This window comes from Ricinus communis, chromosome 2, assembly GCF_019578655.1.
Source record: "Ricinus communis isolate WT05 ecotype wild-type chromosome 2, ASM1957865v1, whole genome shotgun sequence".
NCBI lineage: Eukaryota > Viridiplantae > Streptophyta > Magnoliopsida > Malpighiales > Euphorbiaceae > Ricinus > Ricinus communis.
The window spans coordinates 21,709,770-21,780,638 of record NC_063257.1 but is presented as its reverse complement, the minus strand read 5'-3'; the positions used below and the strand labels follow the sequence as shown (position 1 = coordinate 21,780,638).

The 70,869-nt window shown below is 34.8% G+C and overlaps 1 non-coding gene across 1 annotated transcript; it reads left to right on the top strand.

Annotated features, from left to right (window-relative positions):
- The first annotated feature begins 14,503 nt into the window (after positions 1-14,503).
- On the top strand, positions 14,504-14,607 carry LOC112534407. The gene has a single exon (XR_003078697.1). It is a non-coding gene; the product is annotated as a small nucleolar RNA R71 (small nucleolar RNA).
- Positions 14,608-70,869: the final 56,262 nt, after the last annotated feature.

Sequence of the window (70,869 nt, the reverse complement as noted above, 5' to 3'; positions counted from 1 at the left end):
TACCTCCGGCAATTTACTCAAATCAGCCTAGAGAGCCATGCTCGACCGGGGAAAAACTCATAATAATCTTATTACCTGTCCATGATCATTACCGGTGCGCATGCGGTCCTGATGTAATCCATCAGGTGGCATCTTCTATGAAAGCCACATTTCCCAAATTGCAATCATCACATTTAATAAATATCATTGTCTAATGAAATCATTCAACACATATCGAAAGAAACATTAAAAATTTAGGGTAAAGCAGCGTGCATTTCGTGTGGAAAAATAATAATATTTGTATTATTATAACATTACTAATAATAATATTTATATTATTTTCAATAATTAATAATCAAGTGAAATTATTTATATTGCGATACTAATAATCATATTAAGCATAAATTTCTAAAATAGCATATTAATTTCAGACTTAGCAATAGTGCAACGATTAAGTAAATTTAACTCACAGATTGGCGACCTCTTAGCTCTGCTCCGGTGCCTCGGTTGGAGTGAGCCGAATAGATGGATTAACTAATCACGGAAAATAATTTATCAAAACATGGAAACAATTAACCATTAATCCTAAGTCTAGATTCCTAGGACTGATTGTCTAAGAATCTCGACTCGGAAGAATTCTACCGAAAAATTCGGCGGAACCTCCCCTAAAACACAGACATTTACCTCCCGTAAAACGGGTCCAGGACCTGCCAGAAAAGCATTTCAAATATCCAACAATTCAAAATAACGGAGTCGGGTCCCCAGACTTCACTATTTTTCCGACTCCGCCACACAGCACAAAATACAAGGGCAGGCAAACCGACAGACAATTATTTCGACTCACAAATATCATCTAATACTCAACAAAATTAATAAGCATAAATTACATCAAAGAATTTCAAAATTAACGGGCGAGAGAAATTACCGAGATGCTTGATCGCTCGGTCGACTCGCCTCCAGCCACCGGAGTCCGATCGACGATCCGAACACACCATCGGACTCGAAATGACGCACTAATGATGATCCCCACTTCCGATTTTCCAATCCGATCCCCGATCATTCGGAACAATTTGAGAACGATCTCGGCCGTTGATTTGCAAACGAAGCCCGATCGCCACAAAACCTGTGCCATTGCGATGCTTGAGCTGAGGAGAGTCAGGATACGTCCTCCGATCGTCCATCCTCCGCCGGAGCTCGCCGAAAAAGCTGAAAAATGCGGCTGCCATCTACTTCGCCGGAACTACTTCCTTCGGCCACCAAAACCGACGCCGCCGCCACTAAAAGGAAGCTCTCTCCGAGGGAAGCCGATTGCCACCAAGATCAGCCGAAAAGGCCAGAACGACCTCCGAAAGCTGCTACCTTCCTTGCGTGCTTCGCCGCCACCGGCCAGGTGCCAGCCGCCCGCTACTTGCTTAGCCCATGGATCGCTCTTTCTCTCTCTCTTCTCGGCGCCCCGACACCCTTCTCTCTCCTATCCCTTCTTCCCCGAATCCTTTCCTTTCAATACCGACATTTGACCCCCTGAACTTTTCCTTATTACAATTGGTCCCTCAACTTTTTAATTACTTACAATTTCGACCTATAAAATTTCCAATTAACCCCTAAACTTTTCTTTAGCCTTTCAATTAAGCCCCTAACTATTTAATTTGGGCCAAATTAGAATTATTGAACATACACAATTACATATATACCCCTGGCCGACATATTTATTTATAAAAATGCCAAACATACAAATTTCCATTAAAACCCCAGAATAATAAAATTATACTTTTAATCCTCATCCCGAAATAAATTTACAATTTAATCCTAACACACAATTAAATTAAATAATCAATTTTCTAAATATTTTTCAACTTAAAATTTAATACCACTAGCTAATTAATATACCAATTTCCCCAAAAGAATTCTTTTATAAAAACATCCTTTACAAATTCTTCCATAATTCTCTAATATATAATATTATTTATATATATATATATATATACATTTGGAAAAAATTTGAATAACCAAAGATATAATTTATTCCTCAAATGATTTACTTGTCTAATTAGGTATAGAAATAACTCATTTATTTGTCTAATATTAAATTTTTAAAATTATGTTTAAATCATTTCAATTAAACCGAATAAAAATAAAGCTAAAATTAATTTAAATAAAAACTCATTTATTAATTATTATTAATATTAACATTATTAAATAAAAATTTGGGGTATTACAAACCCCATAATAATGCTAATAATTTAATATCAGAAAACGACCCCATGAAACGTGTATATTTATGAATCTTAAAAACAACCCTATAAAAGTAGTGTAATTGCGATTATGAGAAAACAGCCTCGTAGAAGGGGTAAATATTTTAATATGAGAAAAAGACCCCGTAAGAGGGGTATACTTATAAATATTAGAAAATAACCCCATAATATGGAGATATTTATCAATTGGAGAAAATTACCCCGTAATTTTTGCTATATTTGTGAGTATGAGAAAATTACCCCGTAATTTTTGCTATATTTGTGAGTATGAGAAAACAATCCCTTAAATGGGTTAATTTTATAATATAAGAAAACAACCCTGTAAAAGGGGTTTATTTATAAATATTAGAAAACAACTCCGGAATACAGGGATTTTTATCAATCGGAGAAAATTACCCCGTAATTTTGGTATACTTGTGAGTATGAGAAAATAACCCCATAAATAGGCTAATTTTATAATATGAGAAAACAACGGGGTTATATTTATCAATATATAAAAATAACCCCGTAAAATGTGTATATTTATAAATCTGAAAAAACAACCCCGTAAAAGTAGTGTAATTGCGAGCTTGAGGAAACAGCCTCGTAGAAGGGGTAAATTTTTTAATATGAGAAAACAACCTCGTAAGAGGGGTATATTTATAAATATTAGAAAGCAACCCCATAATACGAGAATATTTATCAATCGGAGAAAAAAACCTCGTAATTTTGGTATATTTATGAGTATGAGAAAACAACCCCATAAAAGGGACATATTTATCAATATAAGAAAATAACTCCGTAAAACGTGTATATTTATGAATTTGAAAAAATAACACCATAATAGTGCTAATAATTTAGTACGAGAAGAGGACCCCGTAAAAGTGGTAGATTTATCAATATAAGAAAATAACCTCATAAAACGTGTATATTCATGAATCTTAAAAATTAACCCCGTAAAAGTAGTGTAATTGCGAGTCTAAGAAAATAGCCCCGTAGAACGGATAAATTTTTTAATATGATAAAACAGCCTCATAGAGGGGGTAAGTTTTTTAATATGTGAAAACAATTACGGAATATTTATGAATCTGAGGAAATAACCCTGTAACTGTGGTATATTTGTGAATATGAGAAGACAACCCCTTAAATAGATTAATTTTATAATATGAGAAAACAACCCCGTAAAAGGGCCATATTTGTCGATATAAGAAAATAACCCTGTAAAATGTGTATATTTATAGATTTGACAAAACAACACTAGAATAGTGCTAATAATTTAATATGAGAAGACGACCCCGTAAAAGTAGTGTCATTGCGAGTCTAAGAAAACAGCCACGTAGAACGTGTAAATTTTTTAATATGAGAAAACAGGCTTGTAGAAGGGGTAAATTATTTAATATGTGAAAACAACCTCGTAATATGGGGATATTTATGAATCTGAGGAAATAACCCCGTAATTGTGGTATATTTGTGAGAGCATAATTTTTAAATGAGAGCAGCTCTTTTATGGACCATCATTAATTTCCTCCAGACTCAATGTTGTCGTGCTGCAGCACGGCTAGGAAACTTGCTTGTCCTTATTGTATAGGACATTTACAAGCATTCAATTTGAGCAACGGTCGAAAGACATCTTGGTTTGACAATCATCATTAGTTTCTCCTCCCTTGATCTTCCTTTCAGATAGAATAAAAATTAGTTCCTAAAAAAGAGAAAGGAGATATCACCAGCACCACCTATAAGGACAAGTGATCAAATCTTGCAAGAGCTAGATGATTTAGGATTTAGGAGAGTCACTAAACTTGATGCTAAAGAGATTAATGGTCCCATTTGCAAGGAGTATGGTGGAAAGGAAAGAAGTATCTTTTAAGATTTGCCATACTGGAATTCTAATCTCATTATACATAACCTAGATGCGATGCAAATTGAGAAAAATGTGTTTGAAAATATTTTTAACACTATTGTGAATATTGAGGGAAAAACTAAAGATAATGAGAAGGCAAGAGAAGACATGAAGAAGTTGTGTCGAAGGCCTGGGTTGGAGAAGAATGAAGCTATAAGGAAATATCCGAAAGCATGCTACATATTAGATAAACCTGGGAAACAAGCACTGTTTGAATGGGTGAAAAATCTTAGATTTCATAATGGTTATATTTAAAATATGGAGCATGGTGTAGACATGAGAAAATTAAAGATGTTTGGGATGAAGAGCCACGGTTGTCATGTGTTTATATAGAAGTTAATTTCTATAGCATTCCATGAACTCATGTCTGTAAATGTGTGGCAAGCTATGACAGAGTTTCACCTTTTTTTTTCAAAGACTTAGCTTCAACCGCAGTTAAAGTGGTAAACATGGAGAGACTTGAAAGACATTCCAATAATTATTTGCGAATTGGAGCGTATATTCCTTCTTGGTTTTTTCGACTTTATGGAGCATCTTTCGATACAGTTGCCTTATGAAGCAACAATTGCTGGTCGGGTCCAATATCGACGGATGTATCCATTTGAAAGGTAAAAGAAGTAAATTTTTGATAATATTATTTATTATCATAAAATAATACTTATATAATATTATTTAGTCATTCTTATCTAGATTTCTTGGACACTTGAAAAAGAATGTCACTAATAAGATGAAGGTGGAAGCTTCAATATGTAATACATACTTAGTAGAAGAAGCATCAAATTTTTATTCATATTATTTTTAGCCCCATGTGTATATGAGACTACAAATAGTGCCTAGAAATGATGATGGTGGGGATGTTGAAGAGGTTAAAGGAGAACTTTCAATACTAGGACATCCTGGTCGATCGTATGGATGATAAAAAATAAGGAGGTTGTCTGACATTGAAGCTGCACGGAAATATATTTTATTAAATTGTGAGGAGGTTGATCCATATGTGATGTAAGTCTTTTAAAAAAAACTTATTTTGTTCTGATACACCTATGTGTTACAATTAGTAATACGAACTTGATGTGTAGGTTGTATATTGATGAGTTGAAAAAGGTGTCACCTTACATTGTTGATGCTGAGCTTGATGTTAAGCTTGACAATAATTTTGTGGGATGGTTTGAGAATTATGTAGGTGAATTATTGTTTATGAAAATAATTAATTGTGCAAATGAAGTATTAAATTTCTGATGCCTTTACGTTGCTTTAATTATTAGGCGCGTCATAACATTGATAATGAGTTCATCAAGGATCTTGCTAAAGGCCCTTTATATATCGTAGAATCATTTCCTATTTATTTAATAGGATTCCTAATCGGAGTAGGACTCCTAGCTGAATCAGGATTCCCATCTTCACTTGAACTCCTAATATTGTTAGGGCTCTTTGTTGGATTAGGATTCCTAGTTGAATTAGAATTCCTTGCTCAAGTAGGATTCTTTGTGCTACATGGGTTCTCATCACTTGAAAATCTACAATAACACAAAAAGGAACAAAGAAATCTAACAAATAACAGTCTCTCGCGTGTTTACACTCAAAGGATATGACTCACTGATAGGAAATTATCATCTTAGCAACCATACACCCCAATAACTAATGAGTTATGATACATATGGAATGCAAGAAAATACCCTCCAATCAAGATGATCCTAAAACCCAAGTATCTCCTCAAGTGAAGTTAGAGAAAACTAGTTCCATCAATGAAACTAGCACTTGAATTCAACTTCAAACGCCATAAACCAAGTATGATTTGATAAGTTAAGAATCAAACACAAGATTTTGATTAGAGAAAACCACAAACTAAAAAAATTGTTTGATAAGTTCAAAGTTCATGCAAGAACTTAAGCATAAACACTCACAAAAAGTAAATAAAGATTATCATTCGTCAATTGATTATAACAAATGAATTTGGCTTTGATATTTATAGTTGAAACAAGATAAAGAACCCTAAATGGATGTCTTTTGAGCTCTCCTATGTTTTCCCCTTTAATCCCCATTAAAACTTATTAGAAGTGGTTGTTTTTACATTGATTGCACTCATTTTGTAACTCCCAAATGACAACTAATCATGTACATCCATTTTTTAACTCCAAATTATAACTAATCATGTGCATCTATTGTGTAACTCCAAATGACAACTAATCGCACTCTAACTTAAGAAAACCTAATAAAAATGAACATAAAAAGGCTTCAAATGAATTGTATTGAACCTTTGAGTTCAACCCAAACTTATTGCACTAAATTGATAATTTTGGTCCCTTTTTGCAATCCTAGCCTTAAGCTGAGCCTTGTTATGTTTGAGCACTCCAAATATCTTTAATTAAGCCCAATAAAGCTTCTTACATCCTTTTGGACTTGGATCTTGTCATTGGACCTCCTTGAAAGCTTAAAGGATCATTTGTAGTTCTTGTCTTTGTTGCATCATTCCTTGTCTCCTTATAAGGATTCGTCCTCAAATTAGCCTCATTATCAACTTCATCAACTTCATCAACTACATCAACTTACATTGCCATACTGACTTGCCAAATCTAGCTTGTAGGCATTGTCATTAATTCTTTTAAGGACTTGGAATGGCCCATCCCCTATTGGCATTAAGTTAGACTTCCTTTGGCTTGGAAAATCTTTCCTTCCTCAAATGCACCTAAACCCAATCACCCGGCTCATATACAACTTCCTTTCTCCCCTTATTGTGTTGTTTCTCATATTATTGATTTTTTTCTCTATTTGAGCATGCACCTTCTCATGTAAGCTAATAACAAATTCAAGTTTTTGCTTGCCTTCAAAATTAGCCTTATCAATGCATAATGGCAGTAAATCCATAGGAGTTAATGGATTGAATCCATATATAATTTAAAAAGGCGAACAATTTATTGTAGTATGAATACTCCTATTGTATGCAAACTCAATATGTAAAAAACATTCTTCCCAATGCTTCAAAGTTTTTTGAATTATTGCCCTAAATAGTTGTGAGAGAGTCCTATTAACCACCTCTATTTTTCCATCCATTTGTGGATGCCAAGTTGTTGAGAATAGAAGCTTTGTTCCTCACTTGCTCCAAAGTGTCTTCCAAAAGTGGCTAAGGAACTTGACATCTCTATCACTAACTTGGAACTCCATGCAATCTCACAATTTCTTTACAGAACATACCACAATATAAGTTGCATCATCAAGTAATATGGGAACTCAATTGACAAGCTTAACCACTGGCATTGGAGCTTAGCTTGATGATCAAGCAAGACGAGGCGTAAATCAACACATGTAATGGAGAATTCATGTCGCTTTTTATTAAAGTGTAATACAAGCAGCAATGCAAGCATTATGATGGTTAGGACGCATGTAATGAAGTGATTTGTGTCGGAGTATTATTAAGTAGGCCCATGCAAATTTTTCCTATTTTTTGTTAAGCTGGCTTATAAAAATTGGGACTATAAGAGTTGTTGACCAATTAACTACTATCTCGTACTATAAAAATCGCATGTAATCGAATACTTGAGGGTAGTGAGCATATTATTTGAGTTTTCTACCTTGTAGAATCAAGATATAGGTTCTTTCAAGAACTTTATGAATTTATCAAGACTCATTCTAACAAACATCGACTTATTACTCACATCCTTCCTTTCTTTTGTGTTCTTTGTCGACCCTTGTATTTAGGTTAATTCGATTTGATCCTTTCGCTTAAACCTATGGAAGCGAAAAAAGAAGTTTTGATTTCTTTCCTTATCAGATATGAAATCCTAACTATGTTCTCATTTTGTTCGTTTCTTTTGTTCCACTTTATCTAATATCTATCTACTTCAAGATTTGATTTAATTTGGCGAGCATAAACACGATCATTGATTGAGAGTGCATGGAAGCGGTAATCATAGGCACCAATACAATGCTTGGGCAAATGCAAAGAGAGAAATTAGTTGATCGAGTACTGGTATCATTCTCAGAATGAGCGGATGAGTCTTTTGGAGGAAAGAGGGAATACCGAGAATCGTGGCATATGCCTAAATATTCCAATTCAAGATTTGTACCATTGGGATCTCCATCATTCCATGTTCCTCTAGGCATACAACCAAATACTTGAGGCTAGTGAGCATATTATTTTAGTTTTCTACCTTGTGAGAAATCAAGTTATAGGTTCTTTCAAGAACTTTGCGGACTTATGAAGATCCGCACTAGTGAACCTAGACTTATCGCTCATGCCCTTCCTTTTCTTAGTGTGCTTTGTCTACCCTTGCATTTAAATCAATTCGATTTGATCCTTACACTTAGACATGGAAGAGAATAAAGAACTTGCAAATTTTTCCTTGTCGGATCTGAAATCCAGACTATATTGTCATTTATTTATCTTTTTGTTCGCCTCTTTCTAATCTATGTCTTGTATGATGGTTTGGTTTTATTTAGCGAGCATAAACAGGAGTGTTGAGATAAAGCACATGGTAGCAACAGTCATAGGCACCAATCCAATGCTTGGACAAATGCAAAGAAAGAAAATTAGTTAATCGAGTATTGATATCATTCTTCGTGGACAAATCTTTTAGAGTAGAGAGGGAACAGCGTGAATCGAGGCATGTCTAAATATTTTGATTCAGGATTTGCACCATTAGGATATCCGTCATTCCATGTTTCTCTAGGCATGAGGACTCCCTGATGACATAAGGATTGGCGTAAGAGACCAACGGAGCGCAATTGACAAGCTTGAACAGTGATATTGAGGCTTAGCTTAATGTTCGGGATGCATCTAATGAATTAATTTAGGTCAGAGTGTTGTCAGGTTGGCCGGTGCAAATTTTCAATTGTTTTTGTTAAGCCGGCTCATAGAATTTAGGACACGAGAGTTGTTGACCATCAACCATTATCTAGTTCTTGATTTGACTTTAGTTTATTCATCTTTCTATATTTATTTATTCATATTTAGCTTCAAGTTTCTTCTTCTAATGGAATGAGGGCTCTCACACTATAAAAATTGCATGCAATGGAATCATTTAGGCTTATGAGCTGATGAGCTTCGTATGCAACTACAACTAAGGCAGTGAACCTATCGATGTAGCCTAGCACAACGGCAAGTATTAAAATATTGTATCCCTCGGGAAAGTGAAATCCTAGAGTTACTACTTCATTCTTTTTTATCTAGCCTAAAATTAATGACGGATGGTTTATAGATTTACTAATGACTAAAAGCTAAGTTCTAAATGGAATGTGAAAATAAATGAGTTAATAGACCAATTAGGAAAAGAAAGCAAGCCCAACGGGGACCTAGACTAGTCGGCAATCAAACAAAAGATAACAAATTGTTGAGTCCGATGAGGCTACCCGTGGACGAATTCTTAATTGAATTCAGTTTCCCTCTCAAGACAGCCGAATTCCTAAACATAAGAACCTAAAGTTGGAATCTCTTTCTGACGACTGATTATTAAGTTAGCCTTAAGCTTTAATTCGCCTCTATTAAGCTTTGTTAATTCTTAATCCATTAAATTAATTAACCTTGTGTTTAATTGAAAATTAACCTGATCTTGCCATTAAATTTTCAAACTCAATTAGAATTTCTCAATTGCTAAAAGATTTCTATGAATAGTAATAAACATATTCAATGTAAAGAAAACTGGATTTAATTATTAATTGCAAAAAAATTACAAGAAAGGAAGCTCAACCAATCTCAACAATTCAGTACAAAGCCAACATAGCAAGGAACCCCAATATGTTCAACCAGTCTAGCTACACATGTTAATGTCTAAAGCAAATATGAATTCAATTACAATGAAAGAACACAGAAACCGAAACATATACACCCTTTTCCTAGAATTGGATGAACAACTCAAAGCCTTGATCTACACAGCAGTTGATCTCCAGAATTGCTTCTTGATTTGCTCCAAAACTCCTCCTCAACCTTCAATCCAAAACCCAGATCACGAATCTGACGTTCCAAGATGGAATCAGTTTCTTGGAAGCCCTCTAAAATGCCTGACAACACGTCTAGCATAATTACAATGGAAGATCAAAAGTCAAAATCACTGATCCGGAACTCTCTTTTCTCTTTTTGGTTCGTTCCTTTTATTCATTGCGCAAATACGGGCGTGTTCTAATCCGTGTCCCTCAACACAGGCGGTGTTGGACTCCAATTGATAGAATGAACTGAATCGAGCATGGCTGTGTTCTTGCCCGTGTGAACTAACACAGGCCGTGCTCTAGGGCGTGGTACCCTTAGAAAACGTGTTGCTTCAAAGTGCTTAAGCTACATGGCCTGGAATTTTTGCACGGGCCGTGTTGACTTTCCAAAAGTCAACCCAAGGTCAAAAGCATCTAATTTCGTCCATTTTCGCCCGAAATTGATCTAAAATTGCTAAAGCACTGATGATGGTCCTATAAAATCTCCTGAAACATGAAAGGACACAAAACACGAGTGATCTTGGAATAAAAATACAATAAATGCTAAGAAAATGCGCGGTAATATGCCAGCAAATATGCGTAAAACTTTGCAGCTCATATCACCCCATACTTAGGCTTTTGCTTGTCCTCAAGCAATTAACAATTCAAGCTCACAAAACCGCAGTCAGCAAATCCTCAAAGTTCATGCCCCTAGGCCACAACAGATAACACATCTTGAAAGAAACTCAATCATAAGTCAAGCTACAAATCATTAGTAGAGAATGGAGATAATATCAATGCATGAATAAAAAATAACAACTCAATAACAGACATTAAAAACCAATTCCGCATAGGGATCACTCAAATCACTCAAAGTGTGTATAAGGTGAGAAACAAATTCCTCAAAGTAAATGCAAAAAGCCCGCTTACCATAAGCTCGCTCATAAATCCTATCTCCACTACTTCAAACAAATGAATACCAAAATCAAAGGGTCTTTACCAGGGTTGTAACGGGGCTAAGGTAAAGGTATGGAGATTTGGGAAAGAGGTGTGAAAATGCTGGAAATTCTTGCAATAAACAAACATGTATGCTCAAAGGATTAAATGCCCAAAAATTCAAAACCATATTCACTAAAATCCTTAATTTGTAGAATAATGCTCGAAAATGCTCTAAGTCCAATACAAAGATAAAGAAATAAAAAATTTTGTTTTTTTTTTTGAACTAGCAGCTTATAAGGGAACTACTGCATACAACTAATAAAATAAAGAAAAAATACAGTTTAGATTGAAGGGAGCATTTAAAATATCAAAAGGACTTAGTGAGTTTACCAACATAGCAAATGGCATTTTAATCCCAAATAAGAGAGCAAATCACAAAAATTCCAGCATAAAGATAAAAGAAAGATAAATGAAAGGCTAAGATGTAAAGTGTGAAATGGTGTAAAATGAAGAAAATGGTAAAAGCTCAAACATGACTAACTAATGGAAACACAAAGAGTAGGCTTTTGCTGAAGTGTGGTGAATTCTAAGTTGGCCAAATGATCTCATGGTATTCACAAATTTATGTAACCTCGACAAGCATTACAAAGCAAGTTCTAGAAGCAAAGCCAAGTACAGTGCACACTCAAACAAGAAATATAAAGAGCATATGTATAATGAATGCTCAACTGGCTTAAAATCTCACATTTGAAGTATGTTCATTAGTTGCAATTGGTTCTCAACATCATAAATTGAGTCATCACTTAAGAAACACATGCATATGATATAATCAACATTCTAAGTTAAAATTCGACAATTCAAGAGATAATTAAGTAACATGGATTTAACCCGACAGAGTTAATGTGTTAAACACCATTAATTATTTTCAAAGGATAATAAACAACACTGAAAAGTAATTGAAATTCTATAAATCAAATTGGCAATTAGTTCAAAAATAGCATACTTAAGTTTATAAAGGCATAGTATCCTAACATCCTAACAATATATATCATCAGCAATAGCAATTTCAGAAACATCTAAAAATCATAGGAAAGAGAATAGAACATACGGTTTACCCACACCTACCCCACACTTGAAGAACACACTATCCTTAGTGTAAAATGAAGTGGGTACCCCACATGGGATGTGCAAATAAGAGAAGCAGAAATAATAAAATCCAAGTACATAACATGTATAAAAAATAAAGTAAATAGATGCACAAAATAAAAGAAGATCTATGGAAGGCTGCCATGATCACTCGCCGAAGCTGGTGGAGTGAAAATTTTATGCATCCTTGGCAAGAGCTAAAATTGAAAGATAGAAATAACAGAAATTAAAAATAAAAATTAAATAAAATATAAAAACCAAAACTAGGAAAATGTTCTAAAATTAAAGATTCAAGTATCAAAAACACAAAATAAAAGTTAGGGTGCCTCCTAAAAGCGCTTCTTTTTGTTTCGAGTCATTTAGCTGGACTCGATGACCATTCTCTGCATGTGCGGGTTTGACGTATGTCAGCAATCCTCAATGCAATCGCTTTTTAGTACTTTCTTAGAGAGGGCAATGTCATTTCCCTCACTTCGAGTGTCAAGTCTGCTTCTAGAGTGACAGGCAACATGTTATCCTCATCCATATGTGCATAATCGAGATGTTGTGGAAGCTCTTTCAAATTGAGGACTGGTGGTTCCTCAAGTGATGGCCTCAACTTTTGCACACCTATACTATCAATCACAATAAACTCATCAGTATTGTTGCTTGGCTCGTTTGCTAACAAAAACTCAAGCTGCTCTAAAACTTCCTCATTTGACAGCTCATGCTCATTTCCCCTTGGTAAAGTAACTTGTAGAGGGTCTTCAACTAATACTTCCTATAACTGTGTCTCAATAGCATCGTCAAATACATTAATAGCATACACAACATTATCATGATCTAATGATTATCTCATAGAATTATTCAAGTCAAAGGTGACAGTCTCATCTCCTACCCTAAGTTTTAACTTTCCATCACAAAAATCTATCAGTGCCCTAGATATTGCAAGAAAATGTCTACCTAGAATCAAGGGTACACTACTCTCATCGTCCATGTCTAAGATCACAAAATAAACAGGAAATAAAAATTTATTTACTTTTACAAGCACATTCTCTACAATACCCCTAGGATACTTAACAGACCTATTAGCTAACTGTATACTCATCCTAGTGGGTTTAGTCTCACCCAGCCCTAACTTTGCAAATAGGTTGTATGACATTACATTATTACTAGCCCCTAAATCAGCTAAAGCATCATCAATAGATAAGTTACCTATAACATAAGAAATAGTAAAGTTCCCTGAATCATGTCACTTCTCCGGTAACTTGTTCTGGAAAATTGTCGACCATTCCTCGTTTAGTGTCACGCACGCCAAGTCCTCAAACTTCATTTTGTTGCTAAAAATCTCCTTTAAGAACTTCGCATACCTAGGCATCTGTGAAATAGCTTTAACAAAAGGTAAATCTATATGCAGTTGTTTAAACTATATCAAGAAATTTACCAAATCACGGCCGACTTATACCGCCTCAACCTCGGCAGGTATAGAATTTTAATGGTATTCCCTCACTCGAATCTCCTTTGCCTCTTCCTTTTCTAGTTCCTTCGCGTTGGTAGCTTCAACTTCCCTGCTTGAATCTACCTGCACATTAACATCATTATTAGAAATAGAGGAAGAACCAGGAATATACTTACCTGACTGCAACGTGATTGCATTCACATGCACTATCGAGTTGGACTCTGTAGTGCTAGGCAGAGTCCCTGGCTGTCTCTTAGTCTTCATCCTAGAAATCTGGCCTATTTAAGTCTCCAAGTTCTGTATGGAGGCCTGTTGATTTCTAAGAGCTACGTCCTTTTGCTGAAACTTATTCTCTGAACTGGACACAAACTTCATTATTAACTCCTCTAAATTGGGCTTCTTCTCCTAGTTCTAAAGTAGTTGAGAAAGAACAGTCTACTGTTGGGGTGCTGCTGGTGCAACCGCTGAAAATCCTAGTGGACCCTGGGTATTGTTATTTCGCCACTCGAAATTAGGATGATTTCTCCACCCTAGGTTGTATGTGTTGCTATACGGGCTATTCTGCTACCTAGGCGCATTTCCCATATAATTAACTTGTTCATGGTCAGTAGAAAAAGAAGATGAAGTAAACATACCTCCTGCATTACAGTTTGCACTATAGTGCGAGCCACCACAAGACTCGCAGCCAAGCTATGCTGCTTGGACTGGCATCTAGAGCTGATCAATCTTCTTGGCTAAAAGCTCCACCTGAGCTGCCAAGGCTGATGTAGAATCTACCTGGTTCACCACTCCTTGCCATCCTCCCTACTCCTAGAAGACTGTCACTAATATGTGTTCATGGTCGTCTCCTCAATTAAATTATGGGCCCACTCTGGCGTCTTACTGTTGATGACCCCACCTGCAGCTGCATCTACCATCTACCTCGTGGATGAGTTCAACCCACTGTAAAAAGTCTGCACCTGCATCCATAATGGCGAACTATGGTGTGGGCAACCTCTTAGCAAGTCCTTGTACCTCCCCCACACATTATACATGCTCTCATCATCAAACTGCACAAAAGAAGAAATATCATTATGCATCTTTGCAGTCTTACCAAGAGGAAAGTACTTATAAAGATATTTCTCAGCCAAAAAACTCCAGGTGGTGATGGTGCTAGCTGGTAGGGACTGTAGCCATCTCTTTGCTCTATCCCTCAAGGAAAATGGGAATAGCCTAGGACGAATGGCATCATCACTAGTCCCATTTATTTTGAAGGTATCACAAATCTCCAAGAAATTCGCAATGTGGGCATTAGGATCTTCACTAGGCAAGCCCTCAAACTATACACTCTATTACACTGTCTGAATGACATTTGGCTTAATTTCAAAATTATTTGCTGCAACAGGTGGCCTTAATATACTAGTGCATCCCCTCTAAGGAAGGTCTAGCAAACTCGTACATCATCCTGTTCGCTTCAGCGACATTGTTGTTGTCGTCTTCCATGTCTACTAGTGTATGGACAGGAATCTCAATCTACTTCTCCTCCTCCACGTCTAATCGCTTCCTTAGCTGCCTGAGGTATTGCTCTGGTTTAGGCAGAGGTTCTACTTGTCCAAGATTAGAACTCCTGGTCATAAACTACATGAAATGAAAATGGATAAATGAATCAAAAGTAAATGTCAAAAATAGAAAAGAAAAATGGCTAAAGTAACAAATAGCAAATTTTGCTCGTCTTCAAATAAAGATTCCCCAGCAACAGCGCCAAAAAGTTGATGCGCTACATATGCAACTACAACTAAGGCAGTAAACCTATCAATGTAGCCTAGCACAATGGCAAGTATTAAAATATTTCATTCTTTATTATCTAGCCTAAAGTTAATGACGAATGGTTTATAGATTTACTAATGACTAAAAGCTAAGTTCTAAATGGAATGCGAAAATGAATGAGTTAATAGACCAATTAATACAAGAAAGCAAACCTAAAGGGGACCTAGACTAGATGTTTATCAAACAAAAGGTAATAGATTGTTGAGTTCGATTATGCTACCCATGGATGAATTCTTAACTGAATTCGGTTCCCCTCTCGAGACAACCAAATTCCTAAACTTAAGAACCTAAAGTTGGAATCTCTTCCTAACTATTGATTATTAAGTTAGCCTTAAGCTTTAATCTGCTCTATTAAGTTTTGTTAATTCTTAATCCAGCAAATTAATTAATCTTATCTCTAAGTGAAAATTAACCTGATCTTGCGATTAAATTTCCAAACTCAATTAGAATTTCTCAATTGCTAAAAGAATTCTATGAACAGTAATCAACACATTCGATGTAAAGAGAACTGGATTTAATTATTAATTGCAAAAATAATACAAGAAAGGAAGCTCAACCAATCTCAACAATTCAGTACAAAGCCAACATAGTAAAGAACCCAATTGGTTCAACCAATCTAACACGGGCAAGAACACGACCCATGTTGGTAACACGGGCCAGAACGCAGCCTTGCTCGATTCAGTTCATTCTATCATTTGGAGGCCAACACGGCCCGTGTTGAGGGACACAGGCTGGAACACGCCCGTATTTGCATAATGTATAAACGAGCCAAAAAGAGGAGAGGGAGTTTCGAGGAGTTCAAGTTGAAGTTTGGCGATTCTAACTCTTCATCTTCCTTCCTTGATTCATGATTCTAGGATTTCAGATTGAAGATTGAAGAGGAGTATTGGAGCTAATGAAGAGGCAATTTTGGAGATCAACTATAGTATAGATCAAGGCTTTGAACTGTTCATCCAATTCTAGAAAAAGGATGTATATGTTTCAATTTCTTTACTCTTTCATTGTAATTGAATTTCTATTTTGTTTTTACATGAACGTTTGTAACTAAATTGATTGAACCTATTGGGGTTCCTTACTATGTTGGCTTAGTACTAAATTGTTAGGATTGTTTGAGTTCCTTTCTATATTCTTTTTGCAATTAATAATTAAATTCAATTTTCTTTACATTAAATGTGTTGATTACTGTTCATAGAATTCTTTTAGCAATTGAAAAATTCTAATTGAGTTTGGAAATTTAATTACAAGATCAGGTTAATTTTCACTTAGAGATAAGGTTAATTAATTTATCGGATTAAGAATTAACAAAGCCTAATAGAGGCGGATTAAAGCTTAAGGCTAACTTAATAATCAATCGTTAGGAAGAGATTCCAACTTTAGGTTCATAGGTTTAAGAATTCGGTTGTCTCGAGAGGGAAACCGAATTTAGTTAGAAATTCATCCACGGGTAGCATCATTGGACTCAACAATCTATTATTTTTTGTTTGATTGCCAACTAGTCTAGGTCCCCTTTAGGTTTGCTTTTTTGTCTTGATTGTTCTATTTACTCATTCATTCTCGCATTCCATTTAGAACTTAGCTTTTAGTCATTAATAAATCTAGAAACCATCTGTCATTAATTTTAGACTAGATAACAAAGAACGAAGTAGTAACTCTAGGATTTCACTTTCCCGAGCGATGCAATATTTTAATACCTGTCATTGTGCTAAACTAGATCGATAAGTTTATTGCCTTAGTTGTAGTTGCATATGCAGTGCAACAAGGTCCACACAAATTTTCCCTTGTTTTCATTAGGCTGGCTCATAAAATTTGGAACTACGAATGTTGTTGACCAGTCAACTTCTCTCCAATTCTTGATTTATCTTTCTTTATTTATTTATTCATATTTAGCTTGTAGTTTCTTCTTCTTATGGAATGAGAGCCTCTGCACTATGAAAACACATGCAACTAAATATTTTAGGCTATTAAGCATACTATTTTAGTCTTCTACAATGCAAAAAATCAAGTTATGGGTTCTATCAATAACTTTGCAGACTAATGAAGACTCGCGCTAGCGAACCTATACTTATCGCCTATGTCCTTTCTTTCTTTTGTGTTCTTTATCTACCATTGTCTTTAAATCATTTTGATTTGATCCTTACATATGCCATATGGAAGAGAATACAGAACTAGTGATTTCTTTCATTCTCAGATTTGAAATCCTAGCTATGTTTTCATTCCGTTTGTTTCTTTTTTTATCTCTTTTGAGACATAAATTCATACACGTAAGGGAGTAATCATATTATTTTCAATTAATCCAAGCATAATATAAATAGGAATGCAAGTGCTTTGATGTTTGGGATGGATATAATAAAGTAATTTGGATTGGAGTGTTATTAGGTAGGCCCACGCAAGTTTCCCTTTATTTTTGTTAAGCTCGCTCATAAAATTTTGGACTACGAGAGTTGTTGACTTGTCAACTCCTCTCTCGTTCTTGATTTGGCTTCAGTTTATTCATCTCTCTTTATTTATTTTTTTGATATTTAGCTTCTAGTTTCTTCTTCTTATGGAATGAAGGCTTTCACACTAGAAAAACTGCATACAACCGAATACTTGATGCTATTGAGTATATTATTTCAATTTTCTACCTCGTGGGAAATCAAGTTATGGATTCTTTCAAGAACTTTGTAGACTTATCAAGACTTGCTCAAATACTTTCTTTCATTTGTGTTCTTTGTCTACCTTTGTGTTTATAAACATTTTATTTGATCCTTACGCTTAGCTATATGAAAGAGAATAAAAATCTTGTGATTTCTTTCCTTATTGAATCTGAAACCTTACCTATGTTCTCATTTTGTTCGTTTCATTTGTACCTCAATATCTAGTATGATGGTTTGGTCTTATTTGGAGAGAATAAATACGGTTATTGAGTGAAAGCATGTGGAAGCGGCAATCATAGACACTGATCTAATGCTTAGACGAATGCAAAGAAAGAAAATTAGTTAATCAATTATTGATATTATTCTCTGAATGATCGCAAATGAATCTTTTGGAGGAAAGAGGGAACAATGAGAAACGAGGTATGACCAAATATTCTGATTCAGAATTTGCACCATTGGGATCTCCATTATTCCTTATTCCTGTAGCCACAATAACACATGATGACACAAGGATTGGCAAGGAATCATGAAAACTCAATTGATAAGCTTGAACGGTGGCATTAGGGCTTAGCTTTAAGTTCAAGCAAGACGAGACGTAAATCCACGCACGCAAGGGATTAATCATAATATTATCAATGAATCCAAGCATTATATAATTAGGAATGCGAGCTTTTTGATCTATGGGATGCATATAATTAAGTAATTTGGTTTGGAGTGTTATTAGGTAGGCCACATGAATTTCCCATTGCTTTCATTAAGCTAGTTCATAAAATTTGGGATCTCCATCATTCCTTGTTCCTTAAGGCACGAGGACTCCTAACAACACAAGGATTATTGTAAAGATTGGCTAACCACTCTCGTAGTCCCAAATATTATGAGTCAGCTTAACAAAAATAAGGAAAAATTCAAGTGGGTCTACCTAATAACACTCTGATCTAAATTAGTTCATAATATGCATGCCAAATATCTGAATGCTCAAATTACCGCTTGTATTACGCTTGGATTAATAAAAGACAACATGATTTCTCCCTTATGTGCATGGATTTATGTCTTGTCCTACTTGATCATCAACCTAAGACCAATGCCACCGATCAAGCTTGTTAATTTCAATCCCATGATTCCTTACGCCAATCCTTGTGTCATCAGGAGTCCTCGTGCCTGAAGGAATAGGGAATGATGGAGATCCCAATGGTGTAAATCCCGAATTAGAATATTTGGGCGTGCCTCGATTCACGTTATTCCCTCTTTCCCATAAAAGATTCCCCCGTGATGATTCGGAGAATGATATCAATACACGATCAACTAATTTTTTTTCTTCACACTCGTCGAAGTATTAGATTGGTGCCTATAATTGCCACTTCCAAGCGCTTTCACTCATGTTTATGCTCCCTAAATAAAACCCAACCATCATACTAGACAGAGATTAGAAAGGGAGACACAAAAGAAACAAACAAATGAGAATATAGGTAGGATTTCATATCCGATAAGAAAAGAAATCACATTTTCTTTGCTCTCTTCTATACATCCAAGCGTAAGGATCGAATCGAATTAATTTAAACATAACGGTGGATAAAGAAAAAAAGAGAAACAAAGGGCGTGAGGGATAAGTCTATGCTCACTAGCACGAGTGTTGATAATTCCACAAAGTTCTTGAAAGAACCCATAATTTGATTTCCCGCGAGGCAGAATACTGAAACAACATGTTCATTAGCCTCAAGTATTCGGCAGCATGCAATTTTTATAGTGTGAAAGTCCTCATTCCATAAGAATAAGAAACTACAAGCTGAATCTAAATAAATAAATAAAGAAAGATGAATAAAGCAAAGTCAAATCAAGAACCGGAGAGTAGTTGACTGGTCAACAACTCTCGTAGTCCTAGATTTTATGAGTCATCTTAATGAAAATAAGGAAAAATTTGCATGGGCCTCCCTAATAAGTCGCCGACCCAAATTACTTTATTATATGTGTCCCAAACATCAAAACGCGCTTATTTCCACTTGGATTAATCCAAAGCAACATGGTTTCTCCCTTACGCTCGTGGATTTGGGTCTTATCATGCTTGATCATCAAATCAACACCCAATGCCACAAGTCAAGCTTGTCAATTGCGTTCCCATGATTTCTTACCCCAATCCGTGTGTCATCAGATGTCCTCGTGCCTAAATGAACAAGGAGTGATGGAGATCCTAATGGTGAAAATCCTGAGTTAAAATATTTAGTTGTGCTCGATTGATAAGAACCCATGTAGCACAAGGAATTCTACTCCAACAAGAAATCCTAAGGATGCAAGTCCTACTTCCTCAAAGAATCCTATTTCAACAAAGAGTCCTAATTCCACTAGGAATCCTAGTCCAACAAGGAGTTCTGATGATATTAGGAGTTCAAGCGACTAAACGAATCCTATTTCCACTAAGAATCCTAATTTAACTAGGAGTCCTAGTAAGATTCAAAGTCCAAGTAAGATTAGGCTTAATCAAAACAATGGGCCTCAAGATAGTCTTATCAACTTAATCCAACATATGCAGGCACAAACAAGTCAACTAAAATAAACAAGTCAAGCTATTTGGAGTCTAATACTCAAGAATGGGTTGTATATCACATGTTACTTAAAACCAATTGTCATGTTTAGGTATGCCCACACGATTCTTTCCTTGTTTTTGTTATTCTAGCTCAAAAAATTTAGGATTACGAGAGTTGTTGACTAGTCAATTCCTTTTTGTCAAGTATGATGGTTTGATTTTACTTACGGAGCATAAACACCACTATTGAGAAAAAGAGCATAGAAGCAGCAATTGTAGGCACCGATCCAATGCTTGGACGAACGCGAAGAAAAAAAGTTAGTTGATCCAGTGTTGATTTCATTCTCCAAATTATCATAGACAAATCTTCTAAAGGAAAGAGGGAACAATGAGAATCAAGACACGCCTCACTACTCTGATGACACAAGGTGTCACGACCCCACCCGTGGGCCCGTGACCGGCACTAGGGAATGGGTAGGCTTAAGGCCACCGAAACCCGTAGTAAGCCTGACACTCACTGATTTAAACAAATCTCATCTCAAATTAATATTATTAAAACCACAAATTATCTTAATAGCTACATTCTACATAAATACTTCGGTCTACCAGAAAAACTAGGCGAGACCTGAAACTCAGAAAATTTACAACTGATACATCTACTATTACTACTGCGGAGAATCTAAGATTTACTAATTTACATACCAAATCAAATACATCACCCGATGATGAAGGAGTCGGGTTACTCAATAAGAGTCGCGGGAGAACTAACAGTCACGAATCTGAAAGAAACATAAATGGAGACTGTCAGTCTCGAGAGTGAGTTAAAATCAAATAATCTAGGGACTATTGCCTCTTCTCAGAAAACATAGATTATTCAAATCAGTATATCAAACCATACTATAATCATACCCTACTATTTCCTTCACATAAAATATTAATCATTTGAATCAAAATATCAACCATGCACGTAAATACAATCCATATTATAATCATACCATAATAAATAAATAAATAAATAAATAAAAATATATTTTTACTTTTACGGGACGAGTGGCTCGGTAGAACCCTAAACCCCAAAATCTAGTAGCCATTCGGCTCTCTTAATCCAATAAGATCGGGCGCCCCCGAGAGCAATGCTCGACCGGGGACCTTACCTCCACCGGTCACTTAAGTATCCAAATAAGAAATCTAGTAGCCATTCGGCTCTCTTAATCCAATAAGACTGCTCGAGTGCAATGCTCGACCGGGGACCTTACCTCCAGTCCGGTCACTTAAGTATCCAAATAAGAAAACTAGTAGCCATTCGGCTCTCTTAATCCAAAGAAGATCGGGCGCCCCGAGAGCAATGCTCGACCAGGGACCTTACCTCCACCGGTCACTTAAATATCCAAATATGCCGGCTCGAGAGCAATGCTCGACCGGGGACCTTACCTCCGTAATTTACACAAATCAGCCCAGAGAGCCATGCTCACCGTGGGCAAACCCATGAAAATCTTATTACATGTCCATGATCATTACCGCAGACGCCATTCCGATGTAACCCATCAAAGGCATGTTCTACAAGCCACATTTCCCAAATCGCAATCACCACATTTAATAAATATTATTGTCTAAAGAAGTCATTCAACTATATCAAAATAACGATTAACAATTTTAAAGTAAGACATCATGCAACTCATGTGGAAAATCGATAATATTTGATATTATTATAACATTACTAATAATAATATTTATATTATCTTCAATAATCCAGTGAAGTTATTTATGTTATGATACTAATAACCATATTATGCATAAACTTTCAAAATAACACATTAAATTCAAACTTAGCAATAAGTGCAACGATTAAGTGACTTTAACTCACGGGATTGGGCGACCTCCTAGCTCTACTCCGGTGCCTCGTTGGAGCGAGCCAATGCATGATCATCTAATCACGAAAAATAATTTATCAAAACGATGAAACAATTACAATAGATCCTAGGTCTAGATTCCTAGGACTGACTGTCTAAGAATCTCGACTCGGGAACTACCGAAAATTCAGTAACCTCCCCTACAACACGAACATTACCCCCCCGTGAAAACGGGTCCAGGACTGCCGGAAAAACACTCCAAATGTCCAACAATTTAAACAACGGAGTCGGGTCCCCAAACTTCACTATTTCCCGACTCCGCCACACAGCACAAAATACGAGGCAGGCAAACTGACAGACAATTATTTTTGACTCACAAATATCATCAAATACACAATACCATCCAATAGACATAAATTTAAAATCAAGGATTTCTAAGATCAACGGCCAGAGAAAATTACCGAGACGCTCGGTCGACTTCCTCCGGCCACGAGTCCGATCAACGATCCGGACACACCATCGGACTCACAACGACGCTACTGACGACGATCCCCGCCCGATTTTCCGATCCGACACCCGATCATCCGGAGAGATTTGCGACGATCTCGACTGGCCGATTCACAAACGAAGCCCGATCGCCACCAAACCGGTGCCATCGCGAAGCTTGAGCAGAGGGAAAGCCTGGATACGCCCTCCGATCATCCATCCTCCGAGCTCACGGAAAAGCCCAAAACGTGGCTGCCACTCTAAGTTTCACTTTGCCGGATCTTGCAACTCCCGGCCACCCCAAAGGCCGCCACTGGCCGGAAGAGAGCCCTCGCCGAGAGGAGCCGATCGCCACCCAACTCGGCCGCCAACAACGCCGAACGGCCGGAACACGCCTGAAGCCGCCAAGGCTTCGCGCTGGCCGCCGCCCGCTCACAAGACGCCTCCGGCCCACGCCCGACGGCCGCCACCGACTGCAGCTCCTCTCTCTCTCTCCCGGCGCCGCACTCTCTCTCTCTCTCCTCCTTTCTTCTTCCCCGATTTCTTTCCTTTCAATATCGACATTAGGCCCCAAAACTTTTTCTTATTGCAATTTGGTCCCTCAACTTTCTTAATTACTTACAATTTCATCCTGCAGAATTCCAATTTGACCTCCAAACTTCTTTTTAGCCTTTCAATTAAGCCCCTAACTATTTAATACTACAAATCAATTATAATACCAATTTTCTCAAAATTCTTTTATAAAAACATCCCTTACAATTTCTATCATAATTTTCCAATATATAATTTTATTTATATAAATATGCATTTGGGAAAATTTGAATAGCCAAAATATAATCATTTCTCAAATAATTTACTTGAATAATTTCTTAAAATTTCAAACTAATTGGGTATAGGAAATAACTCATTTATTTGATTAATATTAAATTTTTCATTAAATCATTTCAAATTAAACCCAATAATAATGAAGCTAAAATTAATTTAAATAAAAACTCATTATTAAATATATAAAAAATTCCGGGTGTTACACAAGGATTGGCATAAGAAATCATGGAAAAGCAATTGACAAGCTTGACCAACAACATTGGGGCTGACTTGATTATCTAGCAAGATGAGACGCAAATCCACATGCGTAAATTAGAAATCATATTGCTTTTGATTAATCCAAGCGAGAATCTGCATGTTACAATGATTGGGATGCATATAGTGATGTAATTTGGGCCGAAGTGTTATTAGATATGCCCATCAAATTATTCCTTGATATCATTAAGCTGGATCATAAAATTTGGGTCTACGAGAGTTATTGACCAATCAACTCCTCTTTAGTTCTTGATTTGACTAGATTTTATTCATCACTCTTTATTTATTCATTCATATTTAGCTTCTAGTTTCTTCTTCTTATGGAATAAAGGCTTATGCACTATAAAACTGCATGCAACTGAATACTTGATCCCAGCGAGCCTATTATTTTACTTTTCTACCTTTTGAAAAATCAAGTTATGGTTTCTTTCAAGAGCTTTTGCAGAATTATCAATACTCGTGCTAGCGAACATAGACTTATCGCTCCTATCCTTCCTTTCTTTTGTGTTCTTCGTATACCCTTTTGTTTAAAATAATTCGATTTGATCCTCTAGATTAGCAGTATAAAAGAGAATAAAGCACTTATGATTTCTTTTCTTATCGGGACTGAATCCTGCATATGTTCTCATTTTGTTCGTTTCTTTTGTGCCACTCTTTCTAATCTATGTCTAGTTTGATCATTTAGTTTTATTTGGTGAGCATACACAAGTGTTGAACTAAGTTTGTGAAATACCAAGCCTTCACTTGATAAATTCACCAAAGTTCATAAAGAACAAAAGAAGAGAATTAACTCGAAAATAATCAATATTCAACAACTCCTTTTACATATACAGGCCTTAAAAAACTTAGTTCTATAATGATAAGGAAACAAATAAATAATAAAACTAGGAATAGAACTCCTAAACTAAAAGGATGACTTAAAACAAGACTCCTAACTATTAAAAGACTTCTTTAAACAAACAAAAACTACTAAAATTCATCCAACCCAAACAATTAGGCTTAAATAACATATGATATGCGGCCCATTCTTGAGTATTGGACTCCAAATAGCTTGACTTTTTTATTTTAGACTTATCTTCACTTGTTCATGCCTCCATATGTTAGATTAAGTTGATAAGAGTAATCTCACTTGGACTTTAAATATGACTAGGATTCCTAGTTGGATTAGGATTCCTAGTGGAAATAAGATTCCTTTTGTCGCCTGAACTCCTAATTTCATCAGGACTCCTTGCTGGATTAGGATTCCTAGTGGAATTAGTATTTCTTGTTAAAGTAGGATTCTTTGAGCAAGTAGGATTTCCATAATTAGGATTCCTTATTGAAGTAGGATTCCTTGTGCTACATGGGTTCTTGTCAATAAGCACTGATCTAATGCTTGTACAAACGTGAAGAAAGACAATTACTTGATCGAGAATTAGTATTATTCTTCTAATGATCGTGGATGAATCTTTTATAGGAAAGGAACAACAAGAGTTGAGGAGCACAAAAATATTCTAATTCAAGATTTGCACCATTAGGATCTCCATCGTTTCTTATTACTCTAGGCCTAACGATTGTTGATGATACAAGGATTGGCATAAGGAATCATCGGAAAGCAATTGACAAGCTTGACCAATAGCATTGGGGCTTAGCTTCATGACCAAGTAGGGTGAGATATAAATCCACACTGTACACTCTAAAAGAAGATGATCAATCTACTTGAATATTTCTTAAGCCTGCATTCTACACAAGAACACAAAGACTAAAGCAAAACAACTTTTAGGTTTAACAACAAATTATCATTCAAATTCAACTTAATTCTATACATTAAAATTTGTACTAGCCTCATATAGGCCTTAACTAATAAGGATTTACATCCCATCTAGGATAAAGGTAACCTTCCCAAGTGAAAGTGATAACTAAAACAAAGTCCTAATTAGGTTAAAGTACTTATCATTTATACACTTATATCCTTCCTTTGTTTCGTGTTCTTTGTCTACCCTTGTGATTAAATCAATTTGATTTGATCCTTAAGCTTAGTCATATGGAATAGAATAAAGAACTTGTGATTTCTTTCCTTAACGAATTGATTAATATGAATATCGAGAGTGGATGGTTGACCCCTCCCCCCTTATCTTGGAGTCGTCTTTCTTTCTTCTCAAGTAGTGTAGTTGAGCGAACCTTTTCAGAACTGGTTAGGAATGTCATATCATAATTACTCCCTTGAGAGTAAGATCTGTTCGATATGCAAGTGGTCTATGGAATCATATCAATTTCTAAAGAGATTCTGGAAAGCCAAGACATGCACGGCCTCATAGAAGAATGAGATTTGTTGAGAGGTTCCATATTGCCGAGCCAGCAAAAGCAAACTTGAGAGTTTCGCGGCACGAGATCAAAATCCTATATATGTTCTTATTTTATTCATATCTTTTATGCCTCTTTTTCTAACCTCTATCTAGTATGGTGGTTTGGTTTTATTTGCGGAGCACAAATACGAGTGTTGAGTGAAAGTGTGTGGAAGCAACAATCATATGCACTGATCTAATGCTTAGACAAATGCAAAGAAAGAAGATTAGTTGATTGTGTATTGATATCATTCTTCGAATGATCGCAAATGAATCTTCTAGAGGAAAAAGGGAACAACAAGAATCAAGGCATGCCCAATATTCCAATTCAGGATTTGCACCATTGGAATCTCTATCATTCCTTATTGCTCTAGGCACGAAGACATTTAATGAAATAAGCATTGGCGTAAGGAATCATGGGAACTCAATTGGCAAGCTTGACTAGTGGTATTGGGGCTTAGCTTGATGATAAAGTAGGAAGAGACGTAAATCCACTCGCACAAGGGAGAAATTATATTAATTTTTTATTAATTCAAGCGTAATATAAGCGAAAATGCGAGCATTTTGATGTTTGGGACGCATATAATGAAGTAATTTAGGTCAGAGTATTATTAGATAAGCCCACACGAATTTCCTTTGTTTTTATTGAGTTGGCTCATAGAATTTAGGACTATAAGAGTTGTTGACCAGTCAACTACTCTCTCGTACTACAAAACTCGCATGCAACTAAATACTTGAGGGTAGTGAGCATATTATTTGAGTTTTCTACCTTGTAGAAAATCAAGATATAGGTTCTTTCAGTAACTTTGCTGACTTATTAAGACTCATTCTAGCGAACATAGACTTATCGCTAATGTCCTTCCTTTCTTTTATGTTCTTTATCGACCCTTGCGGTTAAGTCAATTCGATTTGATCATTTCGCTTAGCTGTATGGAAGAGAATAAAGAACTTGTGGTTTCTTTCCTTATCATATCTGAAATCCCACCTATGATTTCCATCATTCCTTCATTTCTCAAGTGAATTTATCCTTGAATTAGCACCTTTAAAATTAAAAGTAGATAAATTAGAAACATTAAAGGTTGCACTAACATTATACTTTCTTCCAAGGTCAAGTTTGTAAGCATTATTGCTAATCTTAGCAACCACTTGGAAGGGTCCATGATGTGCATAGTTTTATACATATTTTTTTGCATATTATTGCATATGTTCTTAGCAATTATTGTGCTTTTATTCCTAGATCACCCGTGTTTTGTGTTCTTTTGCATTTCAGGAACATTTATAGGACCGTCATCGGTGTTTAAGCAATTATAGATCAATACGTGCGAAAATGGATGAGAATTCATCAAGATCGGACAAGAGCACACAGTGCATACATTGAGCACGGCCTAAGTCAAGGCCGTGCTGATCACCACGGCTTAGACTCTGGCGGTGCTCAACCATTGGCTTTTGATCCTTGAAATTGGCACTTTGGGCATGGTTTCTGTAGCCACCACAGCCTCCAGCTTGGCCCGTGGTGGCTAGCACCAGCGGCAGCACGACCATGGTGAAAACCTACTTGGTGAGATCCGAGCCTTGACCACGGCCGTGCTGAAATAAATATATAAGGAAAACGAATTTCTTAGGGTTAGAAAGAGGAGGAAGGAGTGACATAGAGCCCTGGCGGCTGGTTCGGTTTTTGCACAGTGTTGAGTGCGGGAGAGAGTTGCAAGGAGGAAGAACCGCGGAATCACAAGGTTCTGAGTGCAAAATAGTAGTGGAGCAATTCAAGAGGTAATTTAGGAGATTAATCATAATGCAAATCTAGATTTGGAGCTGTTCATCCAATTCGAGAGAAAAGGGTGTACATGTTTCATTTTCATTATTCTTCCATTGTAATTGATTTCCTAGATTGTTTTAAACATGAACATGTTTAGCTAGATTGATTAAATCCATTGGGATTTCTTTACTATGTTGGCTTAATATTATATTGTTGGATTATTTGAGTTAGTTTTGTATTCTTCTTGCTTGCAGCATTAATAAGATAATGCATTATTCTTGAGATGTTGTGAATTGTGGTGTTTAGATTGCTTTGTGTAATTGAGAAGTCCATTTGGCAATTGGAATTTTGAATAGCAAGAACTGGTTAATAATCATTTAGAGATAAGGATAATTAACTAGCCAGATTAAGAATTAACAAAGCTTAATAGAGGCGGATTAAAGCTTAATGCTAATTTAAGAATCAATCGTTAGGAAGAGATTCCAACTTTAGGTTATTATGTTTAGGAATTCGGCTATCGAGAGAGAGAAACCGAATTCAATTAAGAATTCGTCCACGGGTAGCATAATTGGACTCATCAATCCTTTATCTTTTGCTTGATTGCCAACTAGTTTAGGCTCCCTTTGGGTTTGCTTTCTTGTCTTGGTTATTTCATTTATCCATTCATTCCTGCATCTCCCTTAGAACTTAGCTTGTAGTTAATAGTTAGTTTAGAAATTATTCATCATTCATTTTAGGTTAATATAACAAAGAACAAAGAAGTAACTTGGGCTTTCACTTTCCCAAAGAATACGACCTTAATACTCGCCATTAGTGCTAGACTGCATCGATAGGTACACTGCCTTAGATTGTAGCTAACACAAATAGCCCATCAGTCCATCTCCTCTTGCTTGCAACTTAGAACGCCTTTTAAGAGGAAACCTCTCCTTGTGCATATGCAACCACACTCTAGCACCAAGCTCAAACACAACTTGCTTTTTACCTTTGTTGTGATAACGCACGGCTTGCTCATTTCTCTTCTCAATTTGCTGCCTTACCTTGTCATGAAGTCGTCTAACATATTCGGCCTTCTTGGAACCATCCAAGTTAGCACTCTCTTATAATGGCAAAGGTAATAAATCCAAGGGAGTTAATGGATTAAAACCATAAACAACTTCAAAAGGGCTACAATGAGTACATGAATGCACACTCCTATTATATGCAAATTCTACATGAGGTAAGCAATCTTCCCAAGATTTGATCTTCTTTTTTTATAATAGCACGCAATAATTGTCCTGAGGCCCTATTAACCACTTCGATTTAGCCATCCATTTAAGGGTGACAAGTAGTAGAAAATAACAATTTAGTACCTAAGTTAGTCCATAACGTCTTCAAAAAATAGAACAAATATTTCACATCTCTATCACTAACAATAGTCTTAGGCATGCCTTGCAAACATTCTACTTCTCTAAGGAATAAATCAGTAATATGTGATGAATCATCAGCTTTATAATATACAATAAAGTGTGCCATTTTACTAAATCTATCAACCACCATATAAATACTATCATTTCTACGCCTACACCTTGGCAATCCTAAGATAAAATCCATAGAAACATCAATCCAAGGTGAAATAGAAATAGGCAATGGCATATAAAATCCATGGGGCTTGCTTTTAGACTTAGCAAGTAAACAAACAACACAATCGGCATAATATTTCTCAATATCAACACGCATTTTTTACCAATAAAAGTGTTCATGCAACATATCTAAAGTCTTAGCAACACCAAAATGCCCCATCAATCCTCCCTCGTGCGATTCTTTTAAAAATAATTTATGCATAGAATAATTAAGCACACATAATCGATTATCCTTAAACAAGTAGCCATCATTCCTATAATATTTATCAAAAGCTCCATGCTCGCATGCATCATAAACACTTCCAAAATTAGGATCATAAATATAATGTTCTTAAGGAATTCAAATCCAATCAATTTAGTATGAAGTGTGTTAATAAAGGCATACCTCCTAGAGAGTGCATCAGCCACCACATTATCCTTACCCTGCTTATATTTGATCACATAAGGAAAAGTCTTTATAAATGAACTCCAAGTTGCATGCCTTTTATTCAACTTATTTTGACCCTTCAAATGGTTTAAGCTCTCATGATCAGTATGAATTACAAACTCCTTTGGCAATAAATAATGTTGCCATGTCTCCAACGCCCGCACTAATGCAAACATCTCCTTATCATAGGTGGGATGGTATAAGCTTGCACCACTAAGCTTTTCACTAAAATAGGCAATTGGCCTACCCTCTTGTATCAATACAGCTCCAATTCCAACAGTGGAAGCATCACATTCAATCTTAAAAGTAGAATCAAAATTAGGTAAAGCAAGTAAAGGAGCATAAATCAATTTATCTTTCAAAACCTGAAATGCCCTATCTTGTGCCTCTCCCTATTTAAAACCTACATGCTACTTAATAAGGTGGTAAGGGTAGAAAAATTCCTAACAAATCGCCTATATAAGCTAGCTAGGCCATGAAAAGATCTCACCTCACTCACACTCTTAGGTATTGGCCAAAAAGCAATAGCCTCTACTTTTTCTTTATCTACTCGATCCTATTAGCACTAACAACAAATCTAAGAAAAACTACCTTAGGAGTGCAAAAGTCACACTTACCAAGATTAACACAAAGTTTTTCTCTTTGCAAGACATCAAATAAAGTCCTAAGATACTCTAAATGCTCATGCATGGAATTGCTATAGACTAATATGTCATCAAAATACACAACAATAAACTTGCTGATAAAAGGACGTAAAACATGGTTCATATGTCCCATAAAGGTACTAGGGGCATTAGTTAGCACAAAAGGCATCAATAAGAGAATTTGTGCCTAATTAGCTCTAGAAAAGATGGCCTATGTGTGTGACTTATAGAAACTAGGGTTTCTTGCTCCTAATGGGAGGCTATATAGTATTTTAAGAGTATTAGGACTTTATTATTAGTTATCTTTTTTAGTTAGGATGTTTATCTCTATCCTATTATGAATTTTCAAGTTCATTGATTGATTGATGATTAATATATTTTGTGAGTTTATACTTTATTTTTAGTTCTTGTTTAGAGCTAAATCGAACTTATCAAGCAATTCATTGTTTGTGGCGTTCAAATTTGACTTATCAATTTAGAATCCATACTAAATTGTAGTGTCTTCTACCTCTAATACCTTAGTTTTGATAGTTTAATATACTTGAAGGGTCTCAGGTTTCCATTGATCTGGTTATAAATAGATCTTGGGCAATGAAATCAAACTTATATACGGATTTAATCCTTTGATATAGGTTAGGTTCATATCACAACTCCTCTCTAGGTCTTTATTTGATTTTAGTTTATTCATCTTTCTTTATTTATTTACTCATATTTAGCTTCTAGTTTCTTCTTCTTATGGAATGAGGGCTTTCACACTGTGAAAACTGCATGCAATCGAATATTTGAGGCTAGTGAGCATATTATTTAAGTTTTCTACCTTACAAAAAATTATGTTACGGGTTCTTTTAAGAACTTTGTGGACTTATGAAGACCCGCACTAGCGAACCTAGACTTATTACTCACGTCCTTCCTTTCTTTTGTGTTCTTTGTCTATCCTTGCATTTAAATTAAATTGATTTGATCCTTATGCCTAGCCATGGAAGAGAATAAAGAAGCTTAGCCATGGAAGAGAATAAAGAACTTGTGATTTCTCTCCTTACCGGATATGAAATCCTACCTATGTTCTCATTTGTTCTTTTCTTTTGTTCGTCTCTTTCTAATCGATGTCTTATATGATGGTTTGGTTTTATTTTGTGAGCATAAATAGGAGTGTTGAGTTAAATCACATGGAAGCGACAATTATAGGCACCGATCCAATGCTTGGACAAATTCAATGAAAGAAAATTAGTTGATCGAGTATTGATATCATTCTTCAAATGATTGCAAATAACTTTTTTGAGGGAAATAGGGAACGTTGAGAATCGATTCATGATTTGCACCAATGGGATCTCCATTATTCCTTATTCCTCTAGGCACGAGGACTCTTGATGACATAAGAATTGGCAAAAGGAATCATGCGAATGCAATTAAGAAGCCTAACTTATGGCGTTGGGAATTGGCTTAATGATCAAGCAAGACGAGATGTAAATCAACGTGCGTAATGGAGAAATCATGTTATTTTCATTAAATCCAAGCGTAATACAATTGGAAATGTGAGCATTATGATGTTTGAGACACATATAATGAATAGTCTAGGTCAGAGTGTTATTAGGTAGGCCCACACGAATTTTTCCTTATTTTTGTTAAGCTGGCTCATAAAATTTAAGACTACGAGATTGGTTAACCAGTTCTTATAGTAATCCTTGTGTCATTAGGAGTACTCATGCCTTGAGGAACAAGGAATGATGGAGATCCCAAATTTTTTATGAACCAATATAACAAAAATAAAGGGAAATTCATGTGGGCCTACCTAATGACACTCCAAATCAAATTACTTAATTATATGTATCCCAAAGATAAAAAATCTCGCAATCCTTATTATATTATGGATTCATTTATAACATTATGATTTCTCCCATACACAAGTGGATTTACATCTTGTCCTACTTAATCTAAAAGCTAAGCCGTAATTGCCACTAGTCAAGTTTATCAATTATATTTCCATGATTCCTTACGCCAATCCATGTTTCATCATGTGTCGTCATGCTTAGAGGAATAAGGAATGATGGAGATCCTAATGGTGCAAATCCTGAATCAGAATATTTATTCGTGACTCGATTCTTATCGTTCCCTCTTTCCTCCAAAAGATTCATCTATGATCATTCGGAGAATGATATCAACACTCGATCAACTAATTTTCTTTCTTCATATTCCTCTAAACATTGGATTGGTGCCTATGATTGCCGCTTCCACGCGCTTTCACTCAACACTCATGTTTAAGCTCCCCATATAAAACCAAACTAACATACTAAACAGAGATTAGAAAGAGAGACACAAAAGAAATAAACAAAATAGGAATATGGGTAGTATTTCATATCCAATAAGGAAAAATATCATAAGTTCTTTATTCTATTCCATATGGCTAAGTGTAAGGATTAAATCAAATTGATTTAAACACAAGCGTAGATAAAGAACACAAGAGAAAGGAAGGACATGAGGGATAAGTCTATGCTCGCTAGCGAGCGCGAGTGTTGATAAGTGATACGAACGTGGCTAACTAGTGCCAAACCTGTATTCAATGTTAATGTCTGTACCAAGGATCATTCACCAAATCAAGCAAAGAAACTCTAACTCCCAACAAGACCCTTAAATAACTCGTACTTAAAAACCTTAATTATAAAGAATTAAAGGTTGTTTAACATAAACAAAAGTTTAGAAGAAACTAAGTTTGTAAAACACCAAGCCTTCACTTGATAAATTCACCAAGTTCAGAAAGAAAAAAAAGAAGAGATTTAACTCCAAAATAATCAATATTCAATAACTCCCTTTACATAGAAATTTATACTAGCTTATATAAGCCTTAAAGAAACCTAATTCTATAATGATAAGGAACCAAATAATAATAAGACTAGGAATAGAACTCCTAAACTAAAAGGATAACTTAAAAAAGACTCCTAAGAATTAAAAGACTTCTTTAAATGAACAAATACTTCTAAAATATGTCCAACCCTAGTCCATATAATAAACATGACAATTAGGCTTAAGTAACATGTGATATGCGACCCATTCCTTAGTATTGGACTCCAAATAGCTTGACTTGATTATCTTGGGCTTATCTTGTCTTAGTCATGCCTCCATATGTTGGATGGAGTTGGTAAGAGTATCTTGAGGACCATTGTCTTGATTAAGTCCAGTCTCACTTGAACTTTGAATCGGACTAGGACTCCTAGTGGGATTAGAATTCCTAGTGGAAATACATTCCTTTCATCGCTTGAACTCCTAAAATTATTAGAATTTATTGTTGGATTAGGATTCCTATTGGAATTAAGACTCCTTGTTGAACCTCCTTATCATTCACTATCTGAATCATAAACTTAAGCTAAATAAATATGTACAAATAAAATAAAATAAATAAACAAATAAAAATAAAAAAAATAAAAAAAAAAATCATAAAATAATAAGAAAGAAAAAAAAATGGCTAAATTAACAAATAGCAAATTTCACTCTAGTTTTCAAACAATTCCCCGACAACGGCGCCAAAAACTTGATGGGTGCTACTCGTGTTAGCTACAATCTAAGGCAGTGTACCTATCGATGCAGTCTAGCACTAATGGCGAGTATCAAGGTCGTATTCCTCGGGAAAGTGAAAGCCCAGAGTTACTCCTTTGTTCTTTGTTATATTAACCTAAAATGGATAATGAATAATTTCTAAACTAACTATTAACTACAAGCTAAGTTCCGAGGGAGATGCAGGAGTAATTGATAAATGAAATAATCAAGATAAGAAGACAAACCCAAAGGGAATCTAAACTAGTTGGCAACCGAACAAAAGATAAAGGATCGGTGAGTCTAATTATGCTACCCGTGGATGAATTCTTAACCGAATTCGGTTTCTCTCTCGAGATAACCGAATTCCTAAACCTAATAACCTAAAGTTGGAATCTCTTCCTAACGATTGATTCTTAAATTAGCATTAAACTTTAATCCGCCTCTATTAAGCTTTGTTAATTCTTAATCCGGCTAGTTAATTATCCTTATCTCTAAGTGATTATTAACCAGTTCTTGTTATTCAAAATTCCAATTGCCAAACGGATTTCTCAATCTCATAAAGCAATCTAAACATCACAATTCACAACGACTCATGAATAATGCATAATCTTATTAATACTGAAAACAAGAAGAATACAAAACCAACTCAAACAATCCAACAATATAATATCAAGCCAACATAGTAAAGAAATCCCAATGGATTAAATCAGTCTAGCTAAACATGTTCATGTTTAAAACAATCTAGGAAATCAATTACAATGAAAGAATAATGAAAATAAAACATGTACACCCTTTTCTCTCGAATTGGATGAACAGCTCCAAATCTGGATCTACACTTTGATTAATCTCCCAAACTGCCTCTTGAATTGCTCCACTATCGTTGTTTTGCACTCGGAATCTTACGATTCCGAGATTCTACTCACTGCAACTCTCTCTCGCACTCGATTGTGTAGAAATCGAACTGACCACTAGGGCTCAATGTGACTCTTTCCCCCCCCCTTTCTCTAAGAAAATGAATTTTTCTTATATATTTAACTCGACGGCCGTGGTCAAGGCCGTATGGGAGTCCATGCCGTCGCGTGGATCTCACCAACTAGGGTTTCACCATGACCGTGTTGCTCCCCGTGCTGGCCACCACGGGCCGTGCTGGAGGCCGTGGTGGCTACGGAAACCGTGCCCAAACTATTGTTTTGAAGACCAAGTTTTGATGGTTGGTCACGGCCAGAGTCTAGGCCGTGATGGTCAGCACGGCCTTGACTCAGGCCGTGCTCAATGTGTGCAACGCGGGCTCTTGTCCGATCTTGATGAATTCTCTTCCGTTTTCGCACGTATTGATCTATAATTGTTTAAACACCGATGATGGTCCTATAAATGTTCCTGACATGCAAAAGAACATAAAACACGGGTGATCTGGGAATAAAAGCACAATAATTGCTAAGAACATACGCAATAATATGCAAGCAAATATGTGTAAAACTATGCTCATCAAATTACCCCATACTTAGCTATTGCTTGTCCTCAAGCAATTAACAACTCAACCCATAAAACTACAGTTAGCAATTCCTTTCAGTTTATGCCCTAGTCCACAACAGAGAGTATTCAACACATCTCAAAGGTTACTCAATCATAAATCAAATTACAAATCATTAACAAAGAATGGAAATAATATTAATGCATGAGTAACTTAAATGATAACTCAACACAAACATCATGAACCAATGCCTCACAGGGATCACTCAAGTCGCTCAAAGTGTATATTAGGTGAATAACAAATCCCTTAAAGCAAATGCACAAGACCCGCTCACCATAAGCTTGCTCATAAATCATATCTTCGCTACTGTGAATAAGTAAATACCAGAATCAAAGGGTCTTTACCAAGGTTGTAATGAGGCTAGGGCAAAGGTACGGAGATTTGGATAGAAGTATGAAAATGCTAGAATTCGTGCGATAAACAATAGTATATGCTCAAAGGATTAAATGCCTAAGATCACAAAAAGAATCATTCACTAAAATCCCTACTTCATAGAATAACGCTCGCAAATGCTCTAAATCCAATAAAAAGATAAATAATTAAAGAGATTTGTTTATTATATAATTTTTTTTTTCTTCTTCTTCTTCCTTTTTTTTTTTTCAAAAGAAATGAACTAGCAGCTTATTAGCGACCGCTGCATACCACTCAAATAAACATAAAGAATATCAAATACAAATTAGATCAAAGGGAGCATTTAAAATATCAAGAAGATTTAGTGAATTTACCAACATAGCAACTAGCATTTTAATCCCACATAAAGTTGAACATATCACATAAAGAAATTCCAGCATAAGGGTAAAGGAAAGATAAATGTAAAGAATGGTATATTTGAAGTGTATAGGTGTAGATTATGAAGAAAAGGTTAAGGCTCAAAAACTGGCTAACTAATGGAAACATAAGGTGATAGGCTTTTGGTCAAATGTGGGGTATCCTAAATCGCCCAAATCATCTCATGGTATTCACAATATTCATGTAACTTCAACACGCATTACAAAGCAAGTTCTAGAAGCAAAGTTAAGTACAATGCACACTCAAACAAGAAATATAAAGAGCATAAGTATAATGAATGCTCAACTGGCTCAAAATCTCACTTTCAGGTGTGGTATTAGGTGCAGTTGGTTCGCAACATCATTAATTGAATCATTACTTAAGAAACACATGCATATGATATTATCAACGTTCTAAGTTAAAATTCGACAATTCGAAAAAACAATTAAATAACACCGGTTTAACCCGGCAGGGTTGATGTGTAAAACACCATAAATTGTTTTCTAAGGACAATGAACAACAAAGAAAAGTAACTACAATTCTATAAATCAAGTCATCAATCAGCTCAAAAATAGCATACTCAAGTGCATAAAAACACAGTGTCCTAACATCCCCTAAAAATACACAACACCTAGCCATAGCAATTTCAGATATATTAAAAATCCATATGAGAGATTAAGGTTTATCCATAACCACCCCACACTTGAAGAACACACTGTCCTCAGTGTAAAATGTTATGGATACCCCGCATGGAATGCTCAACTCAGAGAACAAAGGCAATACAATCCAAGTGCATGACATGTATGAAAAATAAAGTAAATAAATGCAGAAAAATAAAAAGATCTAGGGGACTGCCCTGATCATCCATCGAGGCTGATGTTGTGGAAATTCAGTGAATCCTCGGTAGAATCTGAAAATAATAAAATAAAGAAATAAAATTAAAACTGAAAATATGAAAACTAAAACTAATAAAATGTTTCAAAACAAAAGGTTAAAATATTAAAGATTAAAGATAAAGTTTGGGGTGCCTCCTAAAAGCGCTTCTTTTTTATGTGATGAGTCTTCTTAGCTGGACTCATGGTGAAAGGCAAATGGGCGTGATCGACGACCATCCATCCTTCTTCCAAGCAAATGTCTTCAAGTATCCGCTTAGAGGGATAATCGTCAATTTCCTCTTCCCGACTATCAAGCAAGCTGCCAATATGATGGGCAAGACTCGCTCCTCGTATAATTGGACGTAGTCATGATGCTCTAGGGGCTCTTCCAATTTGAAAGCTGGAGTTTCAACAATTGGAAGGATCGATGGTTGGGCAATCTCTTTAGGAGTGTCGATGGTTTTCTTCAGTCCCTGGCTTGGTTCACTTGCTAGGAGAAACTCGAGCTCCTCCAAGACTTCTTCATTGGATAACTCGTGCTCATCTTCCATCATCGAGCGGACTTGTGGAAAATCTACCAACAATTCCTCTAATTGCAACTCAGCATCATCAACTGTACATTCCTGTTGATAGTCTTTCAGAGGGATCATGTTTGCCTCTTCCGTTTCTGGTTCTATCTCCATGTTCAAAGAGTCGTCCTGCACATAAGCATCATCGTCAAACATAATAGATAAACCGGAAAAATTCTCACCTGAATGCAAAGTGATGGCGCTCAAATGTTCCTCGGATTCAACAGCGTTTGATAGAGTTCTCAATTGCTCTTCCGCTAGTAACTTGAAGATTAAGCCTACTTGATGCTCTATGTTGTTAATCGAGGCTTGTTGATCTTCAACTATCCTCTATGTTTGTTGGAATCTTTCCTCAAGACTTGTTATGAACCTCATCATCAGCTCCTCTGACACTAACTCTTCATCTTGAGTTGAAGGTGCAACATTAGGCTGCTGATGTAGTTGCTGAATTTCTAGTGGTTCTTAGCCATCTAAGCTCCATCCAAAGGGTGAATGAGTACTCCACTCTTGATTATCGGTGCTTCCATACGAGTCACTTGGCCAACTTCCCGTATAATTCACCTGTTCACAGTTATAAGAACAATTAGCAACATCACTATACAATGGACAATCATTACACATATGTAAACCACAACAAAATTCACAAAAGACTTGAGATGAAAGGATAGGAGAAAAGAGTTGATCGGTAGCCCTACAAAACGATTCCACCTGAGCATCTAAAGATGCACGGGCATCCCAATTTTTAGCACTCTCTAAATTCCTATTCTCATTTTCCAATGCATCATACAAAGATTTTGGGTTTAGCATTGAACCTCCTTATCATTCACTATCTGAATCATAAACTTAAGCTAAATAAATATGTACAAATAAAATAAAATAAATAAACAAATAAAAATAAATAAAATAAATAAAAAAATCATAAAATAATAAGAAAGAAAAAAAATGGCTAAATTAACAAATAGCAAATTTCACTCTAGTTTTCAAATAATTCCCCGGCAACGGCGCCAAAAACTTGATGGGTGCTACTCGTGTTAGCTACAATCTAAGGCAGTGTACCTATCGATGCAGTCTAGCACTAATGGCGAGTATCAAGGTCGTATTCCTCGGGAAAGTGAAAGCCCAGAGTTACTCCTTTGTTCTTTGTTATATTAACCTAAAATGGATAATGAATAATTTCTAAACTAACTATTAACTACAAGCTAAGTTCCGAGGGAGATGCAGGAGTAATTGATAAATGAAATAATCAAGACAAGAAGACAAACCCAAAGGGAATCTAAACTAGTTGGCAACCGAACAAAAGATAAAGGATCGGTGAGTCTAATTATGCTACCCGTGGATGAATTCTTAACCGAATTCGGTTTCTCTCTCGAGATAACCGAATTCCTAAACCTAATAACCTAAAGTTGGAATCTCTTCCTAACGATTGATTCTTAAATTAGCATTAAACTTTAATCCGCCTCTATTAAGCTTTGTTAATTCTTAATCCGGCTAGTTAATTATCCTTATCACTAAGTGATTATTAACCAGTTCTTGTTATTCAAAATTCCAATTGCCAAACGAATTTCTCAATCTCATAAAGCAATCTAAACATCACAATTCACAACGACTCATGAATAATGCATAATCTTATTAATACTGAAAACAAGAAGAATACAAAACCAACTCAAACAATCCAACAATATAATATCAAGCCAACATAGTAAAGAAATCCCAATGGATTAAATCAGTCTAGCTAAACATGTTCATGTTTAAAACAATCTAGGAAATCAATTACAATGAAAGAATAATGAAAATAAAACATGTACACCCTTTTCTCTCGAATTGGATGAACAGCTCCAAATCTGGATCTACACTTTGATTAATCTCCCAAACTGCCTCTTGAATTGCTCCACTACTGTTTTGCACTCGGAATCTTATGATTCCGAGATTCTTACTCACTGCAACTCTCTCTCGCACTCAGTATTGTGTAGAAACCGAACCAGCCACTAGGGCTCAATGTGACTCTTTCCCCCCCCCCCTTTCTCTAAGAAAAATGAATTTTTCTTATATATTTAACTCAAGACGGCCGGTCAAGAGAGTCCATGCCGTCAAACTGTGGATCTCACCAACTAGGGTTTCACCATGACCGTGTTGCTCCCCGTGCTGGCCACCACGGGCTGTGCTGGAGGCCGTGGTGGCTACGGAAACCGTGCCCAAACTATTATTTTGAAGACCAAGTTTTGATGGTCAGCACGGCCTTGACTCAGGCCGTGCTCAATGTGTGCAACGCGGGCTCTTGTTCGATCTTGATGAATTCTCGTCCGTTTCCGCACGTATTGATCTATAATTGCTTAAACACCGATGATGGTCCTATAAATGTTCCTGACATGCAAAAGAACATAAAACACGGGTGATCTGGGAATAAAAGCACAATAATTGCTAAGAATATACGCAATAATATGCAAGCAAATATTTGTAAAACTATGCTCATCAAATACATAACTTGATTTCTTGCAAGGTAGAAAACTAAAATAATATGCTCATTAGCCTCAAGTATTCGGTTGCGTGTGATTTTTGTAGTGCGAAAGTCTTCATTCTATAAGAAGAAGAGACTAAAAGCTAAATATGAATAAATAAATAAAGATTAATAAACTTTAGTCAAATCAAGAACCACAGAGGAGTTGACTAGGCAACAACTCTCATACTCCCAAATTTTATGAGCCAACTTAATAAAAATAAGCGTAAATTCGGGTGGGCCTACCTAAAAAACTCTGACCTAAATTACTTCATTATATGTATTTCAAACGTCAAAGTGCTTGAATTTCAACTTGTATTGTGCTTGGATTAATCGAAAACAACCTAATTTCTCCTTTACGCATGTGGATTTACGTCTCTCTTGATTGATCATTAAGTTAAGCCTTAATGCCACCGGTCAAGCTTGTTAATTGCATTCCCATGATTCCTTACACCCAACCTTGCATCATCAGAAGTCCTCATACCTGGAGGAAAAAGGAAGGATTGAGATCCTAATGGTGCAAATCCTGAGTCATAATATTTGGGCATCCCTCGATTCTCGGCGTTCTTTTTTTCCTGTAAAAGATTTCTTTGCGATCATTCGGAGAATGATATCAATACACGATTAACTAATTTTCTTTCTTCGCATTCACTGAAGCATTGGATCAGTGCCTATGATTGTCGCTTCCACGCGCTTTTACACAACACTCATGTTTATGCTCCCCATATAAAACCAAACCAACATACTAGATAGAGATTAGAAAGAGAGACACAAAAGAAACAAACAAAATGAGAATATAGGTAGGATTTTAGATCCAATAAGGAAAGAAATCACAAGTTCTTTATTCTCTTCCATACGGCTAAGCCTAAGGATCAAATCGAATTGATTTAAACACAAGTGTAGTCAAAGAACACAAGAGAAAGGAAGGACGTGAGGGATAAGTCTATGCTCAAAGCGCGAATGTTGATAAGTCCACAAATTTCTTGAAAGATCACATAACTTGATTTCCTACAAGATAGAAAACTGAAATAATATACTGATTAGCCTCAAGTATTCAGTTGCTTGTAGTTTCTAAGAAGAATAGAACTCTTACTTAACTATTCTGACCTAATATGAGTTTTCTGACAAGCTTATGAAACTCTAACATCTAATCAAATAGGATACTAAGAGCTAAGGAAAGGCATCATAAACTTGGACTTTAAGAATATTAAATAAAGCCCATTTGGCTTTCATAAACTTGGACTTTGAGAACATTAAACAAAGCCCAATCTTTATGAATTTCATTTGGGCGGAATCCTATCGGACATTGTTAGCCCACTCTTGCATGTGACCATTTAAGGACTCTTGAAGCTTCTTGGCCCTTAACCTTATCATGGGATCTTATGGCAAACTTAATGGATCCTTCCTTGATTCTTTCTTATTGCCCTCATCATAAAGGCCATTCAAACTAATATCTTTAAGCCTTGCCCAATCCATATCAGATTGTCAATTGCTCTCCCATGATTCCTTAACGAAAACAAGGGGAAATTCACGTGGGTGCACTTAATAAGAGTCCAGCCCAATATACTTCATTATATGCCTAACAAACATCAAAGCACGCTCATTCATGCTTGGATTAATTGAAAGTAACATGATTTATCTATTATTGGAACCAAAATAGCACAATGAATCTTATTCCAACAAGGAGTCCTGATGATGCAAATCCTACTAGTTTAAGGAATCCTAATCCTATAAGGAGTCCTGAATCAACTAGGAATCCATAATCTAGGAAAGTGTCTTGATGATATTAGGAGCTCAAGCAATGAAAGGAATCTTAATTCAACTAGGAATCCTAATTTGATTCAAATTTCAAGTTAATGAGGTTATCTAAGACATTTGGGCTAAGGACGTATAACTCGATTTAAGTTCAAGATTCATTAAACTAATTCAATTATTGGGCTTGAATGAATCTAATTAGGCTTAAAAAGACCAAAGAAGCGGAATTGGAGCATATGAACACTTTAGGCCAAACTTGGCTTCTGTTATGAGGCCCATCTACATGTCTTATGTAAATTAGGATTTTATGGCTTATTTTGGGTGGCCACACATGTATTTTAACCTAATTGGGACTTTGATTTAGTTATCTCTTTTAGTTATGAAGGTTATCTTTATCCTAAATGGGATATAAATTGGAACAATCCGGAACCATATCACATGAGATATTGTCCACTTTAGCCCTCACTGGCCTCACGGTTTTGTCCCTTTGGCGGGTTTGAGAACTTCCTAGGAGGTCCTCTATCTTGGAATTTCCTTGAACCAAGCACATTTAACTTTGGAGTTCCTACAACTCCTGATGGGCTCTTTATGCAACCTACACCTAAGGCAGTGAACCTACCGATGCAGCCTAGCACTAGTTAGTATCAAGGTCGTATCCCTGGAGATTGGGTGAACCTAGAGTTACTACTGTTTGCTATGTTATCTAGTCTGAAATAGGGTGTGAAAGTTCTAACGTACCAGCTAATGGATATGAGTGCAAATAAGTAAATGAAGAACAATGGATAATCAAAAGACAATTGCAAAGAGAGAAACAAACCCAAAAGGGAGCCTAAGTGATGGAATTCTAAAGATGGATTTTATGGATTGCCGATCTTGCTTACCCGTGCCTAAATCCTGAATTGAGTCCCGGTTCCTCTCTCGAGCTTACTGGATTCCTAAACCTGCACTAACCTAATGGAATCTCTTCCTATCGGATTACTACAGATTAGCATTAAGTATGATTTAAAACTATTAAGAGTTATTAGTTCTTAATCCGGCGAGTAAATCAACCTTATCTCTAAATGTTAACTACCAGTCCTTACTATTCAATGTCCAGTTGTAACAAGCATTTCTCAATGTCAAGAAACAACCTAATGAACAATTAATCCAACGTCTCAAATTAACTGAATCAAACTTTTATTACTGAATAGCAAGGAGATTGCAAGAATGACAATTACAAAAACTAACAATTAAGCATAATCCATCAACAAAGGTGAACCCTAATGGATTCAAAAGATCTAGCTACTCATGTTCATAGTCAAAGCAATTAAGGAACAAAATAAGGAAAAACAAATTAAAGGCATGTACACCCTTCTCTTTCAAGCTGAATGAGAAACCCTAAAATTGCAAATTCGAAATCTCAAACCCTAATTGCCTCTTGAATGCTCCCAAAGTTTGTCTTGATCTTCAATTTGATGTTGGAACAAGTGGAATCCCTCCTTCAATTGATGAAATTGATCTCTCAAGGTCTACAATTGAGGTATAGGAAACAATTAATTAAGTGTGTGTCTTGGAATTGAGTCCAAAAATCATCCCCCTTTTCAATTAGAATTCAAAAAACGCCTATATAGTTGATTCAACATGGCCGGAGTCCAGGCTGTGATGATTTAGCACGCCGGCCGAATCTATGGAGTCTGTTAGCCGACTCCTTCCGTGCCGGCCGGTGCTGATCCACCACAGGCCGTGGTGGAGGCCGTGGTGGCTACGGAAGTCGTGCTGAAATGGCACAATTGGGGATAGCCTCTTGGTAATTCAGCACGGCCAGAGTCCAGGCCGTGCTCAACCCTCGGGGTGCTTGTTCTCGCCCAATTTTGATGGATTTTGCTCCGTAATCACACGTATTTCCCTCGATTACTGATGGTGTCCTTCAAAAATGACCTGAAACGAGAAAGGAAACAAAAGACATGTGATTCTAGCATAAAACGGGATAATCATGCATAAAAATGTAAACAATCGGGCATGAAAACATGTGTATTATGATGCTTATCAACTCCACAGCCAAACAACCAAGCATGAGATATTGTCCGCTTTAGCACCCTACTGGCCTCACGGTTTTATCCATTTGGCTGGTTCGAGAACTTCCTAGGAGGTCCCCTATCTTGGAATTTCTCTGAACCAAGCGCATTTAACTTTGGAGTTCCTACAACTCCATAGCCAAACAACCAAAAGTTGCCTCATATGATTAGTTCTAATTCTTTACATATATGTATCAACCATTCCCTGCCCCATTTCGATATGCCATTTGATTCATTCATGTACACCCGTACCTTAAAGTGCTGCCATCCTAGAAGCCTGCCATAAGCCGCTCCTTGTCCTTGCATCCTATCTTTGTCCCGGCGTCCACTTCCCGCCCTCGTCGGACCGCTTCTCTAGGCTAGGCTGTCACATGCCCACCGGCTTCCGCCTAGTTCATCCTCGAACCACACATCTATTAGAGGGTCCTACTCTGATACCATTTATAACGACCCAGAACCAGATCACATGAGATATTGTCCGCTTTGGTCCTCCATTGGCGTCACGGTTTTGTCCCTTTGGCGGGTTCGAGAACTTTTTACAGGAGGTCCCCCATCCTGGAATTTCTCTGAACCAAGCACATTTAACTTTGGAGTTCCTACAACTCCACAACCAAATAATCAAATGAGGCGACTTTTGGTTGTTTGGCCATGGAGTTGTAGGAACTCCAGAGAAATTCCAAGATGGGGGACCTCCTGGGAAGTTCTCGAACCTACCAAAGGAATAAAACTTTAAGGCTAGTGAGGGCCAAAGCGGACAATATCCCCTGTGATATGGTTCCAGGTCGTTACATAAATTCTTATTAGTTAAGATTTAGGGTTTTCTAAGGCCTATATAAAGGTAGTACGAATTTTGATGTGTAGAATTAAGTTAAACTTGAATGACAATTGGTAATTAAACCTAAAAGCTGTTTTGCTTTTTTTTTTTCTTTCTCTTCTTGTGTAGAATGCATGCTTAAGAAACATTCAAGTAGATTGATCATCTTGTTATGGAGTGTATATGTGTGGATTTGCATCTCGTCCTGCTTAATCATCAAGCTAAGCCCCAATGCCACTGGTCAAGCTTGTTAATTGTGTTTCGATGATTCCTTATGTTAATCCTGGTATCATCAAGAGTCATCGGCCTTAGAGTAATAAGAAATAATGGAGATCTTAATGGTGCAAATCCTGAATCAAAATATTTGGGTGTGCCTCAATTAATCTAAGCACAAATGAGCATGTTTTGATGTTTGTGAGGCATATAATGAAGTATATTAGGCCGAAGTGTTATTAGGTATTGCCTACACAAATTTCCCCTTATTTTTATTAAGGAATTATAAGAAAGCAATTGACAATCTCGGGCGGTGGCATTGGGACGTGACTTGATGATCAAGTAGCACAAGACGCCCTAATGCCTTCGGTCAAGCTTGTGAAAACCCTCATTCTATAAGAAGAAGAAACTAGATGCTAAATATGAAAAAAAAATAAACAGAGATGAATAAACTAAAGTTATATCAAGGACCAGCTTAACAAAAATAAGGGGAAATCTGCATAGGCCTACCTAGTAACATCTGACCTAAACTACTTCATTATAAGTGTCCTAAACATCAAAAGGCTCGCATTCCCACTTCTATTCGCTTGGATTTATTGAATACATCATGATTCTCCCTTACGAGAGTGGATTCATATCTCATCCTATTTGATCATCAAGCTAATCCCTAATGCCACCAATCAAGCTTTTCAATTGCATTTCCATGATTCCTTATGCCAATCCTCGTGTCATCAGAAGTCCTCGTATCTAGAGAAACAAGGAATGATGGAGATCCTAATGGTGCAAATCATGAATCAAAATATTTGTTTGTGTCTCTATTCTCGGCATTCCTCTTTCCTCCAAAAGATTTATTTATAATCAATCGAAGAATGATATTAATACTTGAGCAATTAATTTTCTTTCTTTGTATTTTCTTCAAACATTGGATCGATCCCTATAATTGTCTCTTCCATATGCTTTAACTCAAGACTATTGTTTATGCTCGCCAAATAAAACCAAACCATCATAGAAGACATATATTAGAAAGAGGGGAACTAAAGAAAAGAACAAATGGGAACATAGGTAGGATTTTAGACCCGATAAGGAAAGAGATCGCGAGTTCTTTTTCTCTTCCATGGCTAAGCGTAAGGATCAAATTGAATTGATTTAAACACAAGGGTGGGTAAAGAATACAAAAGAAAGGAAGGACGTGAGCAATAAGTCTATGTTCACTAGTGCGAGTCTTCACAAGTCAGCAAAGTTGATGAAAGAACCTGTAACTTAATTCTGTGCAAGCTAGGAAACTGAAATAATATGCTCAGTAGCCTCAAATATTCGGTCACATGTGCTTTTGATAATGCAAAACTCCTCATTCCATAAGAAGGAGAAACTAGAAGTTAAATATGATTAAATAAATAAGGAAAGATGAATAAACTAAAGTCAAATCAAGAACTAGAGAGGAGTTGACTGCTCAACAACACTCATAATTCCAAATTTTCTGAGCTAGCTTAATGAACATAATAGGCAATTCGCATGGGGCTACCAAGTAACACTCCGACCCAAATTACTTCATTATATGCATTCCAAACATTAAAATGCTCACGTTCCCGCTTGTATTATGATTGGATTTATTAAAAATAACATGATTTCTCCCTTATGCTCGTGGATTTACATCTCTTCCTGCTTAATCATCAAGCTAAGGCCTAATGGCACCAGTCAAGCTTGTTAATTGTGTTCCCATGATTCCTTATGCCAATTCTTGTGTCATCAGGAGCCCTCGTGCCTAGAGGAATAAGGAATGATGGATATCCCAATAGTGCAAATCCTGAATCAGAATATTTTGGCGTGCCTTGATTCTCGTCGTTCCTCTTTCTCCCAAAAGATTCATGTATGATCATTAGAAGAATGATATCAATACTCGATCAACTAATTTTCTTTCTTCGCATTTTTTCAAGCATTTGATCGATGCCTATAATTTTCGCTTCCACGTGCTTTAATTCAACACTTTTATTTATGCTCGCCAAATAAAATCAAACCATCATACAAGACATAGATTAGAATGAGACGAACAAAAGAAAAGAACAAATGAGAACATAGGGAGGACTTCAGATCTGATAAAGAAACAAATAGCAAGTTATTTATTCTCTTCCATGGTTAAGTATAAAGATCAAATCGAATTAATTTAGATACAAGGATAGACAAAGAACACAAAAGAAAGGAAGGACGTAGTGCGGGTCTTCACAAGTTCGTAAATTTCTTGAAAGAACCTATAAGTTAATTCTCTACAAGGTAGAAAACTAAAATAACATGCTCACTAGCCTCAAATATTCAGTTGCATGCAGTTTTAGAAGTGCTAAAGCCATCACTTCATAAGAAGAAAAAACTATAAGCTAAATATGATTAAATAAATAAGGAAAGATAAATAGACTAAACGAAAGCCCTTTCGTAGTCCCAAATTCTATGAGCCAGCTTAACGAAAATAAAGAACAATTTTGCATGGGGCTACCAAGTAACACTCTGACCGAATTACTTCATTATATGCATCCCAAACATCAAAATGCTCGCATTCCCACTTTGTATTATGCTTGGATTTATTGAAAACAACATGATCTCTCCCTTACGCGCTTGGATTTTTGTCTAGTCCTGCTTGATCATCAAGCTAACTCCTAATGCCACCGGTCAATCTTGGTAATTGTGTTCCCATGATTCCTTATGTCAATCCTTGTGTCATCAAGAGTCATTGTGCTTAGAAGAATAATGAATGATGGAGATCTTAATGGTGCAAATCCTAAATAAGAATATTTGGCATTCCTCGACACTCGGCGATCTCTCTTTCCTCCATAAGATTTGTCCGTGATTATTCAAAGAATGATATCAGTACTTCATCAACTAATTTTCTTTCTTGGCATTTTTCCCAAGCATTTTATTGGTGCCTATGATTGTCGCTTCCACGTGCTTTAACTCAACACTCCTGTTTACACTCGCCAAATAAAACCAAACCTTCAAACAAGACATAGATCAGAAAGAGACGAATAAAAGAAATAGACAAATGAGAACAGAGGTAGGATTTCGGATTCGATAAGGAATGAAATCGTAAGTTCTTTATTCTCTTCCATGGCTAAGCATAAGGATCAAATCGAATTGATTTAAACACAAGGGTAGCCAAAGAGCATAAAAGAATGGAAGAACATGAGCAATAAGTCTAGGTTCGCTAGTGTGAGTCTTTATAAGTTCACAAAGTTCTTGAAAGAACCTGTAACTTAATTCCCTGCAATGTAGAAAACAGAAATAATATGCTCACTAGCCTCAAATATTCAGTTGCATGTGGTTTTTATAGTGTGAAATCCCTCATTCCATAAGAAGAAGAAAGTACAAGCTAAATATGAGTAAATAACTAAAGAAAGATGAATAAGCTAAATTCAAATTAAGAACTAAAGAGGAGTTGACAGGTCAACAACTCTTGTAGTCCCAATTTCTATGAGCTAGTTTAATGAAAATAAGGGAAAGTTCGTGTTGGGCAATCTAATAATGTTTTGACCCAAAATACTTCATTATATACGTCCAAAACATCAAAACACTCACATTCCTGCTTGTATTATCCTTGGATTTATTGAAAACAACATGATTTTTCCCTTACGCACATGGATTTACATCTCGTCTTGCTTGATCAACAAGCTAATCCCCAATGCCACTAATCAAGCCTTTTTAATTGCATTCCCATGATTTCTCCCTCACACGCATGGATTTACGTCTCGTCCTACTTGATCATCAAGCTAATCTCCATTGCCACCAGTCCAGCTGTTTAATTGCATTCCCATGATTCCTTATAATAATCTTTATGTCATAAAGAGTCCTCATGCCTAGAGGAACAAGGAATGATGGAGATCCCAACGGTGCAAATCTTGAATCAAAATATTTGGGCGTGCCTCGATTCTCAGCATTCCTCTTTCCTCAATAGATTCGTTTGTGATCATTTGAAAAATGATATTAATATTCTATCAGCTAAATTTCTTTCATCGCATTTGTCCAAGCATTGGATTGGTGCTTATGATTGTCGCTTCCACGCGCTTTAACTCAACACTCTTGTTTATGCTCGCTAAATAAAACTAAACCATCATACAACACATAAATTAGAAAGAGAGGAACAAAAGAAAAGAATAAATGAGAACATAGGTAGGATTTCAAATCCGATAAGGAAAGAAATTGCAAATTTTTTATTCTCTTCCATGGATAAGCATAAGGATCTAATTGAATTGATTTATGCCTTAACCCATAGAGTCGATCGACTCTGTGCAGAGCTAATTCAGCTATGAACATAGCCGATTGGCTCTGCATAGTCCGAATCGACTCTGTAGGGGCCGAAAATGGGTTCTTGGTAGACAAAGAACACAAAAGAAAGGAAGGATATGAGCAGTAAGCCTAGGTTTGATAGTGCGAGTCTTCATAAGTTCACAAAGTTCTTGAAAAACCTATAACTTAATTCTCTGCAAGGTAGAAAAATGAAATTATATGCTCATTAGCCTAAAATATTTGGTTGTATACGGTTTCCATAGTGCAAAAGCCATATTCCATAAGAAGAAGTAGAAGCTAAATATGAGTAAATAAATAAAGAAAGATGAATAAACTAGAATCAAATTAAGAACTAGAGAAGAGTTGGCTGGTCAACAATTATCATAGTCCCAAATTTTATGAGCCAACTTAATGAAGACAAGGAAAATTTGCATTGGGCTACCTAATAACACTCCTATCTAAAGTACTTCATTATATGCATCCCAAACATCAAAATGCTCGCATTCCCACTTGTATTACGCTTGGATTTATTGAAAATAACATGATTTCTCCCCTAAGCGAGTGGATTTACGTCCTGCCTGCTTGATTATCAATCGAAGCCCTAATGCCACAGGTCAAACTTGTTAATTGCATTCCCATGATTCCTTATGCCAATCCTTGTGTCATCAAGAGTCCTCGTGCCAAGAGAAATAAGGAATGATGAAGATCCCAATAGTGCAAATCCTGAATCAGTATATTTGAGCGTGCCTCTATTCTCAGCATTCCTCTTTTCTCTAAAGAATTCATCTATGATTAGTACTGGATCAACTAAATTTCTTTTATCACATTTGTCCAAGCATTGGATCGGTGCTTATGATTTTCGCTTCCATGCCCTTTAACTCAGCACTCCTGTTTATGCTTGCCAAACAAAACCAAACCATCATACAAGATATAAAATAAAAAGAGAGGAATAAATGAAACGAACAAATGAGAACATAGTTTGGATTTCGTATCTGATAAGGAAAGAAATCACAAGTTCTTTATTCTCTTCCATGCCTAAGTGTAAGGATTAAATAGAATTGATATAAACACAAGGGTAGACAAAGAATACAAAGAAAGGAAGGACATGAGCAATGAGTCTAGGTTCGTAAGTATGGGTCTTCATAAGTCTGTAAAGTTCTTGAAAGAACCTGTAAAGAAAGATGAATAAACTAAAGTCAAATCAAGAACTAGAGAGAAGTTGACTAGTCAACATCTTTCTTTGTAGAGAATTAAGTTACATGTTCTTCAAGAACTTTTTAGACTTATGAAGATACGCACTAGCGAACTTAGACTTATTGCTCATGTTATTCCTTTCTTTTTTTTCTTTGTCGACCTTTATGTTTAAACCAATTCTATTTGATCCTTACGTTTAGCCATAGAAGAGAATAAAGAACTTGTGATTTCTTTCCTTATCAGATATGAAATCCTAGGTATGTTCTCCTTTTCTCTTTTCTTTTGTTCGTCTATGTCTTGTATGATAGTTTGGTTTTATTTGGTGAGCATAAATAGCAGCTTTGAGTTAAAGCATGTTGAAGCGATAATCATAGGCACTAATCCAATGCTTGGAAAAACACAAAGGAAGAAAATTAGTTGATCAAGTATTGATATCATTCTTAGAATGATCACGGACGAATCTTTTGGAGGAAAAAGAGAGCACCGAGAATCGAGGCACTCCCAAATATTCTGATTTAGGATTTGCACCATTAGAATCTCCATCATTCCTTGTTTCTCTAGACATGAGGACTCCTGATGTTATAAGGATTGGCATAAGGAGTTATAAGAATGCAATTAACAAGCTTGATTAGTGGCATTGGGGCTTAGCTTGATGATCATGCAGTATGAGACATAAATCCACGCACGTAAGGAAGAAATCATGTTGCTTTCAATAAATCCAAGCATAATATAAGCGAGAATGCAATGTTTTGATGTTTGGGACGCATATAATGAAGTAATTTCAGCAAATGTTGTTCATAGCTGGTGTGGTGAGTCCTTGAAGAGGCATTAGATGGCAGAAAGAACTCAAACGCTTTGAGATAAAGCTCACTCTTATCCAAACTCTTACCTACATGTGTCATCTACTCTTGCCTGGCCTGAAGAGCATCCTAACAAACATTTAAAGAAAAAGTGGAATACTAATATATAATAGAGATAACTGATAAGATGTAGATTATTTTAAAAAATAGAATTAGCCTACATGAACAGATATGGACTTCTGATCAATGAAAGTATGACCATCTTTATTCTTAGTATTTAGGTGAACAAATAACTTTGCAGCAGTAGGTAGTCGACCTAGTTGTGTAGTCTAAAAGAATAGTACATATTATTTAAATACTACATTGATGTCGTAAAATATATAAGAATTTATAAAGTTACTTAAACTAACTTTAATAAAATTCTTATAGATCATCTCCATACTCGTAACAGGTAGTAGTGCCTCCAATGTGAGTGGATGGCTTGGATCTATCACTAGACTGCGACATCCTATTCTTTGCATACAACTATGAGATCCATTTCACTTTTAGCTTATTCCAATGATGCTGCCATTTCTCCCATAATTCTGGCTCTCAAAAATCAGGCTTCTTCCCACCCTTCTTAATCTTGAAAATGATATCCCAGTATCGTGTTGAAGCTTTGGTCTTCCTTGAGAGAAAGAGATATTAATATAACTTTTCTCCCTTCCTTCATAAAAATATACCTATCATATCCCGGAATATATTTTTTTCGTACTTGTAGTATATGAATAATGTATTCTTTATGAATATGAAATTGAAATTAATATAATGTGTAAAAAATAAAATATTACACTGTCTAAATATCAAATTAAATATAAATATATATAAAAAATTTGATAGAAATAAAAGATATTTTTCAACTAAAAGCACTAGCTTTGCTCTTACCAAACTTTTGGTGTTCAAAAATTCAAATTCCAATCCTAACTTTATCTTTTTAACCTTATGCAATCTTATCATTTTTTCCTATTTATTATCACACTTCCAATACCTAATGCACCAAGTGGTGATTTGGCTCGATCTAACGCACAACCCTTGTTTTTTGTTTTACAATTCTCATAATTTATAAGAATAAATTATATATTAATAAAAATCTAGAAAAGAAAGAGTAATCCTCCTCCTGCAATCCATAATTCATCATCTATTTATTTAGAAAATATAAATAAATAAAATTTAAGACATCTTTGGTATGATTTGCCACCTATAATATTAATAAATATTAATTGTGTGCACGATTGTTGCTATTATTTTGATTATAAATACTATTAATTTATTAAATTTAAATAAAAAATTTTATTTAGAAATATTTGTATGCATAAAAGTTAACTAATACTATTAATTAAATATATATAATAACAAAATGAACAAAATTTATTAATTTATTAATTAATATATCAACTATATTTGTATGAACTAATATTAAAGCATAATTAATATATCTTAGGAATAAAAATCATTTAATTATAAAAGTAATGCATTAGTTAACATACTATTTTTTAAATTAGAACCATTGTGTAAGTATAGTAGTTACATATTAGTTAATATATAAATATAATAATTCAAATAAAAAATAATGAATTAAAAATAAAAAAATATCACATCAGCATAATGCATATACATGTTAAAATAATTTATATTACGGGATTTACATATATAGATTTTGCTTGATCAGTCCAACTTGACCTTAGCATTGATATATCCCATCAAGAAAAAACAAAAAAAAAAGGAAACGAAGAAAGAATTCTTTTTTCTTTCAAAGGGAAGGAAAAAATTAGAACTTCGCAGGAAATGGATGTTTCATTATCTTTTGGATTTTGAACTCAAAACACTAATTTCCATTCTAACAACTTTAGGATTTTCTCTTAAACATATTATCAAACACCTTATATGTATTTTTGAAATGCTCTTAGAACAGGGTATTGTTTTTTCTTCTCCTATTTTTGCAGCGAATACAAATAAATCCAAGCACAAACACTAGCACAAGGGCACAAATAATAGAACTCCATCAATAGTACACCTAATTATAACCCCTATTAGAAAATAAGATTTCAAAAGAGTAAAAACAATAGTAGTAGTAAGAGCAACCATGGAAAAATCCATAAGATTCTCTCTTTTATGTCCATTGATGCTTGTCCATAGTAAAAAATACTCAAAAATTCGTTCATTATTGTCATTTTTTCTTAGCCATGTTCCATCTAAACAACAAAATCTTTAATGTGTAATCAGTGGTTGAGAAGATCAAAATAATTTCATACATTACTTATATCTAAACTTTCTGCAAATCTTGTTAACTTTAATGATCTTCTCTCTTTTTGACTCAACAAAAAATGATTAATTGATCTTTCTCCATCTTTATTAAAACTACCTTGTTTTGCATCGTTATTTCTCATCCAAACACCTCTTGACAGCATCGTAAGAAACATAGCAACATCTTCTTCAGGAAAAGTATCAAATATAGAACTTATCGATTCTGGCTCCATCGATTGCGGTGGCGGAGACTCAGACTTAACAACCGAGAATTCTTAAACTTAAGTTTCTTGACCTCAAGCTTAGCTTTTGATTATCAAGCAAATTTAATTTTTGAGTTATGTTAACTTGTCTATGAGTTGAGTTTCTTGACTCACTTTTACTTTATCTATCTTGAATAATAATAAAATCATCATTATCAACGAAAGAAAACCCTACTGAAAACTTATTTTTTAGGGACTATATTTTTAATTTTTAATTTTAATTTCAAAATAACTAGCTAAAATTATTAAAAAGATAAACAGTTATGATTTAATTGATAAGTAGACCAAATAGTTGAAAAAGAGATAAAATTCCACACCATTAGTAGATTGTGGTGCAAAACACTTCCAACAGTTTATAGGTTTCAAAAATAGAGAAAATATTACCAGTTGATAAGGTAGAAAGTTCTTTAATCTAATGGCTAGGATTAAAAGTTTTCTAGTAGCTGAAATTCTCTAGGTGCATAGAACACCTAAGTACACTAAAGAATGACTCTACTCTTATTTAAGAATATTGATGAACATTATATACATAGACAATGAACATTGATGAATAATATATCAATTAAAATGAACATGAATATTAACCATAATAAATATTATATATACAGATAATGAACATTGATGAATAAGACATTAAACAAAATGAACATGAATATTAACCATAATGAATATTAAGTTCACTGATAATGAATATTTCAATATAAAGAAAATTAATTATTATAGAATATTACATCTAATGGATATTATACATATAGAAAATGAACATTTTAGTATATACAACAAAAGAATATTAATATGTACATGGTTTGATAAATTATTTTTGACATGTGTTACTATATTCTGATACATATAATTTTTAATTTTAATATATGTACTTATTATTGACACGTAGAATTCAAGTTTATGCATAATTGTAATTTTTAGTATAATATTAATCTTTATAAATTTATTTTATTATAATTTTAAAAGATTTTAAAAATAATGAAGAATTATATATTTTAGAAGTAGAATGCATTATACATCTTAGAAAGAAAATACACCACACGTGTGTTATGGACTCCGGTCAATATAGATTCATGGACCGGGGTCCATGTTATAACAATTAGTATTTGTATGTAAATTATAAGATGTACCCCTGTCCATGTAGTTTTATGAACTTAGGGGTTCATCAGGCATCATTTTACTTGTACAAAAATCTATGTTTTAAGTACTACACGTGCGTTAGACACTGACGTGCGTCAAATGCTGATGCAATTTTTTTAAAATAATAATTTATATTCATTATTTGTTAATTTAATTTTGTTGAAAACGTTAAATGTTCATTATTTGCTAACTTAATTTTGTTGAAAAAATATGTATACCATAATATAAATATTTGTAGTATAACTTTAGTCTGATTTCTTTTTTATTTAGCAGTTGTATAAGGATAATTTATATTATGTTTATATTATATAGATTCATTTAAATGAATTAATGGATACAATTTTCATCAATGACGAATATCCATTGAAAAAGTAATAAATATTATGCCTATAGATGATGAATGTTTATATAAATCATAAAATATTTTCAATATACATTACAAAAATAATAAAAACTTTCATAATTAGTCAATATTTTTGTTTGAAACTATTTATGAATATTATATATATAGATAATGAACATTGCAGTACTAGATAATGAATATTAATATTAACACTGATGGATAATATATTAAATAAAATAAATATAAACATTAACCGTAATGAATATTAAGTTTATAGATAATGAATATTTAAATAGAAAGAGAATTAATTATTATAAAATATTACATCTAATGGATATTATACATATAGAAAATGAACATTTTAGTGTATGTAAATGAACAAAAAATATTAGAATGTATCTAGTTTAATAAAAATATTTTGACATGTGTTACCATATTCTAATACATATGATTTTTAATTTTGACACATGTACTTATTATTGACACGTAGAATTCAATTTTATGTATAATTTTATATTTTTCTATTAATCTATTTATAATTTTTATATTTTTATATTGATAAAATCTTAAAATATAAAAAACTAACAAAGACGTTAAAATATTTAATTTATTATTATTTTAAAATGTTTTAGTTAATTATAAAATATTAAAATATATATTTAATTTTATATATAAATTTAATTTATATTATTATTTATAATTAAAATAATTACGACAATTATACAACAGACGGGTAAACGACTAGCTTTCATAAATATATAAAAAGATAAATTTAAAGTATTATTTTTAATATAATATTAATTTTACATTCATTTTATTACAATTGAAAAAAATCTAATGTCTCAAAAATAAATGCACATGTCAAAATAAAAATATTTCAAATTATGACCGTAAAATAATTATAACAGTCATTTAACACATAAATAAATGATTAATTCTTATAAATGTATAAAACTTTTAGTCAATATATAATTTTTAATATAATATTAATTTTTATAAATTTACTTTATTATAATTTAAAAAATTAAAACGGTACAATATTAATAAAAACATAAAGAAGCGGGGACTTTTGCAATTTGAAAAGAAGAAAAGAGCTATTATACTCTCTCCTTAGCACACACACTTGCTGCTTCTAAACTTTGGTCCATATAGAATCATGGACCGGGTTTCATGTTATAAGCATTGTAGGAGAAAGGATTCACCTTAGGCTAGTGTTATCACTAATATTATACTACTTTCTCACTCGTAACCCACATTTTTGGCATAGCTTTTCACAATAAAATTTGTGATTCTTTTTTTTAGCTATTTCAAATTATAAAAATAATCTTAAGAAAAAGTTAAAATTTCTAATTTTTTTTAAAAAATAAATTCTGAAAGATAAATTTTAAAAATTAGAACAACTAGAAGCAAATTTAAAAATTTTATGCTAAGTGGACTGCATTCAATCAGTCTCCCTTCTGAATCTTCGTTACTAAGATATTAGTTTTATAGAATTATATTTTCTTTTTTCTGATGTCTGGGCTAATTTATGTACCAAGGCCTTTTATTTTCCCTCCTATTTATTTATTTATATTTTTAAAAACATAAGAGTATACTGAAGTTACAAAGTAAGAATACTTCAAATGAAAGGGTATAGAGAAAATGAAGCTAGGTCAGAAGAAAAGGTAAATTTTCTTCCATTTCCATTTCTGAAAAATTAATGTACAAAATCAGAGAAATAGAGGACCTAATTATGTTATAGAAAAATTACAAGAAAACTGAATTTGGATCCTTCAGTCTAACTCTTTCTGGGCAGAAATCAGCCCAATTCACTTTACTTACTTAATTAATCACATGTTATAATAAAATAAAAATCCGCTACAACTTAAGTAACCTACTATAGTAAGTTAAAGTTTACCTGATGTTTACCTTTAATAACATGTCAATCTCTAGGTGGACACTACACCTAGGTGTACTGCAAAAAAGTCATAAGAATATTGATTATTTATGAAAGTTTTATTATTTTTGTGATGCATATTAGAAAAATTTTATGTTTGATATAAACTATTCATCATTTATAGGCATAATATTTGTAATACCTGAAATTTAACTTTTTAGTAATAATAATAATAATAACTAATAAGAATTGTGATGATGATAATAATAAAACTAAAAGTTTTAAAATTTAATGAATGTGATTAGAGTAAAGAATTTTATTTTTTTAAATTGGATAAATTATGATAGATTATTGATGAGATCCTATTCTAAAAAGGATTTTAAATGTTAAATAAAAATTTCAGAAATTATTAACCCATATTTAATATGTTTAATTAAATAAGAACTTGCTAAATGAATTATGTAAAATGTGATTTACTTCTTGTAAGTATCACCCTTGTTATTTAGTGTGTATAGGTATAATTAAATTTGCCTAATTGGAGGCTATAAAAATAATTATTTTAAAAGAATTATTTAGGGAAAAGATAAATTTTAATTAGCAAGATGGTATTGGATTTAATTGAAAGTAGTAAATAAATTGATTAATTAAGTTACAGTTTATTTTAGGATTAAATTAAAATTTATATTTGAGGAGGAGGCTAAAAGTAGAGTTGAATTAATAATGGGGTTTTAGTGGAAAATATACCAGTTGGTGTTTTTGTAAATAATAGTGTCAGTAGAGCATTATGGTAATATCAAATATAAAAGCAAAGGTAAATAAGTAACTCTCTATTTATAATAATTTTAATTTGGCATAAAGGTAGCAACCGAGGGCTTAATTAAAAGAGTAATATTAAGCTTGAGGGCTTAAGAGGAACTTTTAGGGATTAATAATCTTTAACTAAAGAATGTAGGGACTAGATGGCGATATGAAAAGAAAAAGAAAGAAAAAAAAAGGAAGGAGAAGAAGGAGACAAGGAAGAGAAAGAGGGAAATTTGAGATGCTTTTGATGGCAGATGGTGGAGGAGCTCGCCTGATGTGCATTGAAGCTAGCTGTTGAAGCAGTTGAGTTGGTGAGCATGGTAGCAGCATCGACGGTGGTGAACAACGGCGTCAAGCAGCAAAAAAAATGGAAGAATTGGCAACAGTTTCTTCGACGCCGTCCATGGCATTTCTGGCAACAGCTGCATCTAATGGCGATCAACTCGCCTGAGAGTGGGCTTCCATTTGGGGGTAGCAGTGGTGGCAATGGTGGCCAAAGGAGTGAGATCCAACGAAGGAAGGTTTGTATAGGCAGCTGGGATGTTGGACTTTTCGGCCATCTCTGGCGAGTTATGACTGATCGGAGTTTATGTCACAAGCTTTTCCAATAGCACTAATTTTTCAGCGATCGGATTCTGTTAAGAAATCAACGGTTAAAACTGTTTGTAATGTATCGGAATGATCGAGGACTGGATCGGAGAATCATATGATCATTGTCTACGCGCTGTCCCGAGTCCGAAGGCGCGCTCAGATCGTCGATCGGACTCCGGAGGCTAAGGACGAGTCGACCGATTTATCAAGCGTCTCGATAATCCATCGTTTCAGCCTGCTCCATTCGAGGCTTAGGAGCAGAGTAAAGGGGTCAACATAACTGTGAGTTAAATCCATATATCTAGTATACTTGTGTCATGCCAAAGTTTTATATAGCAATTTTAATTAATTGATTTATAGATTTAAATTATTTATTTATTTATTATTCATCTAAATAACCATTTTATAGAATTAATAATCTATTTACTATTTGTATATCATTTTCCATATTATTAATATTATGATTGCATATTGACTCGAGATGATATGGCAGTAGAACATGCTACCTGATGGATTGCATCAACACCGCGTGCATACCGGTATAGATCTGAGAAAGGTAGTAAAAGAATATTTTTGAGACTTGCCCTGGTCGAGTTCAATTCTCTAGGCTGTGAAGTTTGGATTGTCGGATTAAATGTCCCTGGTCGAGCGTTTGTGACAGCCTGACCTAAAGAAGCGGTCCAACAAGGGCAGGAAGTGGATGCCGGGGCAAAGATAAGATGCCTGGACAAGGAGCAACTTCTAGTAGGATGGTAGCACTCTAATGAATGAGGGTACATGAATGAATCGAATTACATATCGAAATGGGGCAGAAATTATTAATAACATATATGTAAAGAGTTGGAACTAATCACATTAGGCGCCTTTTGGTTGTTTAGCTGTGGAATTGTAGGAACTCCAAAGTTAAATGTGCTTGGTTTAGAGAAATTCCAGGTGGGAAGTTCTCGAACCCGCCAAAGGGATAAAACCGTGAGGCCAATGGAGGGCCAAAGCGGATAATATCTCATGTGATCTGGTTCCGGATCGTTACAGTGTTGCTCTCTAGGCACTGACTTTCCAATGACACTAGGCAGCTGGGATGTTGGACTTTTCTGGCCATCTCAGGCGAGTTATGGCTGATTGGAGTTCATGGATGAACTCCCCTTGTCATAAGCTTTCCAATGGCACTAATATTGCAACGATCGGACTCCATTGGGAAATCGACGGTTGAAAGTGTTTGTGATGTATCGGAATGATCAGAGACTAGATCAGAGAATCAGATGCTAGAATTATTGTCTGCGCATTGTCTCGAGTCCGTATGCACGCTCGGATCGTCAATCAGACTTTGGTGGCTGAAGCCGAGTCAACCAATTTATCAAGCGTCTCGATAACCCATCGTTTTAACCCGCTCCACCGAGGCTTAGGAGCAGAGTAAGGAGGTCATCAGAACTGTGAGTTAAAGTCATATATTTGGTATACTTGTGTCATGCCAAAATTTTATATAGCAATTTTGATTCATTGATTTATAGATTTAAATTATTTATTTATTTATTATTCATTTAAATAATCATTTTATGAAATTAATTATCTATTTACTATTTATATATCATTTTCCATATCATTAGTATTATGATTGCATATTGACTCGGGATGAGTTGACGGTAGAACATGCTACCTGATGGATTACATCAGGACTGCATGCGCACCGATATAGATCTGAGAAAGGTAGTAAAAGAATATTTTTTGAGACTTGCCCTGGTTGAGTTCAACTCTCTGGGCTGTGAAGTTTGGATTGACGAATTAAAGGTCCCTGGTCGACCGTTGCTCTCTAGGCGCCAGCTTTATTAAGAATCAAGTGACTAGATTGGATTCAAAGACTCTAGTCGAGCTCCGCTCTTTGTGAGCCAATCCTATTAGAGTGAGAGAGCCGAAAGACTGTTAGTGTTAGGGTTAGGATTCTGCTCAGGTACTCGTCCCATAACGTCTAAATTATATTTTACTAAATCATGGCATGATACGTGTTTTAATATGATATAATATTTTATTCTGATTAAATTAATATTTTATTGAGATGGTTGTATTTAGGTTTTTTGGATTAGATGATTTTAACTCACTCTCGCGACTGACAGTCTCAAATTTAATTATTTTTTCAGTGTTTGTTAGTTTTCCCACAGTTGTTCTCCCCTGGCAGCCCGACTTCCTTCATCTTCGAGTTTAATGTAACTAATTTTATTTGTATGTTTGATTTTTTTAGGATTCTAGATTCTCCAAAGTAGTAGTTTCAAAAGTTATTATTTTATTTTGGCATGTTAAACCAGGTATTGCCTAATTTGTGCTGACATACTGAATTAAATATGTAGTATCTGGATGGTTAAAAGTTAGTTATGCAAAAATTTTATAATGGATAGAATTTGAATTATACTTTGATTAAGTTAGTGAATTGTCAGGCTTGCTATGGGTTTTAGTGGCCTTACGCCTACCTATTCCCTAGCGCCGGTCACGGGCCCACAGATTAGGTCGTGACAATATTCATTAGTTTGTCAATAGATATTCGTCATTAATGAAAATCATACCACTAATTTATTCAAATAAACATATATAATATAGACATAACATAAATCGTCCTTATACAGATGGTAAACAAAAAAGATATCAAGCTAAAATTATACTATAGATATTTGTATTTATATTTAACAGGAAAAAATTTACTTATTATCTCTCACATGGACACATAAGCGACTCTAGAAAGAAGAGTCACTAGAAGGAGCTATAGAAGCATAAGTAGATGGCCCCACTTACTATCTTTTTATCAAAAGAGGTACATGTAGTGATGGCGAAGGCGAAAGCAAAGGCAAAGGCAACAGGGATAGCGATGGATATGGTGATGGTGCTGGAGGTGGTGCCACCAAATGTGAAGTCAAAGGAGTTTGTGGCTATGGAGCATGACCTGATGTTGATCTACACCTACAAATGTCTCATTTTCTATTCGACATGTCTACAAAAAAATGTAACAAATAATAAAAGCATAAAAAATAAATAGAAAATGTTAAATGTGGCACATTGGTAAATAATAAATATTAAAATACCCATTTGCAAAGTACAATACTGAAAACAAATACAATTACATTAATTACTATCACTAGTATCCACATTTTCTTCACTTTCATCTTCATCTAGAACTTTAGATTTTGACTTGAGTACCATATCATCTGAATCTCAGCTTCGTAATCATCTAAATCAACAGATTCTCCATGTAAAATGTGTATTGGAATAACTTGCTCTTGAATAGGTAGTTGGAGATTAGTAGGCTCGTCTTCTTGGAATATCGTGATAGTGACAACTTGTTCCTCAACAGCTTCAGGTACATCCACAATGGGCCTCGCTTTAACTTTGGAAACCGCCCACCAGTCACACTTATCTTTTCTCAAACCAGAATAAGGTACATAATATACATGTGCAGCTTGCATTGCAAGAATGGATGATTCATACTTGTTGAGCTTGTGCCTATCACATCTACTAGGTTTATTAACCCTCATCTCAACATTTTTGGTTGGTTCAAACCATTCACACTTGAATAGAACAGTGGCTTAATTGGTAGTCTTGTGTTTTCCAATCATAGAACCTCTGTTAAGCGTCCATAGTGGTCGCTCTCAATCTTGCTATAATTAGTACCCTGTATACAAACTTCACTTTTTGTTGCGCACATCATCGAACTCTAGCTAGGAGTCCTACTCCAACTAGGAATCCTAATCCCATTCAGATATGATGGACCAATAACTAGAGCTCACATGAAGAAGTTCAAGGATGCTTTAGGATTGTTCGTGAAGTAAGAGTTGAAGCTTGAGTTGGAGATCCAAAGTCCAAGTGAGATTTGGTTTAATTAAGACAATGGGCCACAAGATACACTTATCAACTTAATTCAATATATGAGGACATGAACAAGTTAAAATAGGCCCAATATAAACAACTCAAGCTAGTAAGAGTCCAATACTTGAGAATGAGCTGCTTATTACATGTTACTTAAGCTCAAATGTCATGTTTATTATATGGGCTAGGGCTGGACGAATTTGCTCATTTAAAGAAGTCTTTTAATAGTTAAGAGTCTTGTTTTAAGTTATCTTTTCAGTTTAGGAGTTCTATTCCTAGTCTTATTGTTATTTGCTTCCTTATCATTATAGAATTATGTTTTTTTTAAGGCCTATATAAGCTAGTATGAATATCTATGTAAAGGGAGTTGTTGAATGTTGATTATTTTGGAGTTAATTCTCTTCTTTTGTTCTTTATGAACTTGGTGAATTTATCAAGTAAATGCTTGGTATTTTACAAACTTAGTTTAATCTAAAGTTATTTTTATGTTAAACAACCTTTAATTCTTTATAATTAAGGTTCTTAAGTACAAGTTATTTAAGGGTCTTGTTGGGAGTCAGAATTTCTTTGCTTGATTAGGTGAATGATCCTTGGTGAAGACATCAACATTGAATACGTATCCTTTATTTTGTTAGTTGATTCATTTTTTTTAGTGTAAAAAAAAACAAACAATTATCAATCCATTATTTTCTTATTCTTTGTTATTTGTTTTCTTCTCTAGATTAATTTTTTTGTCAATTCGTATTTTTTGCTATTTTTTAAAGTCCAATTCGTTTTTTTCATTTGTTTTAAGTGTTAAATACGTTCTTTATTCTACATAAATCATATATGTCCTTTTCGTTTAATTTGTTTCATCAAGCTTTATTCTTCATTCATTCATCTTATTATTGTGTGTTTTATTATGTTTAGACTTAATCTTGGTTATTAAGTCTAGTTTTGTTTTCTTAGTTTGTGTTCTTGTGTATTCTAAATCTGATTTGTTGGTTATTGAGTTGTCACAACTTTGGTCGTTTCGTATTTGATTATTTTAGCCTTTATAAGTGCCAAAGAGTAGAGATTGAATGGTAAAATGCAAGTGGTGAGCTCATTAATGGATAAAAGTCTAATTGAGTGAAACATGAGTGTAAATATCTTTACTTTGAGTGTTGAACACGTGAGATTGTGTGTGTGAGATGTTATGTCAAGAGGAGTTTGCTAGAGGACATCGAGATCTTCTCTATCAATCTTATGATATATTATAGGGATGAAAGAATGATGATTATTATGAAAGGTGTCGGCAAAATTCTTATAATCCTAAACCTAAGCCAAAGAAGATAGAAAGACAATCATGTCAAGATCCCAATGATGAACTTTTAAAGGATATAAAATCTTTAAGGAGCAGCCATGATTCACTTAAAAATAGTTTTAAAGTTTTAAAGGGATTGGTTCATCGTTATGCTAAACATCTTGAAGATAAAGCCGAGTCTAAGCCATCTTTAGAAACTAATATTGATGATGTAGAGAAGGTAAATTGCTCTATTGATGTCAATGAAGAATTTGAAGATGTAATTATTAAAGATAGTGAGGAAGACAACAATTTGGCACCTTTAAGTGAGTCCAAAATTGAAGAAATCATTATCGACGATGAGGCAAAAGTTGAGTTAGTGATGAGTGAGATTTTGTTGGTTGATGCAATGGAGTTGTTTGAGCATGTCTATTTTATTGGCATTGAAAATATTATTTGTTCTAAAGTTCCTTTAATCACTTTCATGAATGATTTGCACGTTAATAATGAGCTTGTATTGTTCTTTGAGATTATTTATTTGTTTCTTTCACAATATTCGGGCAAGATTCAAGGACGAATCTTTTCAAAGAAAGGAGGAATGATGAGAATCCATGTAGCACAATGAATCCTACTTGAACAAGGAATTCTAATTCAACTGAAAATCCTAATCCAACAAGGAGCCCTAATGATTTTAGGAGTTCAAGTGAAGCTAGGAATCCTGATTTAGCTAGGAGTCCTACTCTGATTAGGAATCCTACTCAAGCTAGGAGTCTTACTCCAACTAGGAATCCTAATCCAACAAGGATTATACATGAGCTACTCAAATATGATGGACCAATGACTAGAGCTCGCATGAAAAAGTTCAAGGATGCTTTAGGAGTGTTCATAAAGTAAGAGTTGAAGCTTGGGTTGGAGTTCCAAAGTCCAACTGAGATTTGGTTTAATCCAAACAATAGGCCTCAAGATACTGTTATCAACTTAATTCAATATATGGAGATATGAACAAGTCAAAATAGGCCCAAAATAAACAAGTCAAGCTAATTGGAGTCTAATACTTAAGAATGGGCCCTTATTACATGTTACCTAAGCCCAAATGTCATGTTTATTATATGGGATAGGGTTGGACGAATTTTAGGAGTATTTGCTAATTTAAAGAAGTCTTTTAATAGTTAGGAGTCTTGTTTTAAGTTATCTTTTTAGTTTTGGAGTTCTATTCCTAATCTTATTGTTATTTACTTCCTTATCATTATAGAATTAGGTTTTTTTTAAGACCTATATAAAATTTCTATATAAAGGGAGTTGTTGAATATTAATTATTCTGGAGTTAATTCTCTTCTTTTGTTCTTTATGAACTTGGTGAATTTATCAAATGAAAGCTTCATATTTTACAAACTTAGTTTAATCTAAACTTTTGTTTATGTTAAACAACCTTTAATTCTTTATAACTAAGGTTCTTAAGTACAAGTTATTTAAGGGTCTTGTTAGGAGTTAGAGTTTTGTTTGCTTGATTAGGTGAACAATCCTTGGTGAAGAGATCAACATTGAATACGGGTTTGGCACAAGTTACCGATGTTCGTATCATCAAGGCTGATCCATCGGAGCCATCCATGTCACAAGTTATGTAGCATTTGGAGTGTATAAGGAGGCAACTTTGAGATTTTGGTGATCGAGTGGAGAGGGTGGAAACAAATCAAAATGGCCCTAATAATAATGCCAACCACATAAACCAACACGCACTTAGACAAGTTCGTAGAGGGAGATGGCATGATGATCATGATGATGAGCCCGTTAATGATAATGAACAAGGGCATAGAAGGCAAGATAACAACTTTGGAAATATAAAGATGAAGATTCCTAAGTTCCAAGGTGAAGCCGATCCTGAAGCATACTTGGAATGGGGAAAGAAAGTAGATTTCATCTTTGATTGTCAGAACTACTCTGAAGAGAAAAAGGTAAAACTCGTAATTGTTGAATTCACAGATGATGCTATAATTTGGTGGGATCAATTTTCTTTTAGTAGGAGGAGAAACGGAGAAGCACCTATTATTCGTTGGCAAGAGATGAAAACCGTCATGAAGAAGAGATTTGTACCCCAACATTATTATAGAGATGTATGCAATCGACTATAGAGATTGGTATAAGGATCTAAAATTGTGGAGGAGTACTATCAAGAGATGGAAATTGCAATGGTATGAGGCAACATAGAGGAGGAAAGAGAGGCAACTATGGCACGGTTCTTGAGTAGATTGAACAAGAACATTACTGATATGTTAGAGTTGCAAGAATATGTTGAGATGGATGACATGCTACATAAAGCCATCAAGATTGAAAAGTAATTAAAGAGTAAAACGACTAGGTACAATTCAGGAACTACAACTTTCACATGGAAACTAAAATGGAAAGATAGTGACAAGAGCTTTTCCATGCCAAAAGTAGATATTAGCAAGAATGGGAAAGATTTGGGCACCACTAAAATGAAAGGTAAACCTAAATCTTCTAACACTAGATCTCGAGATATTAAGTGTTTTAAATGTTTAGGGCAAGGACATATTGCATCACAATCTCCAAATAGGCGTGTAATGGTGGCTATATAAAATGGTGATATTAAGAGTGATAGTGATGATGATGAAGAACGCATGCCCGAGCTTGAGGATGCAAGTGATATAGATGAGCAAATTGGGCCTAATGGTGAGTTATTTATCATAAGATGTGGTCGTAATATGCAAACAGATGAAGAGAATAAAGTCCGAAGAGAGAACATCTTTCATGCTAGATGCCAAGTCCAAGATAAGGTATGTAGTTAGATTATAGATGGGGGAAGTTGTACCAATGTTGCTAGTGCTAGTTTAGTTGATAGGTTGCATTTACCTACTACCAAACATCCAAAACCCTATAGATTGTTATGGTTGAATGATTGTGGGGAAATAAGGGTTAATAGGCAAGCATTTATATCATTCTCTATTGGAAGTTATCATGATGAAGTTTTATGTGACATCATTCCTATGCATACAAGTCATATATTATTAGGACATCCATGGCAATATGATAGGCGACTTGTGCATAATGGATATTCAAATCGATATTCTTTTATGATGAACAACAAACCTATTACACTTATACCATTATCTCCTAAGCAAGTTTATGAGGATTAAAAGGTGCTAAAAGAGAGAGAGAGAAAGCGCTTGAATGGGAAAAAGAGTTAAAAGTGCAAGAAAAGGAGAGTTGTGTGAAAAGCCATGAAAGATGTGAGCGTAGTGAGGAAAAAGGAGAGAAAGAGGGTGATGTGCAAAGAAGAAAAGAGAAAGAGGCACATGTAAAAGGAGAGAATGCAATTGTGAGTTGTGAGAAAAAGGCAATTTCTATGCAAAAGAGGGTAAGGTGAAGAGAGCTTTTCTGTCAAGGCAACCCATGATTCTATTTTTGTATAAGGGTGCCTATTTAAGCACTAACCAAGAAAGCACTAGTTTGCCTAGTGTATTTCAATCTCTTGTACCCCGAAGAGATGCCTAAAGGACAACCACCAATAAGGGGAATCGAGCATCAAATTTATTTTATATCCGACGCTTCAATTCCAAATAGACCAATTTATCGAAGTAATCCTGAGGAGACGAAGGAGTTGCAATGATAAGTGGAGAATTTAATGGCAAAGGGTTAATTAGAGAAATTATGAGCCCATGTGCGGTGCCCGTCTTAATTGTACCAAAAAAGGATAGAACACGGCGTATGTATGTTGATTGTCGTGCTATCAGCAAGATTACGATAAAGTATCACCATCCCATTCTTCATTTGGATGATATGTTAGATGAACTTTATGGGTCGATTATCTTTTCTAAAATTGATTTAAGATATAGTTATCATCAAATTAGGATGAAGGTGGGTGATGAATGGAAAACCGCATTTAAAACAAAGTATAGTTTGTATGAATGGTTAGTCATACCTTTTGGCTTGACTAATGCACCTGGCACTTTTATGAGGTTAATGAACCATGTTTTGCATGCTTTATTGGAAAATTTGTGGTTGTCTATCTTAATCATATCTTGATCTATAGCAAGTCTTTAGATGAGCATGTTGAACATGTGCGCATGGTACTTGATGTTTTACGCAAAGAGAAGTTGTATATCAATTTTGCTAAATGTTCTTTTTGCACTAATAAACTTATGTTTTTGGGATTTGTTGTGAGTCCTAAAGGAATAGAAGTTGATATTGAAAAGGTTAAGGCAATAGAGTCTTGGCTGAAACCTAAGAGTGTTGGGGATGTAAGATAGTTCCATGGCTTAGCTAGTTTTCTCAGGAGTTTTGTTAAGGATTTCTCTAGCATAGCCACACCTTTAACAGAAGTAATTAAAAAGAATGTGGGATTTAAAAGGGTGGGGAATAAGAAAAGGCTTTTAACTTGCTTAAATCTAAGTTAGTTAGTGTACCTTTACTTGCTTTACCTAATTTTGACATGACTTTGAGATTGAATGTGATGCTTCCAGAATTGGCATTGGAGCTGTTCTTATGCAAGAAGGATGGCCTATAGCTTATTTTGGTGAAAAGCTCCATGGGGCAGCCTTGAACTACCCAACTTATGATAAGGAGATGTATGCATTGGTGAGAGCTTTAGAGACATGACAACATTATCTTTGGCCTAAAGAGCTTGTGACTCAGATAAATCACGAGTCATTGAAGCATTTGAAAAGGAAAAATAAGCATAACAAACACCATGCTAAGTGGAATGCGTTCATTCAGCTCTTTTCATATGTGATCAAATATAAGCAAGGTAAAGATAATGTTATTGCATATGCGATATCTCGAAGGTATGAACTTCTTTCTACTTTGAATACCAAATTCCTTTAGTTTTGAGCATATTAAATAAATTTATGAGCATGACTTTAATTTTGGCAATGCGTTTAATGCTTGTGAAAAAGGTGCTTTTGATAAGTTTTATAGACATGATGGGTTTTTATTTAAAGAAAATAGTTTGTGTATTCTCATATTTTCTATGCGTGAGGTATTAGTTAGGAAAGCTCATGAGGGTGGTTTAATGGGACACTTTGGAATTGCTAGGACTTTAGATATCTTGTATGATGTTTTCTATTGGCCTAATTAATATGAAGCGAGATGTCGCTAGATTTTATGATAGATGCATTGTTTGTAAACAAGAAAAGCCTAAATCTAAACTCCATGGCTTGTATACACCATTGCCCGTGCCTAGTTCACCTTAGATTGATATTTCTATGGATTTTGTGCTTGGTTTATCTAGGTATAGGTGTGCTAATGATTTCATATATGTTTTTATTGATAGATTCTCTAAGGTGGCTCATTTCATTCCATGTCATAAAACTAATGATGTAACATATATTTATGACTTGTTCTTCAAAGAAATTATGTGTTTGTATGGTATGCCTAGAACTATTGTTAGTGATAGGGATGCAAAGTTCTTAAGTTACTTTTGGAAGACTTTGTGGGGAAAGTTGGGAACTAAGTTATTGTTTTCTACTACATGTCATCCACAAACTGATAGTCAAATTGAAGTAGTTAATAGGACTTTAGGTAATTTGTTGTGTAGTATGGTTAAAAAGAACCTAAGATCTTGGGAAGAATGTTTGTCGCATATAGAGTTTGCATATAATCATAGTGTGCATTCATTTACTCAATTCTATCCTTTTGAAGTTGTTTATGGTTTTATTCCTTTATCTCTATTAGACATGATTCCTTTACCTTTGAGTGAACATGTTAATCTAGATGGAAAGAAAAAGGCAAATTTTATGAGGAGTTTGCATGAGAAGGTGCGTGCAAATATAGAAAGAAAGAATAAATTTTATGCTTAACAAGCCAACAAAGGGCGTGTGAAGGTTGTTTTTAAACTCGCTGATTGGGTCTGGGTGCACATGCGCAAGGAAAGGTTTCCTTCACAAAGGGGTTCCAAGTTACTTCCATGAGGTGATGGTCCATCTCAAGTTCTTGAAAGGATTAATAATAATGCATAATGAGTATAGAATTAGTGCTACTTTTAATGTTGCTGATGTTTCTCTTTTTGATTTTGACATAGGTGATGATTCAAGGATGAATCATGGTAAAGAAGGAGGGAATGATGCAAATCCTATTGGCACTAGTAGCCCTACTCCAACAAGGAATCCTACTTCAACTAGAATTCGAGATCCATTTCACATCCATAGAGGCCCAATTACAAAGTCCAAAGCTAAGAAGATAAAAGATGCTCTCAATGAGCTTATTCAAGATGTTTGGGCTAAGGACATATCAAGGCTTGAAGAGTTAGATTCAAATTCAAAGCTTATTAATCTGATTCAGTTTATTGGACTTGAAAAAAATCTAATATGGGCTTAATGAGCATAAAGGAGCATATAAGGGAGTTCGGGCCTAATTAGCTCCACCAAAGATGGCCCATGCGTGTGGTTTAAAGAAACAAGGGTTTCTTAATCCTAATGGGTGGCTATATAGTAATTCAGGAGTATTAGGACTTTGCTTTTAGTTATCTATTTTAGTTAGGATATTTATCTCTATCCTATTTGAGTTGTAATTTCTTAATAGCTTAAAATTACGGTTTTCTAAAGGTTATAAAAGCCTAGTATGAATTTTCAAGTTGATTGATTGATGATTAATATATTTGTGAGTTTATACTCTATTCTTAGTTCTTGTTTAGAGCTAATTCAGACTTATCAAGTAATTCATTGTTTGTCGCGTTTGAATCCAACTTAGATCTAATTATTCAAACCTTGATCGGTGCCTATGATTGTCACTTCCACACGCTTTCACTCAACACTTTTGCTTATGCTGCCCAAATAAAACCAAACCATCATACTAGATAGAGATTAGAAAGAGAGACAAAAAAGAAATAAATAAAATGAGAATATAAGTAGGATCTCAGATCTGATAAACAAAGAAGTCACAAGTTCTTTGGTCTCTTCCATATCGCTA